Here is a 72,089-nt window from a genome sequence, read left to right on the forward strand (position 1 = left end):
TTTTCTTAGGTTGAAACAGTAGACAATGGTTCTAGCAAGACATTGTCTCCTTCATTGGGTTCTCTCAAGTTTATCTGGAAACTTCGTAAACGAATCCACCTTAGGCAGGAGTGTAACAGCCTCCATCTTGGATAGAAAAAGGGAGTTAAAGATGTCTGTAAGGACTTTCACGGCTAGACTTTAGAAAAGTGCAGTGACTGTTTATAACGAAAACGGCTAATGCCTGATGCATGGTATTACCATACTAGTAAATGTCTTTACCTTTTGTTATAATTGAATATTATCATCTCGTAAATTGTTTTTTAAAGAGCACATCAAGGAGATCTACCTACGATGACACTGCAAGACAAACTCAATTTGTGGGCCAGGTTTAGGACTTAAACAATTCTCTGTTTAGTGATTTTACTTCATGAGATACAGATCAAAAACCCTTTTGTGGTGCCGAAGCCAAAAAGCTTCACAGGCATGAAAAGATACAGCCATTAACCCATTGCAATAGCCCGTGAGCCGATTCACCTTCAATTACCAAGAATCTATCAGGTACATCAGATGAGTGCCAGCAGAATGACAACAAGAACATCAAGAATGTGCCTCCGTAATGTGTTAGACTTGTTATATGGCCTAAGTTTTGACGGTAAAGAGCTTCCAAAATCCCAATTAGTATCAAGTTGGATCGCAGACTGAAAGCTCTTACTCTCTGTATGAAGAGAGTGGGGTGCTTGTCAAATAACCATAGTTAAGAGTCATCAGGCCAATCAGGCAGTTCAGTGATCATGCAAGTCCAAGCAAGGATAAAGATCTTGGACTTGATAGAGATCAAGTCAAATGCATCGCCAAATGCACAAAATGCATTTATATAAATGCATAGCTAAGGGCAAAACATTTCCCATTTCCAACAGTTATGCCTTCCACAATGGCACTGCTATCACACACTTTTTTTAAAAACAAAATGTGCACTAACATACTTCAGCTAGTCCAACTTAAGGGCCTTGTCTAACGAGTGAATTATCTGAGTCTTCAACTCTATACTCACATCTCTGTGATATATTCAAACAAGAATATGGAAAACATTAAAAAGTAAAACTCCGTAGTAGAAATGCATTTCATGTAGTCATAAATTTTGGCATCTACCATGCAGCCATTTTCTGGAGTGCAAACAATCAATACACAGACAATAATTGAGCTCCATATCCTACCTTACACATGCACCCTGGAGAAATTGTTGTGTAACTGTTTATTCCCGTCCTTCATACCATGTAACTCCTAGAGACGTACCATGCTGATGAATTATATCCTCTGTGAAGATAAGAGGGTTTGCGAATTCACATATATTTTTGTTATCCAGATTTGAAAGAAGATTGTGGCTTGCATTGATAACAACATGGAGTCTCAACCACCTTTTCCTGGTTAATGGAAAAGAGAAATTGAATTGAGATACAATCATATCAGTCATTTGGTTACAGATTTTCCCAATGAGCATGCTTGCAATGAGCTACAGCCAACATCTACAATATGAGCATTACAAACAGGCCCAAGGTACCAAGATTAGTTGCCTTTGATCAATCACCATGTGCTAGTTCATGAAAAGAAAAAGAGGTTGATTTGAAATATGATTCTATCAAACACCTGGTTACACTTCAGACTAGATACTCTTGATGTGATGCTCATCTCAGCAACTGAATCTTGATTCCCCAAGGATATGCTTGCAATGGAGTGCAGCCAACATCCATGGCACAGGTATGAAAGACCAGGGCAAGATTGGTTGCTTTTGATGTACAAACAGGTGAGCAAGAAACTCTCCTGACAAACTTATGATACAATACCCAAGGGCATCTGAATCTTTGAATATACTATGTGAGATCAGAAAGCTAAGTATCAAGCGTCATTATACATGCAAAGTTCCAAACTTTGAGACAACTATGAAACATATGTTTCAAAAATAGCTATCTGCACATGCCAACTTACTTCACTCGTAATGTCTGTGGCTCATAAACAACATCTGGGTTCCTGACATGTGACTTTAGTTTCATAGAGTCTTTCCATTTGCTTGACGAATTCTGCAGCCGTGAAGATATGCTCCAGAGTGACCCACTTTGTTTTCCTTTGTCCTTTCCTCCAAGAGAAGATGAGGTGGATTTTGATGTTAGCAATGGATGATTCCTGGAGTTCTTTGACATGCCATTTGCAATAAGCCAACGGGAGCCTGTCTGTAACTGTTTCTGGCTTCCCCAGCCAGCTTTTTTGTCCTCCTGAGAGTCTTTGAGACCAGCCATGTGTACACTGGTGATCTTGAATTGCTGTTCAGGTTGAGAGTCAGCTTCTTCATCCTCACTGTTTCCCTTGATGGAAACTGTCCTTCCCACCTTTGGTTTGGGAGGTTTGACCATGCGTTCAGCCTGGACAAATGCCATCATAGGAGCACCAATGGCCTCATTGTTCCTCAAAGGGTCACGAAGTTGCACCAGCATAGCTATTGTTAGTGTGTTCCCCATGCAACCCCATCCTGTTTTTCCACTGTTTTTTCTTTTCTTCTTATCCTCGTCTGTGACAGGAACAAGCTCTTGATGAGCTGCATGGTGTGCAGCCATTATTGCCATTGTATCCTTCTGTGTTTGTGATTCATCATATAGCCCAGCATCCAGAAGCATCCACTCATCTAAGGTAATTGCCATGTCCATCAACCCATGGCTGCTACCAGAAGTTTCTGCTGGAACTTTGGCTCCTTTCATCAAATGTACTCCAGTTACACCTTTTACTGCCCCCATGCCAGCTTCGGCTGTTGATTCTGATTGAACATCAACTGAGAAGGCATTCAATGCATATGGGGCATCATCCTCAGTCATATCTGATTGAATCTTTAATCCATCAATGGCCAAAGCTTCTATCTGCTGCATTGCCATAGGTGCCAAGTCCTCCAAAGAAAAAAATTCATCTGTGACTGTGTTCAGAGAGCGCCCATGTTTCCCATCAGCTCGGCTAATTTCCCTTTTACTGGCAAATGACCCTTCCAATGAACGCCTGCCATTCCAACCACAAGCAAGAAAAATCTGTTAACTGAAAAGAAAAAAGGAAAATGATACTCATCTGTTTGGGAAGTGAGAGCGCATCCTTTTAAAGCAGTTGGGGATACATTTTGTTGTATGTACTAGCTGCCATATCAACAAGGATTGGGATAAACCTTTTAAACACTTTTTTTGGTACATTTGACTATTGAACATAATGCTAGCTCTTATTTGTGCACCCAAAGTATGCATCAACCTAAAAATGTTCTTCTAGATTGTAATTCTGCATGCATGCATGCCTGCATTGTGTGAGCATGTGTGCATGCGTGCAAGCATACATGCACATATGCATGCATGCAGGTATGGATTGGACTCAAAGGAATCATGCATTCATGGGTGTTCAGTCATTTCAAATTTACAGATACATTCATTGCTCACTGCAGCAATCTTTAAATGATTGCTGCTGTACAGGTGCTTTAGATGTATCTTATATAAATGTCAATTACCACTATTTTTTATTTTTGGAAAAGGCTGTGTTATAAAGTCTTTTCTCATTAGACATTTATAAGATAACGAGCAGTGGTTGAGAGAGAGAGAGAGAGAGAGAGAGAGAGAGAGAGAGAGAGGACATGTGAGTGGTGAACTGCTGCCTGCATGAATTCTTTTGTGCAGACCTGCTGCCTTGTTAAGATTTTAGCCCTCATTAATCCAGATTTTGGCTTCATTTTTGCCTGCTTGATGGGTCTGTTCTGGACTCCAGTTTGACTGACATGAAGCTGAACTGACTGATATGATTTCTTTCAGCTTCACATCCGATCTTGTCCCATTTTTTCCCTTTTGTTCAGTTCTTACCCTCTGTTAGTCCTTGCTCTTATTCAGTTTCTCTTTGTTCTTTTTTCCAGATTTGGGTAAGTTTTTTGTATGCATGCATGCATTTGCATGCTGCCAATCCTCTTTCTCTATGGACTCTGCTGAATGTGTTTAGGCCCCCCTTCAAAGAACGGCAAAAGAGAGAGAGAGTGCTGAGCACCATGGCATCTTTTGTGAGCACCATGGCAGACCCCCCTTCACAGCACTCAGAGAGAGAGACACACACCACGCATTGAGCGCATTTCACTATGCATGAATGAGCTATTGAAATATAGTGTGTTTAATATATTAAAGTAGGTTTGGAGTGTACTCTACATGTGCCACATAGGTTAGGTAATAGGCTAGGTAGATGGCTCAATTATAATGTAGAATAGATGCATATGAAGGCTTCAATTGTACAGCAATCTTCTCCTAAGCTGCAACACATAAACATAGTTGTCAGGTACAAAAAGTATGGTACGGTACGGTACGATAAAATACGGTACTAAATGGTACCTTAAGATTTTATAAGGTATGGTACGAAATTACTACGAAAAAAAATTACTTCATTATTTTGAACTATAGATGATAGAATAGATGTTTAAAGTCTAAATAGCAATGCTATTGGAGTATATAAGATGAATACTTGAGGGTAACACGCCAAAACCTCTATGGCATATGCCGCATGCGCAACATGCGCTATAACTTACAAGTACATACATAGGAGTGGATACATCATACATGAATGATCATATAAATAAGAGGCATATATGCTTGAGAGAGAAAAGATTGAGAGAGAGAGAACGAGAGAGAGAGAGAGAGAGAGAGAGAGAGAGAGAGAGAGAGAGATGAAATTTTTACGAAAAAAAGAGAGAGATGAAATGACATGAGATGCTTTATTAACGTCTACAAGAGACCAAAATGACCTATGAGACCAACAGTTACCAAACAAACCACCAAAGGTTTTGGTAAAAGATTTATGAATTTTGTTATGGTTTTGTTTGGCACTGCTAAGGCTAAAGTAGCTACCGATGGTACATTCACTAATTCGTGTACTCTCAGAAGGTACATTAGGCCAAGCTATCCTTTGGCCTAGTTTTATTAGCAATGTGTACTAATGCTTTGGGTTGGGTGGTGCAAAATGAGCTGTGAACAAAGGTAAAATCGATAGGATTAAGCTACTTGATTCTCAAATGGTGCTGAATTTATTTATTGATAGCACTAACATATTGTGAAAAATGATGAAACATCAATTAGAAACGTTTGGAACTGCTTGAATACCTTATGTATGGCCTTTGGCTCTAGGATAAATCATAACAAAACATATATGAGGAGTCTAATCAAGCTTCCACCCCCTTTCTTGGTTGATCGATCAAGGCTACAAAATCACCACCACCACCAACAACCACCATGCACCAAAAAAAAAAAAAAAAAAAAACCCCCCTTTTTTGTACGAATTCGTACGGTACGGTACGAACCGTATAGTACGAACCAGTTCGTACTACGTACGAGTGCAACTATACACATAAATGATACTCACCTTTCATATGTACAGGAAGTTAACTTTGCTCATCAATGCCATCTAGAGGCTAGGACACAGGAGCAACACATTTGCAGATGCCCAGCATATTATGAGATCTGACAGAGATTTCACCTCTTCCAATATGGCTTGCCACTTTCAGCCCACTCTACTGGATCCTGGAGTTCCCTAGTCAGAGATGTATAGGCCTCTTCTTTTGTGATCTTTGCAGACACGAATGTTGAAACAGTCGACAGCATGATCCATAGAGAGTATTAGTTAGCGAGCTATCGCACACATGACACGTCTTCAGATATCTAGCTACACATGCCTCATCAAACTCTGTAGCTTCAAACTTGGAAGCCCGCTCAAGGGGGTGATACTCTATTGAGCTTTTAGATCCAGTGCAGCAGGCATCCCCATTCACAATGCCTTGACTACAACTAATGCATCATAGTGAGATCTAGGCCATTATTGTTGGGAATAAAGGCCCTCGTGCCTTTAAATGTGCTCGGGTGTGAACACACCCTTAGCACTTGTACTTACACATATATATCTACACACTTGTCATTGTACCTACAAACGTGCACACTCTCTGCTCTGCTCTCTCTCACTCTCTCTGTCTCTCCGCGCCTGACGAACACCTACTGTCTCGATCTTCGTGCCTGACCGTCACTACAAACTGAGGCACATTGCCTTTAGGTGGGAGGTTGTTGGGAATAAAGGCCCTCGTGCCTTTAAATGTGCTTGGGTGTGAACACGCCCTTAGCACTTGTACTTACACATATATATCTATCTAAAAACTTAAAGGTACACACTCGTCATTGTACCTACAAACGTGCACACTCTCTGCTCTGCTCTCTCTCACTCTCTTTGTCTCTCAGCACCTGATGAACACCTACTGTCTCGATCTTCGTGCCTAACCCGTCATTACAATTATTACCTCAACGAGAGACAATATTGGATGATATCCATACTACTTAGATAGTGGGAAGAAATGTTCTAAACGCAAAAAACACAACCAATCGTACAACAAAGCACAGACTCATAAACATAGAACACAATAAGGGTAAGGGTTAGGGTAACTCAAAGACAGTGAACACAATGAATAATGAAGTAAATGAATAACAAATATACAATGCTCATGCAACAAACTCACTATGCAATAAGTACTGAGCATCGAACTCTCGTATCTCTAGAATCAAGGCAAAGATTTGTGAGCTATAGAGTGTGTCATACTCCAAACAGATCCCAAATCGCAACAAAAGCAGCCTTTGTGTGTCGAACACCAACAAACGCAGCTAAGGAAGGCTAGATCTAATGCATACTGCTCCTGAAACCTGCAAAAACGAGATTAAAGGAGAGTGGACTGCATGCCTATTTATAGAAAGTTTGGGACTAATTTTGCATGTAGGACATAGTAACTCTCTAGGATTGCATTTCTTTTTAAAATAAGAAGGTTTCTTCATTAATTCAGACTAATGCATTTTTAGCATAACACCTCCTCTTAAGCCCAAAACTAAGCTATGAAAAATAGGCCCTTGATGTGTATTTTCTTTTACCCCAAGATATCCCATCCCAAAGCAGCCAGGGCATCAAGCAAAGGATGCACGTCAGTTGCCCAGTGACCTACCAAGACTAAAGAGATCTTACCAAGGGAGCCCAAGTCATCACCACAGAGAGGCCATGGCATCAGACCAAGGATGCACGTCGGTTGCCCAAGGCCATACCAAGTCCTGCAAAGGCGGATGGAATCAACAATGGACTTTATGTGTGTGTGTGGTTTTTTTTAAAAGGGCTTTTGGTGTAATTTATTCAAATGATTTAGTATTAAGTGATGGGTTCAAATGAGTTTTCGTCCCGTTGAGTCACTATGCCCCAAAGTACAGGAAAAGATGAATGGATAGCCCCACTACATTCATAATGTTAGGTTAGACTCATGCCTACACTCACAAAGGAGTGTTGGTGATCTTTAGTAGGACACTGGGACACTTTTTACTCTTCGTACGAGAGGTTTTTTTTCCCTAGATTTATTTCTTTTATTTTATGTGCCTGTATTATACAATTTTAGGCATTTCACACTCTTTGGGTGTGAATGCCCTCTTACAACCCTAAGGTTTAAGGGTTGTACTTTTTACTTGCATCTTACATTTCAAATTATTATATTGGGTATCGTGCTCTCACACTCTACACTGTCTACTGTACTCTCAACTGAGCTTCGATCTCTTCCTACTCTCACATTTGGTATTAGAGATGCGCCTCAGGCTCAGTTGACCTCCTTGGCCAGTCCAACTCAATCCACCACCAGCAGCTCCAGTTCGTCCGTCTGCAACAGCAGGTCCATCACCATCCTCGCTGAGTCTGCCACCAGCAACGCCACGACAGCCTCCAACAATCCTCACCCCAAGTAGTGTTTTTGTTGCACCTACCTTCTGCCTGCCACCAACACTACAGGCGCCCGCCCCCTCCGCCAGTTCCCTGCATAGCAACTCAGCTGCACCTGTCTCCAACTACACCACCCTACCTAGCCCCTGGCCTATCCGCCTACTGTGTCACCTATTCCAGTCACTACTAGCTCCCTACGCCCGTGCAGCGCCTTGTCCTGACCAACTACCTGCATCACAACTACCTTCCTCAATCTGCCCGCCTAATCTATCCACAATGCCCGCTTGTTACTAAGCCGCCCGCTCAGTCAATTCTGCCGCCATGACCCGTCAGATACAATTGGAGAGGTTTTTTCTTTTCTAATTAATCAATTTTATTTAAATTTACTTCTCTCCAAGGGGCTTGTTGCCCGAGCAAGCATTCGCAGTTTCAGCACGTGACTAGGATACCAATACTGCACAAATTTTGTGCATTTTGCACTAGACATTTGGGGTTTTGCAGTCAACTCAGTGATTGACACGTACATCTGTGACAATCTGAAATAGACTGATTTCGTGCATTTTGGGACAAGAAATTTTGGGGCTTTTGCATTTTCAGTGATGCTAAACACTTTTTGCACCTTGGACAACATGAATTTAAGACAGTTTTGACAGTGTGTGATTAAATTTGCTAATTACAGCAAAGCACTTGTAATTTCTGAAAAATCTGAGATTTCTAGGTTATTCCAGCTTGAGATATTGCTCTTTTGCTCTCTAGTCAGCAACATTTATCATAGCAAATCAAGGAGGTGATGTAATTACATATGTATCCAAGGAGGATAGGCTCAATGGCAACAACTATTCTCTCTGGTCTTTCATGTTGAAGAATGTGCTGATTGCGAAGAATCTGTGGAATTATGTCGGTGGTGAAGAAGTTAGGCTCGGAGTTGTGGCTCCTACTACTCCTCTAGGAAGACATGGACAACGGGCAACTCAGCCTGTTCAGCCCGCTCCAGCTCAGTCACTTCCCTAGAGATCAGCAGCACAAAAGGCATGGGATACACGAGATGCATAGGCTTTGTCACTGATTGCATTGGTAGTTCAGCGGTCTATCATCCCTCGCATTCGGTCTGCAACTTCTTCACAAGAAGCACGGCTGAACTTAGAGCAGATGTTTGCTGAAAAGAATGAGACACGCATCTCTTTCTTGAAGAAAGAGTTTGAAACAATGAAGATGGATGCAGGTGATTCTATGCAGGATCATCTAAATAAAATTTAGAACTTGCGTGAGCAACTTATGAATGTAGATGAGTATTACTTATATGCACAATTGATATCTACTATCTTGAATTCATTGCCGCCCTCGTACTTGGTCTTTTATACAGCCTTGAACCTCACCGTGAGGATTTCCCCACAAGCACTTACTTTCCTTCAGCTGGTCAGTTTTCTCTTAGAGGAGAAGCAGACAAGAAAGAACAGTGGTGTGGATGTTATAGCCTTTGAGCAGGCTTTTATGGCAAGACAAAAGGGCAAGGGTAACCCAGCAAAGCATGCTCTGCAGAGCTCTGGGACTTCAGGCACTTTACAGGGCAATAAGAAACAAGGGGCACGCAAGCCAAGAAGCGCAAGTGCCACCATTGCAAGAAGCCAAGACACTACATCACTGAATGTAGAAAGCGCATAGCCAAGGACAAGGAGTCAAGAATGTCTGTTTCTGACGCACCTTCTACTACTACTAAGTCCGCATCCTTTGTTGCAAACAGGAACTATTATTTTTACACATGTAGTTATGACTCTTCTTGGGCTGATAGAGCATTTAGCTCTATTGAGAATGCGGGCACATGGTTTTTTGACAGTGATGCTTCCAAACACATCGCATCTCACATAGATTTGTTTGCTTCTATTATTGCATCCCCGATTGGCAAGTCTCTACAATGTGCCAACAATGCATCATACCCTGTTAGAGGTATTGGGGAGATTGTGTCGATAGCCATTGATGGCTCTATTATCTGCTTGCAAGATGCCTTGTTTGTGGCAGGCATAAAGAAGAATTTGTTATCTATTTTTTCTTTGGCAAGGTATGGTTTGCAAGTCACCTTTGATAATGACAAATGCATGGTGAGAGATAAGGAACACATGACTTTGGTTTTGACTAGCACTCTATATCATGGGTTATATGAGCTGGATGTTTTTTTCAATTGATCAATCAGTCCATCTAGCATCAACTCTTACTCTTCCTATGTCACAGGCAGAGTTATGGCATGCTCACATGGGGCATGTAAACTATGGTAGCTTAATGGTTATGCAGCGTATACAGATGCTTGACGGTTTACCTCTCTTGAAAAGACCTCTTAAGCACATACGCAAGGGATGTATTTTGGGAAAAATGCATCATTTTTCATTTCCTTGTGATGTTACTTTTAGAGCAACTGCCAAGTTAAAGATTGTGCACTCATATGTATCTGGTCCTATATGCAGACAAAGTCATTGGGTGGTTGCTACTATTTTGTCACTTTCATTGATGACTTTACTCGTTTCTGCTGGGTCTACTCTTTGGTTAAAAAGTCAAAAGTGTACGATGCATTTTTGGCTTTTGTAGCACTTTTTGAAAATCAATCTGGCTATAGAGTGAAGAGTCTTCGTTTGGACGGAGGAAGGGAATACATGTACCCTATGCTGAATTCTTTTTTGAAGCAGATAGGCATTGTTCATCGGTACACTACTGCTTATACTCTACAGCAGAATGGGTTTGCAGAGAGGAAGAATCGGTCACTCATGGAGATCGCCAGATGTATACTGAAAGCAAAGAGCTTGCCACACAGTTTCTAGATGGAACCAGTTATGTGTGCTTGCTATGACTTGAATAGGTATCCTACCAAGGCATTGAAGAATGTCATGCCTTTTGAGACTTGGAACGGTCGAAAACCTTCTATTGGGCATTTTCGTACCTTTGGGAATCTTGCATATGTACACATTCTCAAGGTGCTCAAGAAGAAATTGGGTAACAAGGCTGTTAAATGCATTTTTGTGGGGTACAACAATGAGAGCAAAGAATATAGGTTATATGATCCTATCTCTAAAAACGTATTTGTCAACAAGGATGTGGTTTTCAATGAAAAATCAGAATTATCTCTTGCTGGTTTTAACACATATCAGGCTGCCAATGATGTATTGAAGGGCTGTTGCCCATTTCTTTCAGTGATATAGCTGGAGCTTTAGCAAATGAACTTAATGTTCAGCCAACTGCTCCATTGGGTAATGCAGAAAATCAGCCCATGGCTGATCCGAATATTCAACAAGGTGCTGAATTTCAGCAAAAGCTTGTACACAGTCAGGAGGCTAGACAAATGCCTAGATGGTATTTGCAAACTATGAAAGATAGTCATTTGGATACTCCTATTTCTGGTCATGCTAGAAGGCAAGCTCGTACGTATGATGGAGCACATACCATGGAGTTTGTTATGGCAACAAATACATTTTATGATGAGGAGCCTGAATGCTTTGAGGATGCACAACATAGTGTGCATTGGATGGCAGCAATGCAACCTGAGTTTGATTCCATCATAAAGAATCAAACATGGGATTTAGTGTCTTTGCATGTTGGGAAGAAAGCCATTGGTACAAAGTGGGTCTATAAGCTAAAAATGAATGCAAATGGATCCATTGACAAATATAAGGCCGGGCTTGTGGCCAAGGGCTACGCACAAAAGAAAGGCATTGACTGTGAGGAGACATTTGCTCCTACCTCCTACATGACTACCATTAGGTTCATGGTTGCTTTGGCTGCCCATTATGGATGGACCGTGCATCAACTTGATATAAAGACTACATTTTTACATGGGGAACTTTGAGAAGAAGTCTATGTACAACAGCCCATTGATTTTGCAGTTGAGGGATCCAAACACTTGGTCTATAAGCTTAATAAGGCTTTATATGGTTTGAAACAAGCTCCTCAAGCTTGGTATGCAAAGATTGATGCTTTTTTACTCAGCCAAGGGGTCTATATGTTGATGATCTTTTGGTTACAGGGGCACATGCTGATCAAATTTCAGCATTCAAACAAAATTTGCAACAAACTTTTGAGATGTCAGATTTGGGGCCTTTGCAATGTTGCATTCAATTCATTCATGATGCTAGAGGCATTGGATTGTCACGATCGAGATACATCGGTAAACTTCTTGAGAGGCTTGGCTTACAAGATTGCAAGCGCTCTCACACTCTACACTGCCTACTGTACTCTCAGCTAAGCTTCAATCTCTTTCTACTCACACATAAAACAAGTAAAACAAGCCCACACTTGACTAGGGTAAGTGTCTAGTCTTGGATTTTGGTTGTGCGCCTCTTTTCTTCGATTGGCACTCGTCATCATAATAGCCAAACTTTTGACAATGTTGATAATACCTATTCTACTTAGGTTATTTTGTAATCCATGTTTAAGAGTAGATTGAGAGTTCCTTAGGATTCACTAGTCTTGTTTCAATTTTTATTTTGATTTGAGTTTTGTTTGCCCTTGCCTTGTTGCCTTCTTTGACAAGATGCAACTAGGGTCGCCTCTATCGAGGACATATTATAAAATTGATCAAACAACCATGCATAACGCAAAAAGCTGACACTCAAACTCATAGAATGTGGGCATCTGAGGCTGTGAAATCACCTATTGCACAAAATGGGAATATTTTCTTGACAGCTTATTAAAAAACAAGGTAACATGATCATCAAAGCACTTAGAAGCCCTAGTGGTTGAAAACTCAGCGAGGAGATGTCCATACTCAGCCAACTTGACTTTCAAGTTATCCTTTTTTGTGATTTAAAAGTTTTTAAGCTCATGATCCAAATTTATGCGACAAATCCCATCCCAAGCCATATGCAGTTAGTCAAGTCTACCCAATGCTCGAATGTTAGATCAAAATACTAAAGCTGAGAGTCAAACTCGGACAATAAGCCCTACATAAGCTCAATAATAGCTGAGGTGTTACAAGCCTTCCGTGAGCAGACAACCTCATATGGAACAAGGGCAAGATCAAGTTGAGGTTCCAACCCTTACACTAAATCCCATAGGTTTTGAGAGTCTAAGATATGCCTCATTAAATTTAACCAAGTGGTGTAGTTTCACCCGTTGAAACGAGTCTTGTCATTAAAAGCATGCTTAGTGAATGAGCAACTAGAACCATGAGGTGTTTGTGAAGATGGATAGATGGGATAAGATGGAGGATAAGGTGGTGGTGGATAAGGAGGGGGTAAAGTTGATAGGTAGAAATAGACTACTAATGTCCAATGAATGCCAAGTGTTGCGGAGGTACCAAAATGGGCATAGGTCCATAAGATAACGTAGGTGTAGGTAAAGGCACTGGGACACGATAGCCCTATTGAAATATCGGCTGGGACACAACATAATGTTTGAATGGTCCACTAAGTAAAGCCATAGAGGCAAACTGCGATACCAAACAATCCACACTAAAGTGTGTCTGGGATGCACTCCCAAAGGGATAACTCCAAAGTGTGTGTGGGAGCTCGAGCCTCCGTCACAGGTACACCACATGGAAACGAGTATGTAGAGGTCCCTAAGGCTATGCATAAACGTGCAGAACCCCCTAATGTAGTGTGTGGTGCACCTAATGAAAGCTGAAAGGAAGGTGCAGTAAAAGATGAGGGAGGGGTAGGTGGGAGCCCGAATGGATTTGTGATGGATGTTACTCTAGGAAATATGGTTGGTCCTTTTTATCCATTAGATAAAGATGCACCTACTCTATATAAACCATAAGAAATAAAATCATTTGAAGGAAAAGGAAGGGGCAGAATACTTACAAATTTTTCTTTTAGCTTCTTACCGAGTTTTGAGTTCATAACAAAATATATGTCTTCCTCATTACTCACAAACCAAAGTTTGTTTTGAAAAGTCCCTTCTTAACGAGCATCCCCCGATCCAACAGAAAATACAAAATCAATTGGCATAGAATCTGAAATAACAGGGCTTTCACCTAGCATTGGAGAAAAGAAATCTCTGGAAGCGATCTGTAATCCGAGCCAGGTTTCACTTGTGGATGGCTAGTCCATAGTGGAGATTCCAAAGATCCTGCAAGATCACTAGTTCTGTGCACCGAATCTAAAGGGAAGAAAACTCAATCTTACCTTCAACCTCTTACTGAGCCCTATGCATAAGAATAAGATCATACTCAGTGGCAGAAATTTGATATGGTCTATAGACTCCATGATAATCCAATGGTTCTGCATCCATGTCAAATCAGACAATAGCAGGCTAAGAGACCTACTTGTGATCGTTTCTGTCTATGTTTAGCTATGAAGACTAGAGCGGTGTTGAGAATATGTTCGAAGTCATCTAACTCTTCAATTGTTCTTACTTCTGCGAATGGGCTTTCTGATCAAAGGCCAAGGTTTCTCATAGAGTACCTAGCTCCAATACCATATGAAAAAATGCTCTAAATGTAGAAAACACAAACCAATCGTATAACAAAGCACAGACTGATAAATACAAAACACGATTAGGGTTAGGATTAGGGTAACTCAGAAATAGTAAACACAATGAATAATGAAATAAATAAATAATAAATATAAAACGCTCATGCAGCAAACACACTATGCAATGAATATTGAACCTTGAATTATTGTATCTCTGGGATCAAGGCAGAGGTTATAAGTTATAGTGTATCGTACTCTAAACAGACCTGGATCGCAACAAAAACAACCTCCGTGTATCGAACACCAGCAAAAACACAACCAAGGAAGGCTGGATCTGATGAAGTCGGCAGTGCAAGAGAGAGAAAGACTTAAAACACAAATACCTGAGGAGAGAGAAAAACTGGTCGATATCTCTTAAGTGCAAACACAACTTGTGGAGGAGAGAGAATATCAAGGCAGCAGTCAAAAACTATAAACGCAACTTGTGGAGAAGAGAGAAGATCAAGGCAACAACACCAAATTGTTAGCAACAGCACCAAATGATGATGTGACATCATCATATTGTAGGCATTAGCTCCAGGTACCACGCGACAGTTGATGTAGACAGGTGGCAAAGGCTGAAATCAAGCACCAAATCATAGCAAATGGATCAAAAAAGCTCTAACTACGATATCCTCCACAAACTGTGGTGTGGGCAGCAGAGATATGGCTCTTGAAGCCTATAAAAACGAGATTAAGAGAGAGTGGTGGACTACATGCCTATTTATAGAAAGATTAGGACACCCAAATTAGGTTTTGTATATGGGACACAGTAACTCTCTAGGATCGCATTTCTTTTTTAAATAACAAGGTTTTTTCATTAATTAAGTGTGTTTTGGGGATGTTTAATTTGGGCTAATGCAGTTTTAGCACAATAGATAGTCATAGCTTTTTTCATCATATCTTTACTACCTAGATAGTCATGGCCATTGCTTTCACTTCCATTATGAAGCACTTAATGAAGATACCATTCATAGATGAAAATGTAAAATATTAGGCGTCATGAGTCAATTTGACCTTCTCTCTCTCCCCTTAAAGATCGATGAATCAAGAAACACAAAAGTGTAGAAAGAGCTTTCTAGTAAATAACTAAGCCAAAGACATAGCTAGGAAATAACTTAAGAAGCCACAAGCATGTTGCCTAGGTAGTTTATTAGAGGAGATATATAACACTATGGGAATGAACCAGGGTTGCTTGTTCTCTCGGACACCTTTTGCCTTGTATGTAACAGAGGGCACTGATTTTATAGGTAGAGGATGTGGTAATGGAACATCACTCTCTTTTGACTATTAGTCGCTTCACTACTTTGTGTTGTTGACATCATCTTGATATCTGACTCATACTTGGGATAGTAGCGCCATATGGATGCATAAAACTATTTTTGCACACATGAGGAAGTCTCAATGACCATTGGAAAAACCAAAATCATGGTGTTTCATGCATCCATGCAGGTTATGAGAGGGACAATGATCACACATATAAATAGTCAAGTGGAGGTGGTAGACTCCTATGTCTACTTGGGCATCACTTCAATGTCGCTAGGAACCATTTTTTGCTGAGGCAAGCATCACGAGACATTGTCACACGAGGGAATGTCGAACTTGCAAAGATAGACTCACAATTGTGAGAGTGCACACTAGAAAGAAAAGCAAATATAGAGAGAAGAACAAGACTGGAATAAACGCAAGTGAGAGAAGAAACAAACTGACTACAATGGCTGAAAAATACAAGGCTGCAACAATTAGCCCAAACATGCAACATTGAGCAAAAGTATGGTCACCAGATAGTAGCAGGGAAATGAGAGAAGAATGAGAAAAGCTGGCTGAATGGATGATCACAATGAATGAATGAGCGATGCAAGCAGGTATTCTTCAAAGGACTTAGCCGTGATATTTCTCTTATATCTTCTATCACTAAAATATGGTGTTCTGCACAGAGACTAATTCCAACAGAGGTAATGCACATAGTTGTGCTTTTGTGTTCATAGCAGCCAGAAATGTCAAAAACGTTTAGAAATAAAACGTCAAAAACATGTTTCATAAGTTTCTTTTAAGAGGAGGTAAAATAAGAAACATTGATTTTTTTATATAGGGATTGTTTATAGCTTTAACTAGGGAAAGAAGTGTTGAGCTAAAATATGCATTACTTGCTGGTTAGCCTCTTAAACAGCCCCAAAACACACTAAAAATGCTCTTTTAGAGTAAAACCCTAAAACGAGGAGCGGTTCCAGAGAGTTTAGTGGAAACCCTAAAACGGGGAGCAATTCGAGAAAGTTTAGTGGAAACCCTAATTTTTGGGGCGTCCTTCCACATCTATAAATAGACAAGCTGCCCCCATTCAGCCATCATCCTTGTTTGCAGGTTACACCAGCCCACACACCCTCTGCTGCTGTTGGCGCCCAGTTTCCAGCCTGCAGCCCGCCTCCATCTGCTGTCCAGCCATCATCAACTACAGCCACATCACCTTCAGCCTGTCCATTGCTGTAGGCGACAGCTCTCAACTGCTGGCAACTGCTCCAGACTATCCCAGACTGTTGTTCAGCCTGCTGTTCATCATCTCCAGGGTCAGCCAGCCTGCGTTTTCAGCATTGCAGGCCCTGACACTCTCAAACACTGTTTCAGCCTGCTGTTTACAGCAAACTGTGCACAGTTTCCAGCCCCCAATCAGTGGTACACTACTGCGTTTACCAGCTTCCAGCCTCCAGACTACTGTGTTTTGGTGACCAGCCTAATGCCATTCACTATTCAGCACTCCTACACTCCGACTAGTGGTCACAGACTTGGGATCCGTCTTCGGTGGACGTCACACTCCGACATTGCTCTGTCCTTGAGCACAATGTACACTCTTACATTCATTTACAGCATTCATTCACTTCAAAGTTGTGTTCTCTCTCTCCCTTCTTCTGTTTGTGTTTGAGTTTTTGTGTTTGAGTTTTGAGTTTTGCGTTTAGGGTTTGAGTTTTGCCCTCTGTGTCTGTGTCTACGTCTTTATGTGTCGTGGTCGTATACTCCGTGTGTCCTCAGTGCAAACCCTAGTACTCTTCTTAACATGGTATCAGAGCCGGTGCTCTTGTAAAGAGTATCCTGCAGATATTGTTGAGAGCTAGTCTTTGTACAAGGCACACAATACAACTCGTAACTGAATCACAATGTCTCAAACACCTTCTTCTCCAGTTCCTATGATGTTTTATTAGGCTTCTCCATCATTGGAGACCCTGAGACGGCATTATGGACTCGGTGAGGAGAACGACACTCCACCTTCGCCAGATTTCACTAACATGATAGAGGAGGACTTAAAGGAGTACTATCGCAACAAGTACGGTGATGTTTACACCCCTCCTACTAGTTTTCCTACCACATTCGGACCGGTTGGTGAGGCTGGCCACCTCTCCGATCATGGAGGACATACGGCATTCGGAATGTCTGGCAATCCATCTTCATCATCTCCGCCAGGTCCAATGTTAGGTTTGTACAATTCTTTTGTGTTGCATGAATCAAAACCCTCACATGTTTCTTCTTTTGAGGTACAGGATCCGGATGGCTTTGCGTATGTGAACTTCAATAGAGGGGGGGGCTCACGAAGCAGATGAAATTCAGGTACATCTACAGCTTCTGTTTCATTTGAGCATATTGCACACACTTCTCACTTCCCTCCCACCCACCCTCTTCTATATCACACCTTGATCATCTCTCATCATCTTTCCAAAATCTTGGATTATACTCCACATCTGCATCACACACCCTAGGGGTTGGATCTACCATCTCCGCTCCTAGCACCTTTTCCTTCTCCACCCCATTCTCTACCTCTTTGCACCATGGTACTTCGTTAGGGGAAATGCCACCCTTTAACACAGTGCCTCTCACCTTTTAGCAAATGAGCACACCCATCACTCCTGGGTCGACTGTGATGGGCATCCCCCTCACTATCCCCAGCTTCACATCTCCCATGATCACTCATACACAGGGGTTTCCATCCTCATCTTACGGTGCGTCTTCACACTCTCCTTGGGTTACACCTATGCAGGGATTCCCATCTTCTGCTCCCCGTGTTCCCATCCCACCTCGTTAGGTTCCTCATGTGGCTACCATGCCTATGCCCAGTCAGCCCATCCCTACCTATGGATCCACCTTGCACACTACCCGCATGCCTGGTGGGCACTCTGGGGCCCATTCCCAAGTGTACTCCACTCCCCCATCCTACCCCCACTACACTTTTTCACACTATCCATCTCCGAGCACTACCACTCCTGTTGCAACAGCCAAGAATCCCTTCACGGATAAGACACATTTTAATGGGTCAAATTTCACTACTTGGTCAAATTTCATGCAACAAGTGCTTGAGTCTTAGGGTCTTTGGGACCTCGTCATTGGTCTAGAGCCTATGCCGGACCCTCGACTAGCTCACCCTGACTACATCCGTCAATGGAGAGTCTGCAATGCTATAAACCAATGTTGAGCTAATGCAGGATTGCTTCCTGAGTTTCACTCTCAGTTCCAGCACTTCCCACTCGCTTCAGAGCGTTGGAGTCGCCTTCTCGACCGCTATGCGGCTCGTGATCGTACTCGGCACATCAATCTCGACTTTGAGCTTCAAGAGTTCTCTCTTAAGGAAGGGGATGATCTGAAAGTCAAGCTGGCTAACTATAGGCGATTACTTGCCGAGTTCGCCACTACTAGCTTTCCAAAGTCAGATGATGATCAGGATACATTCTTCTTGAATAAGTTGCCCGCAAAATACTTCAATTTCATTGAACACATCATCTCCCAACCTCGATTGCCAACCTTCTACGAGTTTGAGTGCCAGTTCTTGCATTACGCAAGGCTGCATGATCAAGTTGACAAGAAATCCGCATCACAGCCTTATTCAAAGCAGAGGGGGTTGGTTGCTTCTTCTTCGAGAGGGAAAACCACCAGTGGCAAGAACTCGCTAGATGTGAAGGCAAGCCAATCAAAGGGTGACTCCTCTTCCTCCGATGGAACCAAAGAATCAAGACTTATCTGGCAGCAACTCCCTAAGAAAAACCAGTTTTGCACACACTGCCAAAAAGTAAACCATGTGGACGAGGAGTGTCGCTCCAAGGCCCAAGGTCTTTCACCTAAAAAGCCTCAGCAGACTGTTGCAACTTCACAGTCCAGTGGGGCTACGCCTTCCGCTGCTGTCCCATCTGCTCCTCGAGCCCCCACAGCGACTGCTGGACATGTGGCACCCGGACAGCCTCAGCGGCTATCCTTCTCTACTCCTGAAGGATTGGTTGATTCGTCTGCAAGTTCCGATCCCGTTGCACTTCATGCATCTATCTCACCTTTCTCTCCACCTCGTAAGGCATTCCCTTGGCAGAGCCCTACTACTGGACGTACATGATGGTGGCCACCTTCTTAGACTAGCATGTCTCTAGGTCCTTTTGGATACCCTAGGTTAGTCTAGCATTCATTTTTTGCACTCTTAGAGTCGGCCCATAGAATTTTTGTCTCTACATTTTAAGTCTTCCATTGCATTTACTCACACACACATACACATTTGCATCTTTGCACTTGTTCCTTCAGATAGTTTTTCTTCTTTTTTTTCTTTTTTTTTTTTGGAGCATCTCACTACTGACCTCTGTGATTGCAGACTTTGATCTCCTTTGCGGGTTTGTTTTCAGTGTAGGGCTAACATGCAGGTTTGCCCAATCCTACCTGGACTGGAGACTTGGGATGTGCGCCATTCCTTCATGGTTTCATCATCCTTGGAGTTTTGCTCTTCTACCACCATGGAGGCTTCCCCTCCTGAGGCGGATCGTGCAGCATCTCTCTTGATGCTATCATGGCAGTGACTTCTACCTAGCTCTTCCAACTGGGATGCTTTCTCCTCTTCTTCATTCCTTATGGTTCTCGGCACCACACGAAGACCGACATCAGGCTCCTCTTCCTTCTTCGGCATCTACATCCAAGTTGAGAGGGGGTTCCTACCCTTCTTGGTATTCTACAGGCTTCAGCACTTTGTCTTCGACATCAGTTTCTCCCCCCTGTTGTACCTTACCCTTTGCATTGTATGATTTCATCATCTTTGTACTAGGGCCCTTGGGCAAGTAAACAATTTCCCCATTAGGGACACTGTCCAAGTGGCACCTGCTGCATGAGCATTCTTCAGCATGTAGCATACTTTGCATCTCATTGTGCAGAGTACCACTTGAGCGGATCCTAAGCTGTTTCCATCGGCGGCTGTTGTTACCACACCACCATCCTTCTTCATCACATGGATACCTCATTACCTACTTTTCCTCGTCATCGACACCCCGAGTAACTGGGTTAGCTTGTATTGTTTTGTGATGTGTTGGGTATACCCTCCCTACTTCCGTCTTTTGGGTCACTATTCCTCAATCGGCCGCATCCCATAAAATTTACCACACTTATTCAAAAAAAAAAAACAACACACAAAAGTTCCATGTAGTTTCATCCACCTTTATAGGGCTTGATAGGCCACTGGGCAGCCGACATGCACCCTTTGTCCAATGCCCTGTCCTCTCTGGGGTGACTACTTGGATTCCCTTGGTAAGATAACCATCGCCTCTATAGTCTTGGTAGGCCATTGGGCAACCGACGTGCACCCTTTGTCCGATGCCTTGGCTGCTTTGGGGTGGGACGCCTTGGGGTACATCAACATCACAATGGCTGGCCTAACCTTTCGGCTCAGTTATGGGCCTAAGAGGGGGTGTTGAGCTAAAATATGCATTACTTGCTGATTAGTCTCTTAAACAGCCCCAAAACACTCTAAAAATGCTCTTTTAGAGTAAAACCCTAAAACGAGGAGCGGTTCGAGAGAGTTCAGTGGAAACCCTAAAACGGGGAGCGGTTCAAGAAAGTTTAGAGGAAACCCTAATTTTTGGGGCGCCCTTCCACATCTATAAATAGACAGGCTGCCCCCATTCAGCCATCATCCTTGTTTGCAGGTTACACCAGCCCACACACCCTCTGCTACTATTGGCGCCCAGTTTCCGCACCTCCATCTACTGTCCACCCATCATCAACTGCAACCACATCATCTTCAACCTATCCATTGCTGTAGGCAACAACTCTTAGCTGCTGGCGACTGCTCCAGACTGTCCCAGACTGCTGTTCAGCCTGCTGTCCATCATCTCCAAGGTGAGCCAGCCTGCGTTTTCACCATTGCAGACCCTGACACTCTCAGACACTATTTCAGCCTGCTGTTTACAACAGACTGTGCACAATTTCCAGCCCCTGATTGGTAGTACATTGCTGCGTTTACCAGTTTCCAGACTCCAGACTGCTGCGTTTTAGTGACCAGCCTGCTGCCATTCACTATTCAGCACTCCTACACTCCGACTAGTGGTCACAGACTTGGGATCCGTCTTCAGTGGACGTCACACTCCGACATTGCTCTGTCCTTGAGCACACTATACACTCTTACATTCATTTACAGCATTCATTCACTTCAGAGTTGTGTTCTCTCTCTCCCTTCTTCTGTTTGTCTTTGAGTTTTTGTGTTTGAGTTTTGAGTTTTGCGTTTAGGGTTTGAGTTTTGAGTTTTGCGTTTAGGGTTTGAGTTTTGCCCTCTGTGTCTGTATCTTTGTGTTTCTATCGTGGTCGTACACTCTGTGTGTCCTCAGTGCAAACCCTAGCACTCTTCTTAACAAGAGGTTCTAAACCTCCATGAAACTCTCTTTTAAACAAAGAAAGGCCAATTGAGCTTGAGTAATAATATATGAGAGTCATTAAGAATAATATATTACATATCCATGATCCATTATTCACTTGTCAGTTATGTCAAAGTTAGTCTTTGGACAAGCTATACTATGGTTTAGAACTCAAACATTATGCTTCATATATATCACACAAAGAAAATTGAAATAAACATCTAAATAGCCTATATGCAATATGGACCGAGTCAAGTTGCAATATCATGATTCTCATTCCAAAATAAACTGTCAAAATGTCAAAATTTAAAATGAATTATAATATATCATACAATAATCAACTATCAAGATAAGAATAGATGCTAGATTGACAGAGTTCAATAACTGAACAAAATTTCAAAAAAGTCAATCTCTCATCCAAAATCTTGAGCCTCACAAGTCATTACTCATCACCATCATCATGTTTAACATTGCCCAACAATTTTTGTCAAAAAAACCATGTTTTTAGTTCCTACTCCAAAAAAAAAAAACACATGTTTTTACTGTCAAAAATGTTTCTTACTTCAAGAAACATTTCACAAGTTTCAAACTCAAAGAAACGTGTTTCTTTGTTGCTATGTTTGCGTTATCATCTTCAAGTAAAAAAAGTAAAATAGAAGAAAGAAAAGAATAAGTCCAAGGGATCAAAGTAATCTTCCAACTTTGATATAGATTCCGGGGAAAGTATAGTGGATATCCCACGAGTCCTCATTGTGGGTAGACCTTGCAGCCGAGGAGAAGTGCTAGAAGAAATACCCTCACCTTCGCCTAGGAACAAAGGATGGAGCTAGTACATTGGAGCCTTCCTCTACTTCTCAATCTACACCAACTATTACATGCAAGTCAATGTTCCTTCACATCCATGAGATGGAGGTTCTTTCTTCGGCTGTCTCATCTTCTCATAGACCTGGCTCATTGACAATAGTGCTTCGAGTCATATGACTCCTCCAAGGGATTGGCTCCAAGATTTTCATTCATCAAAGGATACAATCACTATTGGTGATATTCTTTAATACCTATTTGTAGTGTTGGCACCTTGCCTTTGTTGCTTGACCGTCATGGAGCTCTATTTCAGCAGCCCTACATTTTTAGGACTTGGGCTTTCATCTCCTCTTAGTTCATGGCCTAACTAGACTCAGTTCTTGGGTTGTCTTCACCAAGCTCACAATTTTAATTAAGGATTCATCTACAACAATTGTCCTTGTGATAGGTTGGTAGAGGAGAGAGGGCTATACATGCTCCATTCCCCTTGGGAATTCAATCATCTTCGGGCCTTTCTTTCATACAATAGTCTCTTTCCTTCGTCATCAAGCCACCATCTCCTACCACTTGCATAATACCCTTTTCATGGCCCTTGGTCCTTGTTGCTGTAAGTTTCTTGGTAGGTTGTGGCACCTTGGATAGCTCCTCAATATTGTCTCTCAATTGGGTCTGAGGTTTAGCCCACACATCCCTAATTGAAGTTTCTTTCGAAGTGAATTGTGATCTGTTCAAGGCTTTCCTATTTCATTGGCCTATGGTGGCCTCACGTGTTGAGGATGCACTTGAGTTTGCACGACCATAGAGAGTAGTTTGACCCATCCAACTTCTCAAATGTGGCAAGAGAGGGTAGGATAGGGACCTGCACAAGGGGTGCCAGAATTGCCAAGTGGGGACTATAAGATTGAGAAGGGAAAGAATGATAAGATGGTGGTCAGGTAAAGACCCAAAAATGGTCATCCTTCGATCATCATAGTCACAGCTTTGTGAATACCACTCTTCACAGTATCAGTCATTCCATGCAGTCCTAATTCAGTCATAGCATAGTAACATGGAACAGGGGACGGGAATGGGGACAAGGACAAGGTCGGGTACATGGGACAATTAAAAGCAGGGAATGGGGACAAGGACAAGGTTGGGTACATGGGACAATTAAAAGCAGGGAATGGGGACGAGGGGTGGGACGGGGGAGGGGATGGCATACATAAATAGCATTTGAAAATGTATGCATGTGATGTGGTGGGTGGATGTGTGGGCATAGTAGCAAGGGATGCCCATTTTGTAGCTTCATGTCCCATCCCCATACTGTCCTATTCCCATCCCAATCTTAGAGCCCTCTCTCATGGTAATAGGGGGGGATGGCAATTTATTATTCTTGTCCCCGTCCCCATTCCCATCCCTGTCCCCAAAATCGGTCCCATGTTATTATGTACTACCAAAGAACATGTGTATGTGCATGCATGCATACACGTATTTTCCATTGTAGAGAAATTGCATGTGTGATATGGGCTTGATTTGATTTGACTTCATACAAAATATGTTGATTTTATATGTGTATGTGTTACAAAAGGGGAAGTCCTTGGAAGAAGTCCCACAAAAAAAACCCACCAAAAAACCACCCCCCGAAAGACACCCACTTCCACCAAAAAAAAAGCGTCCCCCAATAGGGGATGGCCGCGACAGGGGGGGACGATTGTTGAGAACAGGACAAAGGACATCCCCCTTTCGGTATCCCATTTCAGCACATCCATTCGGGATAGCATTCCCACGTTCCATGGCCTTGGGACGGCCATTCCCTGTTACTATGGGCCATAGATGCCCTTTACGAAAACCTGCAAAAAAACACAAGAAGAGCATGCTACTCTTGCTGTTGTCTGCTTGTTCGGGGACTATCAAAGTGCCGGTCAACAAAAGATGATGTACAGCAGAGTACATAGGGAGTATCCAAGGCACAGAAGGTGTTACAATGGTGGGCAGATGTGTGCTGAGCAGAAACTAGACAGCCTGGTGTGGGCTAGCTGGAAATGCAACTTGCAGAGGGCTGTAAGCAGCGAGAAGAGCCTGGGAAAGTACGACCCAGCAGTGTGAGCAGAGATCAGGGTCTGAAATAAAGATGCCAGCACCTTAAACAGGTTGACCAGCAGGTCTGAGATGACGCTTGGCTGTAACAACAGTTCCCAGCCCAGAAAACACAGAAAAATAGAGTCTCCTGCCCATCAAAGAAGTTGCGCAGCCTGAGGAAACAGCCGCCTAGGAACAAAATGCAAATAGGCAGAAGCAGGTCTGCACAAAACACAGTAGCTGTCCAGTATCAACGCAGTGGTAGGGGCAGAATTCAGGCCACCCTGCACAGGAAGGGCTGAATCGTAGGGTCACAAGTGAAAGAAGGAATAAACTGACTGCAACGGTTAGCCCCAACATGTAGCACTGCACTCAGTGTGGGTGCTCAACACTAGTAGCAGGGGGATGACTCGTGAGAGAAGAATGAGAAAGGCTGGCTGAATGAATAATTACAATGGATGAATGAGGGGGGCAGGCTGCCTATAAATAGGCAAACTGGGGCCACAGCTGGTATACAAGTGGCTAGGCCCAAAATGTGGGCACCCAAGACAGCCTACAGTGCCCGTGCCCAAGACAAATGTAAACTGAAATACTAATGCCTACATTAACTCAACATTGATTGTGGCATTGCAAGACCTCCGTTAACAAACATGATTAGGGTGGGCAAGTAAAGGGTCATAACCTCTCCACAAACAGCTAGCTCCCAAAGACCCTAGGACTCCAAAACTTGTTGCATAAGGGCTAACCAAGTCATGAAATTTGACCCACTAAAATAATTCTCGTCACTAAAGGCATTATTGGTAATGGCAACATGTATGTGAGGTCTTTTTGTGGACTTGGTCATGCATTTGAGTATAATGCAGCAGTTGGCAGTTGAACTCATAGAAGGTCAGCAATCAAGTCACTAAAATAACTTGTTGCGAGTATACTTGGATATTTGACCCACAGTGCTTGCAATGCATTAGTGAGATATACATAGTGGATCCATCCAACTGCGGTAATGGGCTGACTAGGCATATGCATATGCATATGCATGCTTCTGTTGAGAAACCCTTCACCCGCAGTTTGCATTTTTGTGTTTTGCGTTTAGGGTTTGCAGCCCCAAAAAGGGCCGCCATCCTAGACTGACTGCACCTATTTATAGGCCACTCTTTCATTCATTCCTCACGACTGATTCATTCAGTCCGTCACCCCTTCTCTCCAACCTCTCCACTACCCTCACACCCCTTCAGGAGGACATTACGGTTGTAGTTCGTGGTTGTCTTCATCATCTTCCTTGTGCTACAGCACCCTTGTTCCCTTGTATCATATTCACTCCATGATTCAGAACTTCATCATTCCATTCATCAGAGTTTCTTCTCTCTTCTCTTCTCTTCTCCATGTTTGCCGAGTTCACTCCTTGTTCCTCCCCGCAAACCCTACTGTCTCGTTGGTACGTCATCTTTTGACATGGTATCAGAGCTAGATTTGCTCAAACAGCTGCAAAGACCCTCCACTCTAGTGAAGGCAAAGACGAGTGGCGGGTTCGGCATCCACTTCTCTTCTTCCACTACATCAAAATCTCGTTTTTGCAGATTTCAAGAGTTTCAGCTTGTTGCCCACACCCCGTTTGCGGAGGACATCTCAGCCGCAGTTGTCCATTGATGTCTCCATCGGTTGGCACCTGATTTCCAACCCTCTTCACGCAGTTTGGAGCTGATTCCAGCCAAGCGACTGCTGCTCCTGTGCAGACTTGCTGCCGTACAGCCAGCCACATCATCATAGTCCTACTACCTGCGTTTTTAGTCTTTCTCTCTCCTACAGACTGTCCTGCCTACGTTTTTAGTCTTTCTCACCTACTGCCTGCGTTTTTAGTCTTTCTCTCTCTTGCAGGCCTGTCCTACCTAGGTTTTGAGTCTTTCTCTCTCCTCACCTGCGTTTTTCTACAGGTTGCAACCTCTTACTGCTGGTCACATCCTCCTTCCACTAGCAGCTCATTTCCAGCCCTTCCACTACCCTCCCACCCCTTGAGGCGGACATTGCAGTTCGTGCTTCACACTGCCCTCACACCCCTTGAGGCAGACATTGCAGTTCGTGGTTCAATGGTGGCTGACCTCTTCCTTCTTCAGCAAGGCACACTAGTATCCATGGCTTCTTTACTAATAGATGACCAGACTATTGGGTGCTCCTACTGTGGCATCACCGGACACACCACCAATACTTGCCGACTTCGACCCTTGCTCCCCACCCCCCGAGTATATGCGTCTTCCATGAGGCACTCCTTGTGCCACCTCTCCTTTCTGGGCCACAGGGATCGTTCTGTATCGGCTATCAGAGTACTATGCTCAAGACAATAAGACGCATCCAGTGCGCACTAAGTTCTTTCGAGCACAAGAAGGATCGATTGGCGCTACGACCTCCTGAAGATCTCGTCACAATGCCAGCGACAGTCTTCTCCCATTTATCTTCAGGTATAGTGGCTTCCACGACCTGCAGATCTGCAGTCCGCTCTATAGAGAGACGGTGATTGTTTGATACCATCTCCTCATCAATCTACTCCTTCGAGAGACAGTGGTTGCTCGACTCCTTCCTCTTCTTTGGCTACCCAGTCTGCTTCACTAAGAGACAGCGATTGTTGCCCACCTCTTGCTCATTCTAAGCCCCACTCTCAACTACTCGAGTACGAGAGGCTACCTCTGTGAGCTCTTCGGCACCCCAAATACCTTCTTCAGCACAACCGACGGCACTTTCTTCGTCATCAAGCATTTCGGTGTCTGTGATCCATAAGTTTTTGAATTCCCTATCTACTTCAGAGGGGGATTCCGAGGGGGATGTTATTTCTTTTCCCTCCGAGAGGGCAACTACTTCTTCGACTTCAACGGAGGCCCCTCCACCTCCCCCCTCAGAGGGGGAACCTACTCCAAATGAAGTTCTTCACCCATCCTCTACTTTCTTGGGGTGACTATCTTCGACCAGTCATCTCTTCTACTGATACCAAGGATCTTCAGGTACCACCTAGATCGGGACCTCGGAGGTTCAGCCGCGACTTGGTGACGAGGCCTTCGTATTCCTTCTAGCATGGATGCATGGAGCTAGTGGCTTCTCTCCCGCGGTTGTGTTTCGGATTCTCCAATTCACTCTGTCTACTGTTCTTTACTGCAGGTTCCCTTTCTGGTGGAAATCTTGGATCTTCGGGATCCTCTGCATCTTCTTCCTCCCCATCTTCTTACCTTGGTCACTTGGTCAGCATGATCCACCTCCCGAGATTGAGTACGGGCATATCCTTATGGTTCTCGGCACCACACAAAGTCCAACATTCCTCCTATGCGTTGCATGTTTTCATCATCTTTGTACTAGGGCACTTGGGCAAGTGAACAATTTTCCCACGAGGGACACTGTCCAAGTGGCACCTGCTGCATAAGCATTGCATCTCCACCTCACTCTTCTCTTGTTCTCCTTTTTGGGCCTGAGAGGGGGTGTTGAGAAACCCTTCACCCGCAGTTTACGTTTTTGCGTTTCTGTGTTTTGCATTTAGGGTTTGCAGCCCCAAAAAAGGGCACCATCCTAGACTGACTGTGCCTATTTATAGGCTACTCTTTCACTCATTCCTCACGGCTGATTCATTTAGTCCGTCACCTCTTCTCTCCAGCCTCTCCACTACCCTCACACCCCTTCAGGAGGACATTGCGGTTCGTAGTTTGTGGTTGTCTTCATCATCTTCCTTGTGCTACGGCACCCTTGTTCCGTTGTATCACATTCACTCCATGATTTGGAACTTCATCATTCCATTCATCAGAGTTTCTTCTCTCTTCTCTTCTCTTCTCCATGTTTGCCGAGTTCACTCCGTGTTCCTCCCCGCAAACCCTACTGTCTCGCTGGTACGTCATCTTTTGACAGCTTCTACTTCTAGATCCTCCTCTGTTAGCATTATATACTGATATTGGTCCAAGTCTCGAGTATCTTACCAGAAATTCCTGCACAACAAGAGTAACACGCAAGGGTTTCAACTCATACAAATCAAATGGATTATACAAACCTAACAGCAGGCTTGGCTAAGATGAAGATGATGGAACTTATCTCATGAGTGTTATGTCCTCCACAAGCTGAGAGATGGCCAGCCTCACCAACTAAATGTACTAACTAATATGAAACTCCTATCAAGGAGTGTAGAGGGAAGATTAAAGGGTATAATCAAGCCATCTTCTACGCATGTATTCCATGAATTCCAGATCTATCATCCACTCAACATCTAGTAGACTTGAAGAAGAGGAGTAAGATGATCCATTGTCGTCCTCATTGACAGAATGATGCCACCTCAAGGCCTCCAATGAAGGAGAGTCCTAGGTAGACACTATAGGCTCCCAAGAAAGAGGGGTCTGAGACTCCATGAGTTAGTTGCAGGTCGCTCGTATAGACCAAGCTTTTCACCAGTCATGCAAGTTGCCCTTAAGAAGAGCATTGGCTTTGATAGCATGTCAAAATGCACTAGGGTTTGTCAGAAACACTGGAAGTGTAGGAACACAACTAACACATAGTGAAATTCCAACAAAAATGCAAAAGAAGGAGAAGTTTCTGATAAATGAATGCTGAAATGAAATGAATAAAGAAGGTACGAATGTGTGGCCGCTCAAGGAGCAAAGCTATCCAACAACCACAAACTCTCATAGGAGCGGGCTGACGGAGAGTGCCAGAGAGTGTCATCCTCCGTATACAGATCCTGAGTGCAACAAAACCACCAATGAAGATGTCAAGGCACAAGACTGGAGCTGAGGGCAATGAAACACAGCAACTGAGGGCCACCCAATGCAAAAGATGATGAGGATGATGACAAAGAGCGGCTGGCAATCAAAATGCAGCTACTTGGAGAGTGTTTGACTGTAGGCGTGACTGTAGGCAACTCCTGCATATGCCGATGGAGATGTTGGACAGCAGCCTGAAACCAAAAACATAAACTCCGAAAGTTTTTAATTACTGGTGACAACAGCAGAAGGTGATGGAGAAGGCTGTAAACAGAAATGCAGCAGGTCAGGGCAGCAGCAGCACTAGTGGCAGAAGGTTGGGCTGGGTGGCAGCATCCCCCAAAGGGGAGGAGGGCAGCAACAATGGTGGCAACAAGTTGGCTGACTTGGTGGTAACACCTACTGATGGAGGAGTGTGATGAGAAGGAAGTGATGATAATGGAGAGCTGGCGCAGATTCTGGGAACGAGGGATGAGATTGATGAGCACACTGAGTCCATATTTATAGATCATACTAGAGCCAAAAACTGTGTCACATCTCATAAAAAAAGCAAAAAAAGCCTTTTGGGGGGCTGTTTAATTAGCCAGACCAATGCTAGAAAATTGTGATAACTTGGGGGACAATTTTAGGTGGCTCAACATATCATAGAGTGTACTGTGCTGCCTCATTCTAAATGCATTAAATCCAATGGGTGAGTCAGACAAAGATTCCTGGTTCGCATCTCAACTAGGCTGTGCACTATCTGAATGCTTGATAAAGAAGTCATAAAATCAAAGCTAATACAAGCTGATCAATTCCTGGGTACTCCACTTTCACCTAATTAAATAGTCTAATACAGGGTTTTCGTAGCTTTTGAAGTTGTAGATGCTGGCAGTCTTTCAACTTTGTTTCAATTCCTTTTTGGTCTCATACACCTTATTGATCAGGGCAGATTAATGGTCTTCCTTTCTGATTTACCTCTTCTGATTCTTCTATTTCCTTCTCTCACATTCTTTAATACTCTAATATTACTCAATTGCAGCAACTAGTCCTGGAAATACCCCTCCTTCATACTTTCTATTCTGCCATTGTTTTTCATACATTTTGCAATAGGAAGAAATGCTACCGATAACTAAAGCCTATACCCAGTTGCTTATGTCTTGGTTTTTTGTTTTTCACATACAAAGAAAGGATGAGTTGATCTATGTTCTTTGTCCTCAACATGCAGGCATTGTAACTTTCAAGCTCAAATCACAACAGAGAGCTGTATAGTCTTCTACACCCTTGAAGCTGCCACTGTCAAACATGAAAACTGGTGCAAAGTTATGGTCAGCTAAAATTCATTGCTGTATACTCAAAATCCAAACTATGGATTCAATCTCATACAGAGGCATGATAAAACATTTTATAACTTCTGCTATTAAATTATGACCAAATGGAAATGAGATCAAAACAAAATACCAGGCATGAAAGAGAAAGCAGGGTCAAATTTGGACTACTGACAAGCTTGGTTACTTCCACTTTGTTGGTCTTATCTTTTTTCAACATATTAAAAAAAGTGTAGTCTAAAGGATGTTAACACATAGCATATTCTGAGAATTAATTCCTACCCGTTCCTGATGTCCTTAGTTGTCTTTCCTTCCATGGCAACCTGTTCTATGGATTGACCACTGATGTCTTCCAATGGCATTGCTGTCATAACTTGAAGAGCCATGTTCTCTACCCCCATAGAAGCCATATTACGTAAAATATCAACAGTTTCAGAACCCATTTCCGCAGGCACCACAAGTGCCTTGGACACTTGCATGATCAGCTTCCCACTGCTTTTATTAGGTTGAAAGTGTGAGGGATTCATAGACCTTAATGATCCTCCATCCTTTAATGGGACACTAGTACCCAAGCCCCTTCCAAGCGGTGGGGGTTCCTGCATCTTAAATGCAGGCTTTGGAGGTGAAGTAGCAAAAGCCTTCTCGTTTAAGCCCCATTCTTGCATCAAAGCCTCTGTTTCTGCATCTTCTAGCATCTTTGCACGGGTCTTGCTTCGCAAGCTCTGTGTAGCCCTTTGTAGTTCCACTTCTGCTGCCTCCTTGAAAAAGTCGTGTTCTCTACTGTCCTCTCTATCAAACCAATCTTGAGAATTGTTATTGTCCAGGTTAGAGAACCCTGAATTCCCAAGATCAGGCTCAGAAACATAATTGTGAGCAATTTTGACATCTACAGTATCATCTGGAAGAAACTGTGGGTCTTCTAAATCCAATCCAAACCCCCCATCCAAAAGCGCTTCTTGCTCAAACTGCTTCAGCAATCGAGCCCGTGGAGAATCTGGCTCGCTATCAGACTGCTTTCCTGAGAGCTTGTCGTCAAATTCCAGCAAATTAAGAAACTCTCCAGCCACGAGGTCAGCTTCACTCTCAGCATCGCCATCTTCCGTCTGCTGTTCAAGGAATGTGTTAGCAGAATCCAATTCTGCATTCTCCTCTGGCTCTGGCTCTGTGGAAAGCTGGTCAGCAGCATTTTCACCCACGTCAAGATTCAACTCTGGACTTTCTGGAATCAACTCATCATTGCTGATAGCTCTTACTTGATTGTGATCCACGTACTCCTCAATCTGAACAATGTCACCTACTGCAGACTTTGTGAGTGCATCTTCATGCAGAATAGCCTCTTGAGGTTCTTCCTTGGCACTGGTTCCTTCTAAGAGAGAGTCCAGTGTCTGCAAAACCATTTGGTAAGTTACTGTCTCTGTTTTACCTCCTACATGCACCTCTTTCTTCTCTCCTTCATCCACATTCACAATTTTTTCAGTCTCCTCTTCAATCTTCACAGTCTCAGAAATATTTCTACTGGGAACATCCAGTGCATTTGTCACGTCAAGTCTGTCTATGTCTACCTTTTTCTCTTTCTCTGACTCATTGTGTGGAAGCTCCTCAACCTGAAAATCTTCCTTTCCTTCAAGCTCCTTCTCCTCCAAGTCGTGGTCTACATCAATTTTAGGATCATTCAAACCATCTCTCTCAACAGTGTCTATTTGCTTCTCGATAACATCATCATCATTTATAGAGTTCTCCACTGAATTATCCACCTCCACACCCTGATCAACGACCACAAAATCTGCATCCTCCTCCAGTGGACCATCTTCCTCTCGATTTTCAGTATAAATCTGCCTAGTATTGCTATCACTTCCTACTTGCTCAACAGAGTCTATTGGGATTGAAGGGGCCAGACCTTGTTCTGACTGATTGAAATCTTTCCGCTCAGGTTCAGCTTTAGTAAAGGTGTTGAAGACATGTTGTTGAGCAAACGACCCCTCAAAATGCGCCCGAATGGCTGGGAAACCCTGCAAGTCAGGTGTTTGCCCACCACCTCTTGCCTGTGAAACCCCAGCTGATGGAGCGGGCTCATCTAAATTAAGGTGTTCCATTGCCATGAGATCTTCATAATCATTTCCAGGCTCAGAAACAGTAGGAGAATGGCTCAAGTGTGCTCTAGCAGGCATGGTTCGAGGTGTTCCATGTGCCGAATTTGGAAGGCTGTATGACGTGTGAAATGATGATCTGTGGGGAGGTGAATCACGAAACCTTGTGCTGGAATTTCCAAAGTTGGGAGTGTCCTTGTCAAAAATCTCATAGTTGAAAGTGACAACAAGCTTTCCTCCCTTGGCTTTCCCATATAGATCCAATGAGGTGTCCCAGCTACTTCCTTTCTCCAGCTGTCCTCTTCTATCATCCACGAAGTCGGTAAGCAACCGGCTGAGATCCAATTGATGCTTCCCAAAGTCTAATTCATCAATGTCAGGGGCAATAACAGACACAATAAACGCCTTGGCCATAAATTTCATACCATTAGAAGGACCCTTGCTGCCATAAAGTGTGCACTTCATAAACAGTGTCTCCTGAAACTCTGCAATTCCTTGAAAAACTCGACTGGGCATAGTTTGTACCGCACCTTCTTTTGTTTCTTCTTTTCGCATATGCACACATAAGCGAAGCCCATTCATAGCTGGGGGTAAACCTTCAATAGCATGGACATAAGCAGAAAAAACACAATGATAGCGTTGGCGACCAATATGGGATAAAGCACGAAATGGCTTCCAGCTCCACATACTTTTCTTTTTCTCTGCAGAGGAGTCAACTTTACGGCTGATCTCTGCAGACTCTTCATGCCACTCAGGCTCTTCAGGGGTGAGTCTTTCCATGCTTCTGGCTTGCAGTGGTTGCAAAGAGAGGCGGCGATCCGTGCGAGCCCGGATGTCAGACTTCTCTTCACCCCATGTTGGGATGGCCTGAGAAGGGATGGTGGATGAGGAGAACCGGGGGCGGGAATTCGCAGAGGTACTCTTCAACTCTGGAGGTGCAGGCACTTGTGGAGACATGGAATGGCGAGATAAAAGGTTGGTGAAAGATGGAGGTGGATCGTGGGAAGCCAAGCCAGGTAGGGGTATAGGATCACTGCGGTAAGAAGCATCCTTGTTGGGGTCATAAGAGGAAAACCGCCTGCCAGGAAGCGACTCTCGTCGGGACAAGAAAGAGTGTTTCTTAGGGGACGCTGCTGGTTGACCCTGGGCCTGATAAGTCTGCAGAGGGGTGCCCTTCCGTTGAGCCTGATAGAGAGCCTGGCTCAATGCCTCCAATTCTTGTAGCAGCTGACCTCCTCCGTGAGCTGCATCTCTTTGCTGGCTATTCCATCTTGATGGAGGAGAGCTGGATGGGGATCTGACCATTGCTATTCTGTTGCTGGAAGGGTCTTATACTCAGCCTTGCACCTAAATTTAATTTTACACTGACTTCAGAAAGACTACCTCTCTGTGCTATTGATCACTGATCATGTAAGCAACTAATCTTGACCCTATTTAATAAATTCACCTAACAATCGGAATTCTTCTTTGTCAACCTGCACTATTGCTCTCATCTAGGTTGATGCAATAGTGAGGTCCAGGGATAGTTGAGCACCATTAAGTCTGAATGCATAAATTCAATGCAGAACAGAGTGTGCAAATAATAAAATTTGCTGCCTTGGCTGCTTCAAGACAGCAGGAACATCCACTGCGTCTAAATTTCACACTGCAGAAGCTAGAGTTCTTTCTTTCTGTGCAGGTGAGTTTCTCGGGTTCCACTCTGTTTGTCGAACTTATTCCTTCTCGCAGCAGCTTATCAAGAATGTTTGTCCAGGTGAGTCTTTCTTCTGCCTCTGTTCATAAGACTCTCTCTTTATGCTCGCTCGTCTGTAGAACTTTGCAACATCAAGAATGTTGTTTGTGCAAGTAAGCCTTTCTACAAGCTCACTGTATGGCACTTCCTCTTTCTTTCGAGCTGCCTCTGTTGCCAGAAGCTTCTCATTCATACGAGCTATGGCGAGAAGCAAACAACTGCTTCTTCGAGTTTGTGGAATCCCTTCCCACCGGCACACAGACACCCGGTCCAGGGCTGACTTGCCGGCTATCAGTTTTCATCGTCAGCTGCAAGCCTGCAAGCAGACTCTGCTTTTCCTGCTGCAGCCTGTAGCCATGAATGCGAAACACGTCCCCGGAGACCAGCACGAGACAGAAACTGCGAAAAAGTAAATAAATAATAATAAATTTTGAAATAATCATAAATAATGAAATGATGAAAATAACAGAATAACAGAATTATAATCAAGATTTACGTGGCAAAAATATGTGGGCCTGAACATATCTGACAGCCAAATGTGGAGACAGTTGCAGAAAAGAGGCCAAAATAAATAAATAATAAAGATAAAGAGAGAGAATAGGGAATGTCACGGTATTTAGCAGCCTGCTAAATTTAGAGGTCTTTGCGACCGTCAAAAAGCTGCATGCTTACGTGGCGCTTGCCCGGCCTCTCCCCGAGTGGGCCCCGCCGGGATGCTTGCGTGGCATCGTAGCGTTCATGTGCACTCTGCCGGGAGTGACGTGGCACCGTCACCTTATCTTTTCTTATCCCGTGCTCCCGAGTCCTCCTCGGTCGTGATCTCTCGCCACCAATCATCCAAAAATGCTTTATTCAAATTCCCAACTAGCTTTCATTTTTGTGGCCACCATGCTTCGAAGTTTGCAGTGCCATTTTCTTGGCTTGCATGGGCACACTAAGAGTGCAGCCACGCATAGACCTGTTAGAGTTTTCGATGTCAAATAGGTCACTTTTGTACCATGTGACATGCTCTTTTTCTCTCCTACTTACTAAAATTATAATGACAAATGCAAATAGTGGCTAAGCACTTGGCACGAGTCTACACGGAACCTTCGAACTTTGGACGACCATAATTTTTTTTCATGGGGTCTCCGCACTCCACAGCCCAATGTGTCCCAAGTTCCCTGTTGGCAAATCTTTTTGGCATGTGGGCTGATGGATCCATAAACCACCCCAACTCACTAAACTCAGTAATCCACATATGTAAAACTCTTTGACAATGGTGCCTGAACATGAGGCCGTGTGCACATGTCAAGACTGCCCTTTACCATTTTTCAAAAGCTCAACATCATTGCCAATGGGGTTGTAGCTCAGGTGGTTTGATTGTGTGGATGTGTACATGTGTATGTGAGTTCAAATATTGGATTCACCCTTGAGGCATCTTTCAAATTTCAAGCCTCAATAATCCACATATGTAGAATTCTCTAACAATGGTGACTTGACATGAGGCCACGTGCACATGTTAAGACTATCCTAACAAAAACTCATCATAGTTGTTAATGGGGTTGTAGCTCAAGTGGTTTGATTGTGTGGGCATGTACATGGGTGTGTGAGTTCAAACCTTGGATTCACCCATGAGGCATCTTTCAAATTTCAAGCCTCCCAAACAAAAAACCAATATAAAAGAGCAATAGCCATTATTATATTTGTGGAAGCATTAACACTTTAGTGAGGCCTAAATTTGGTGAGATACACAATACTTCATACAACAAGTAAAGTTTTTGAATTACCTTTTATTTATCTAGATTAAGCCTCGATCTATCGAAAAATCCAAATATGTTACATCCAATATTAGTGAGAAATAATAGATAGCATATTTAATCAGCCATGTCATTTGACCAATGCAATTTTTTTTAATGAGCAAAGTAGCCAAAAACAAGCATGACAACCGTCGATTTCAAGCTCATGGTAAGAGCATTCATAAGCTCATGGTAAGTGTGCTAGCTTTCTCGATCAAGATTGATTATGCCAAGGATTTTGCATACCTATGTATCCATTCACATTAAGAAAATGCGCACAATACAATTCTCAAATTGTTGATGGGATAGATCATGCCATGGTATTGGGTGGTGGCTTTTGTCCCGTAAGTATGGAACTTGACAAAGTGTATGATTGTGTGAGCTAGCAATTTATCATGAAAGTTCTTGAATGGTGTGGATTTGGCTCAATGTTTTGCTAGATGCAAGTGCTCTTGTCTCTGGTCTATAGTGTTATGGCCAACATGGTTGTCAATGAATGTGAAGGAGTATCCCTCCTATGACTACAAATATGCTTGGCCTCAAGTCATCCAACCCAAAGGTGAGGAAAGGAAAGATGTTTTGCTAGATGCAAGTGCTCTTGTCTCTCATTTGTAGCACTATGGCCAACATGGTTGTCAGTGAATGGGAAGAAGTATCCCTCCTATGTCTTTGAGGCAAATATGCTTGATCTCAAGTCATCCAACCCAAAGGTGAGGAAAGGGAAGATGTATGGGGTGTGTGTGTGTGTGTGTGTGTGTGTGTGTGTGTGTGTGTGTGTGTGTGTGTGTGTGTGTGTGCGCCCAAACTCTTCACATCCTCTCAATTATCTCTTCCTCTTCTTCTTCTTCTCCATCCCCACAATTTATAAAAGTGGAGAATTATTTATGACCATATGTATGTATGTATGTATGTATGTATGTATGTATAGAGAGAGAGAGAATTCATCATATGTGCATCCTAGCTCTCTTGCGGCCATGAGATAGAATCTCCCCCAATGCAATCGAGTCCATCCATCGCGGATTGATCAATACATGTATCCTAGTTGAGGCTACAAAATCTCCATTTGGCTAGTTGTCATGGAGGCCACAAAAAACATTTGTTGCAGCAGATGCCACATGCATTTGTAAGTGCTCAAAGAGCTAGCCCCTTAGATGCACACACCACTTCTTATCCACAAATTGTCACCTCTATTGTTCTCTATCCTCTCATGCAAAGTTGCTATCTAAACTACACAATGTGTGTGTTTGTGTAGAGAGAGAAAGAGAGACAGATAGAACTATTTATAGTATAGACTTCACCCATTCAAATTTTATTTCTAAATTTTCAATTTTATTTTTAAAATTTTACTTATCTACATTCACTATAATATGGCCTCTTAAAATATATATCGTTTCTACACTCGCATCGCTAGGTCCAAAGAGAAAATGAGTCACTCACTTAAATAAGCACGTGGATTTTCTCCTTTTTAATATACTAGTATAAGTAGGGCTTGAGCTAGAATACTAACTTTGAGGCCCTAATACCTAGGGCAAAAGACAATCATGTTTGATCTAAACTTGGATGCATATTATGGAACTATAGAACCAAATGCAGGCAGTGTGTCTACCTTAGGTTTATCTTGAAGGGCAAAAAATCATTCTAATCTAGCAAAGGAGACAATGCACATTGTCAAAGCTAAATTAGTCTAGCAAGGGCGCTAGGACACAATAGGTCAATGCCTACTCTTACATTGTAATACATTTTTTCTATGAATTGATTATGACACATTGCACATGGTTTTGTAAGTCTTTTTGTATTAGCTACATAGATCCACATTAGTTGATCAATGAAGTAGCAATGATGAACTAAATTTTAAATAAAATAAACTTCAAACATTTACACACTGATATCAAAGCATGCACACTCTCAAATCACCATTAAAACTCTCAAACATATTTGAAACTCTCCAAAAGCAATAATCAATTACTTAAGTTAAAGGAAACAATGTATGGCAATAAGTTGGCAAAGATTATGATTGATAATTTAAGGAGCATATGACTATCTTTTTATAATGTTGTGTAATCCATTGTTATGTTAAGGTAATATTTACAACATTGCTATAAGGAGGAAGTCAACTTCAAAATCATCTTCCTTACTATTATAAATGAGCAAGACTTCTTTCTCAAAACACCTTAGTGTTGCTAGACTTTCATCTAAAACATGACCAAAGACATTGTTTATCGTCTATTAGACTATAGGTGCTTCTATCGTGACAAAAAACATTAGTGTTCTTGGCTAATCAAATAGACATGTGCATAGCACCTCTTAAAGCCTAGACCTTCCAAGATTCCTCATTCATGTCCACTCTATCCCCAAGAAATGCTTGCTTCCAGTTGATTTTGTGATGAAACCCAATCTTTTTCATGCATTTTTGTACTTTATTCCAACTCCATTGTAGCCCCAAAATAGGTGTTGAGTCTCTTCTTATCTTTTATAGAATAGACATGAAGGGAAACTCCATTCTTCTTAATCTTGTCCTTAATAGGCAACTTCTTTGCTACAATTCTCCACAACATTAGATTAATGATGGGATTGGTCACCAAATGTTATTTCGCCTTCTCTTCCATGTGTGTGGTACTAGTCTAGGCTCTTCCCTCTTCTAGTTCAATGTCATATTCACAATCCATGACCCATCATACTAATCAAACATCTCGTTGACTTTCCTCATGAGGTCATCCACCACTTCAAAAGGGTCTCTAGGTCAATCATTATTGTTGTAGGCCATCACTCCTTAAGCTTGGAAAACTGCAACAACTAGCCTACTCCTTCAACATTCAACCTAAATCTCTCCTTTCACACCTCAATTTGATAGAGTACTAGCTTTCGTGGGTTGCAAATGTCCCTCCACCTAATCACCCCTTTCACATTGACTACCTTGGATAGACCCAAATTGAAGCAAAAGGCCTAGTCAATTCCTTCTCTTTGCCACCATATATATTGATTTAACAATCCATCCCTCCTTCCCAAATTGTCATCTTACCATTGCAACTGAGATGCAACTTCCTTCCAAACCTTGAAAATTTTTAATGCAACATCAAACTGCTTCAATCTAATCTCGATATCCTTGCAAAGCACAACATCCCAATCATTCCGATTTTCTTTAACCACCTTCACCTCATCTATCCATTCCTAAATATTATAGCCCATGATTGGTCAAAATGAAGCCTCTTTGAGCAACTCAAATATCAAAATTCTCCTTAAGGGATTCTAGTCCTACTCTTGCCTTTTCTCTAGGCTTTGTCAATTGACCTTGGGAAATAGTTGCCCATCCTCTTGTCCCTTTAAGGGACCAACAATACCTACATAAAGCACTCTCCATTTTATCCCATGATAATTTGGAGAAGAGAATAACAATAACATTAAATGCAATTACCAATGTAAATGTGGTCTTCAAAACTATTAGTTTTCTAGTGAGACCAAGCATCCCTTTAATTCTTTTAGCAATAGTATCCTCCATGTGTTGTAGGAGCCAATCAAACATTTGAGCAATTGTGATGTCTAAGCCAATAGGTCCACCCAAATGTCTCCAAACCTCTTCCTTTACTATAATTTTGAATCCACACTATGACATTAGTGCCATATCATCATTCGAATCCAAAGTTAGAGCTTCTATTTTCTCCTTGCTAATGATAAGCCAAATAAAATAGCAAATTCTTCATGCACCTTCATCAAATCTATTATGGAGTCATTGACTATGTTAGAGTTGTCATATGCAAACATTTGACTTGTAAAGATGCTTCTATTAGGAAGTGGCAACCCTTTGATTACTCCAGCTTATGCTTTGTAATCTATGTGATCCAATAAGGATTGGGTGACCAAGGTAAAGAGGAGTGGAGATGTTATAACTGCCATTCATGTTCTATTCAAGTCTAAAGCCTCAAAAAGCCCCAATGATGAAAAAAGTGAAAGAAAATATAAGTGTGGAAATAATTTTCAATGGAACTTGTAATTTTTAACAATTAAATTGATGCAGTTACAAGAGTTAGGCTCACTCTTATGCAATTTGTAAAAGTATTTTTGAGTTGGAACAATGACTCACAACAGTTGGAAGGTTATAGAAATGACACCTCCATTCATCCAAAATTGAAAGACAAAGTCTTTGACAAATTGAGTGATGTGGGTCCTCCATCCATCTTATCTATAACAAACAAATGCATGGAACAAACCATCAACTTCACTTGCTATAGCTAAGTGATGTTGGATTGCATATAGGTTCCTTTTGTGGATTCCCATAAGCTTGATAGCTTGCAATATGCCGATGTTCCCAGTGCTTTGCCCCCTAGATTCTCATTCATCAACATCACTAGTGTTGATTTCTTCACAAAAAACTCATTTGAAGATATTGGGATCTTCACATCATTCGAAGTGTTGCTGATGTTTCTCAACACAAATGCTTCCATCTCTTTTAACTAACTCAGATATGGAACCAAGGATGTTCAAAAACTTAATCGAAGATTTCCTTCCTAGCATATGTATCCATTCAAGCGGTTAATTTCTTGAAGTGCTCTACCATAGATTGACTTATCTTGTGTTTCTTTCATTCATTTAGCATCCCACTATTGCATTCCATTCCAAAGTTGAATGTTGTTACTTGTTGCTTTTGCTTTTAAGAAGCCTAATATTCCCTCTCTATTTTTCTGCATTGAAGTTTAGCCTTTCTATTTATTAGTGATGGAAAATCATGGAGGATTCCATTATTGCAAGGGATTTTCAACAAGACCAGCAGTAGACACTCCCTTTTCATTGAACATGAAACTTCTTGAAATGATTTGCAACAATACTAGCTATTCATATAGGAGGCAGTTATACCCCAAGGAGGATATAGAGGAGTAGCCAAGAGCGTGCATCTAAGTCCACATTAGAGAGAAAGAATGTGTGTGTGTGTGTGTGTGTGTGTGTGTGTGTGTGTGTGTGTGTGTGTGTGCATGAGACTTGTGGTGCTTCCATAGGTTTCTCACATGTCAAGCTTCCACGAGAGAGAGAGAGAGAGAGAGAGAGAGAGAGAGAGAGAGAGAGAGAGAGAGAGAGAGAGAGAGAGAGATCCTAGATAGAATGCTTTCATAGATAGAGGACAAGAGCACTTCAAAATCTATAAAAGCTTGTGAACACACACATACGCACAGAGTATAGGATAACTCTTAGAGAGAGCCTATGACATAGAGAGAGAGAGAGAGAGAGAGAGAGAGAGAGAGAGAGAGAGAGAGAGAGAGAGAGAATGTTGTACCTCTTTGTGTGTGGTTTCAAGCCATCAAACTACAAGGTTGTGAGATTGCAATTGCAAACTCTTTTTCCATCTCATTAGATGGATTAGGCCTAGATTTTTTTTAAATTGGATTTAATGAGATTCTCTTTGAGATCATAAGTACTTTCAAACACCTATTTTTTAGTGCCAAAACCAATGTCCCAAACATTACTTTCTAGGCCACCTATACATGCTTTCACCTAAGACTCCTCTCCTCTTTAGAGGAGGCACCTCAAAAGCCCCCAAATTTAGATAAATTCAAGCCCAATGAATGATATTTGCTTACATGTTGAATGTCATCTACATGTGGATATTCAAAGGCCTAGCATGGAAGATTGAGCTCTTATCAGAATTATTCAAAGTTGCCACCTGTATGGTATTATTCATGATAATAGATGCAATGATGAACCTAGCTCTTATAATGGATTACACTTTAGTTCACAAACAAGGATGTATCCTAATCAACATCCATATCTAGATAAGACATATGATTGTGTTAGTTGATCCTTTATTTGAAGGTGTTGGATTCCCTTAGTTTTGCTTCTTTTTTTTTTCCTTTGTAACTTAAAGTGCATGCACATTCATTAATGCCTTGACGAGCATCTCTCAATGACTACTATTTATGTGAGTTTCACTACAAGGATACAAGAGTATAGCGGTGGCCATTTACGACACAAATTACCGGCATCGCTAAATAGCGACGGTACTCAGGTGAAAAAAAGGGCGCCGAAACCTGAGCGCGGCATTTTGCATGAACAAACGAAAGAGAGGTAACTTGAGGAAATGAAATAATAAAGGAACTCACTCAGATAAAAGAGCGTGAAGGAACCCACCAATAAGAGATGATCCCAAGACATAGACGAGCAACTGGAGCCCAGCATAGGACTATGTGAATAGCAACCGAGACGTGGATCTACTCGACCTCCTTAACCTTATCGGCAGCTTGGTGGAGCAAGAGAACACATTCATGTCAGAAGAAAGCTCAAACCGCAGGGAGAATGAGAAATTTGACTTATGAGTTTTCCCCAAAGCGATCCAGTATTTGTGAGTAGCTACGATTCTCACGCTCAATGTGAGCACCGCAGTAGAGTGATGGAACCTAAAACGGACCGGCATTGGCTCATGCACTAGCCGGACCTCTATCATGCGCTCAACAACCCCATGGCCTCGCGGCTAGGAGCGTGGATGACACATACATCAACTTCCTAAACATCTTGCATTTGTATCACGTCTCATAGTCCAACTCTAACCCAATTAACACTCCTCACAGGGAGTCCCAGCACATTGCCAAATAGCACGAAGTACAAACATAGGAGGTCCTCCCACGGCTGACTGCCGCTACCTCACTGCGACTCTCCTACACCTTGGGGATTGGCCCCTCGATGCGTCGCTAAACATATACAACACATACGAACACAAACTTCTCTCTTTTATGATTCGCGTATTTCGAGGAGATATACCATGCTTCCTCACTTTACTTTCCCCCTTAGACCCAACGCCTAGCCTACAGCTTGGGCAACCTTACTCACTCAACGCTGGTCATGTTCCTCTAGAAAGCAATTGCCATGCATCCAGGAGGTATTGTCTGATACCTTTTATCATTTCTTTATGATTTATGCAAATTGTGAATGTCTATTGCTCAAACAATTAAGAAAATCAGCATTGGTGCACATGTGGAAAACATTTCTTTCAATGATTTCGACTATCGCTCGTATGCGGCGTTGCATGAACCTAGCACCGAGAAACCCTCGTGCTACTAGGTTCTTAATTTTTAATTATCGACCAACCTAAATGGTATGTATAAAAACCAGCAAGCTTTTCATCATTTCATTCAGTATTTAAACACCTTTTATACACTCTACCCCCTCACCCGTTTAGGTTGTGCATGGGGTGCATAGGTTTAGGGTTCATTTTCCACATTTTTATTGTATGAAAAGCAATAAAAACTCACCAAAACATAAAGGTAGGGCTGAACTGAGGCTAAACCTCATACTTCAGACCCCCTATACATCCACAAACATGGTTCTTATTTTTCCTTAATTTTCGACACTCAAAATCCATTTTTTCCTTTTTTTTTTCTATTTTCCATATTTTTCTTGTATTTTTTGCAATATTAAATAACTAAAAATTCAAAATGAGTTGTGGGCTATGGCCCTTAGGTTCATTTGCAGCAAAAACACAAATTTAGTTGGTGTGTCTTATTGTATTTTCTATTTATATATCCAAAACACCCAATTTTCCCATATTTCGCGTGTTTTACGGGTTTTACACCATTAATTTCAGTCACAACACTTATGATTTTCTAGTTTTCTGAGCATAAACTGATCAAACTCATAGCAAGCAACATCATAATGCATAATCATCCCATGGGAACAAATACTCATGAAGAAAATTGTATAAAACATCAATTTTCTTTGTAAAAATGAGATTACCATTCTTTGCGGGTTGCGGGTTTTTATTTGTCATATCTCGGGACTGATTTCCAGCCACCATTAATGCTCATGACAGTCCACAATCAGCAATCTTCCTTCCTCTTGAACCACGGGGCAATCCGGTCTTCATTGGACAAGCATCCGCCATCCATTCTTCTTCTTCTTCTTCTTCTTCACCACATGAATCTGCTCTTAGAAGAGAGAGAGGGAGGAGAGAGAAAGACTGAAATCAGAGATCTTCATAGAGACCACCATTGGAGGAGCGAAGGATGGCGATATAGTCAGCAGACAGAGGGGATTCACTGCCCAAGATTCATTGGGTGGGTTGCATTCAACCCCATGATCATGATGAGAGAGGAGGAGGCGCATTTTTCGGCGCATGTAGGCGCCTTCTCTCTCCACGTTTTTTTTCCTCTCTTGCATGAAAAATTTCATGCTACACTAAAAGTTGCATGTCCCCCCCCCCTCCCCCAAAGGTCATGCCCACTTGGCCTCCCAAGTGTCCACCTCTTCAAATCTTGCCCATTTCTTGGCTCCTTCCCCGTCCAGACTCCGAATTGAACTCTGAAAAATCTTGGGCATTCGGCTTGACATCCCACATTGGCCGGTAACTCTTGTCAACCCGCATGACAGTCTGAAAATTTATGAAAAATCAACAAGTGTCACTCGGGTGCCTTTAAAGCACTTTGACGCTTAAAATCGTCCTAGGTTGAGCCGCCGCCTTCGACGTTGAATATTTTTCCCTTGATATTCGTAATTTTTAGCTATTTTTAAGCAGTTCTTGGCACCAAAATTCCGCTCTCATTGGCGACCACGGGATAGGGCGACTCAGCCCGTCGAATCCCACACCAGATCTGCACAAAACAACCAAAGGAAGCATCAAGCTGATACAAAATAGATACATACTAAACACAGCACAACACTCTCCCTACCCCCTGACAAAACCAAGGGATGACGTCCACAAGGAGTAGGCCTAGCATAATCTGATATTGATCTTCTAGTATCAACACCTCTCTTATAAGACATTTAGTTTGTCTACCAAAAAGACAATGCTCTCACAAAAACCAAGATAATTTTTTTAAAACATGGAAGATAATCTAGATTATACAAATATTTTATTCTAGTAAACATATGCCCCACACAACAATGCCATAAAGAAACTCATTTGGCTATTCATAATGATAGCTATAACATGGTCTTTAATCATAAAGACATGCAGAGGGTATGAAGTACCAAATTTATGTCCTTTGGCAATAACAAGATTTTACACATGATCTCTAGAGACCACCCTTCTATAATCAAATCATCAAGTTATCCTACTAATTAGACCCTTGGTTAGGTTTGGAATATTCCATATATTTAGCAAGGCAAAATAAGATCTATTAGATTGTAGTGACAAATGTGTACATCCCTATACTAGTAGGAATGCCACATGCATAGTTGTTAAGGTAGGAATGACAGATGCATAGTTATTACCAAGGTTGATGTCATAAGAATTGAGCCACTCTCTATGATGAGTTACATGGAATGATGCTCTTAAGTCCAATATCTAATTCTATGACATGGAATGCCATCTATTGCAACCAAGAATGCATCACCAAAAGATAAAATGTATAAGACTTCTCCATCATCATTGTTACATGCAAGAGCTTCTTCTATCTTTTGCCTTCGATTTCTATTCCTTTTTTCCATCATTTTCACTATTCAATGTTTACTTTTGCTTATTATTTCACTTGTAGCAATCCTTCTTTATGTGTCCCTTTTTATTAAAAAAGAAGCATTCCACATCCTTCATGCTATGAGACTTACTTCTTAACTTACTTCTCTCATGAGAGTTTCTTGTGGCATTTGATCTTCTTCTCATAGTGAGTGCAATAGAGTTCTTTGAAAATAAATTGTACTTTCTATTTACCTCATCATTGAGCAAACTACTCTTAACATTAGTACTTTGTGGACCAACATATTACATATTTTATCTTTCTAATCAAGCTTTTCAATATTAAACAATGCATTTTCTAAAGCGAAAGAAGAAGCCATACTCAGTGCATTGTGAGCTATAAAACAAGAAACCAAGATATTGTCAACTGCATAAGACCAAGAAGTCCAACAAACTGCAAAACCAAGTGGTTGGCATAGTGGGCTGAGTAATAGCAAAAGCAATACCAAAAATAGCTTGAGCACTTCTCACTACATAAAACTTTTTAAACAAAAGTTTCTTGAATTTTTTGATTGTTTATCTCAAGAAAAATAATATGAAATACATGTGTCTTCTCTTTGCATTATGATTCTAGCTTGTTTAATCTTAATTTAAAGGTTACTAGAGAAGGTTCTTTTTGATAAAATTAATGTCATATCGCTTCTAGAACATGAAAAAATGTGGGAAAATGGCATGAGTACCCTGAATCACCAAAATGTATTCAAATAGGTTATTTGCATCAATAATAGCCTCCCTTGGAGTAGTTTAGTGCAATATACATCCCATAGACATTATGATCATTTCTCTTTCTTGTCCTCTAATAGCAAACACAAGTAGACCCCTTGGTTCAAAATGATAAGTGTGCCTCCTACTTAAGGAGCCCTTGTGCTTGCATACATCAAATACATAAAAAAAGACCTCTTCTTGAGCATTCCAAAATAATTTTTTTTTGACTTGAAATCCAACAATGAAATCTAGCCATGAATGGCTATCTAAATGCATCCAAATCAGGTTAATAGTGTTTTAGATAAAGTAGAAAAAATCTCATTTCCAAGATAACCAATTTTTCTATAGCTAGGACATTCTTGGTAAGAATACTCTAATAGTTTATTTGTATTTTAGCCTTTGCAACCCATTTTTGTGTTGGTCACATTTTTGCTGCACTATGGAAACCTTTTATCATTTGTCATTCTAAATACGTGACGTAAGCTTGGCCATGGGTTATTGGGTGAGGTTGAAGAATTCAAAAATTTTAGGATTATTGATTGAATTTTAGCAAACTTTAGTTTAGATTTTTTTCTCCAAACTCTAGTCAAGGTAAGGTATTGAGAGTTTTATGGTTAATTAGTAGTTGATGACCCCTTTAAATAGCCAAAACTTTGTAAAACTTTAGCTTGGCCGTGTTCTCAAGCACCTTGTCTTTTTAGGTTTAAGAATCTTTGAGAATTTTAAGATCATGCATTGAATTTTAGTAAGATATATTTTAAATTTTATTTTTCCATTCTCATCAAATATTGATAGTTTTATGGTTAAGGAGTGAGCTTATGGAACCCAAACCTTTTTTTTTCAAAAAACATGGGATAAAACAGTTAAACCTCTTCATATAAGCATTTGCACATAAAAGAAAAATGTCAACTGCCACATTTAAAAACATGTGGCAATACAAAGTCATTTATAGCTTACCTATCTTTTGTCAAGATTGCTATAAGATGCACCTCAATATTGGCCATGTGCTCAAGCACCTTGACAATGTGTCTTTAGGTTTAAGATTCTTTGAGATCCTTAAGATCATACATTGAAATTTTGTAAGCTATAGTTTAAATTTTGTTCTTCCAACCTTGTCATTGATCGTTTTATGGTTAAGTAGTGAGCTTATGAGACACAAACCTTTTTTTTCCCAAAAAATAATAGTAAAAAAAGCTGAACATATTCATATAATAATTTATACATAAAATGCACGCATTAAATTCCATGTTAAAATAAACATGAGGTAATAAAAAACAATTTATAACTTAAGTATCTTTCCTCAAGATTTCTATAAGATGCACCTCAATGTTGTCTCTTCTCAACACTATAGGATGCATATGCTCAATGTTGTCTCAACACTATAGGATGCACCTCAATGTTGTCTCTTCTCAACACTATAGGATGCATATGCTCAATGTTGATATAGGATGCATCTCAATGTTGTCTTTCCTCAATACTATAGGATGCACTTTAAGATCAAGAATGTATTAAATACGTTGACATCTAAAAATGGAGAATGTGCTTTTGGCTCATGATACTAATAAAGAGTTAAGGACCATTAATCTATCAACAACTTTAATGCAAGGACTCAATTCAAGTCATGAACTAAAGTGTATTATGACTATCACTTTGATGTTAAAGTAGTTGGATGCTACAACTTAGTTCAAATTAACCTATTTAAAATCTTTTAGGATTCACTTCAATATCATTTTGTTATCATATTTCACTTCGACATTGTCATAAAAGTTATTCAAACCTTGTACGTAGATTTCTATCAAATCACATTCTTAGAAATTGGTGTACTTTGACCTAATTCATGTCAAGTCCCCTTAGAATAGGATACACTTTGAAACTTTGATATCATTTTGTAATCATTTTTCACTTTAACATTGAGATGAAAATTACTTTAACATTGTACTTAGATTTCTGTCAACTTAGAATAGGGTACTTTGACCTACTTCATGAAATTGATGTACTTTGACCTACTTCATGTCTAGTCCCCTTAGAATAAGGTACATGAAGATTACTTTAACATTGTTCATACTTAGAAATCGGTGTACTTTGTCCTAATTCATGTCAAATCCCCTTAGAATAGGGTACATTTTGACATCTTTATAATTGAAGTGAATATACAATATGGATAAAAAATAAAATTTAAAATGCTTCCACAATGAAAACTTGCCAAGTCCCCTTAGAATAGAGTACACTTTGACATCTTGATTCACATTCAAGTTTCATTACGGATAATCAAATCTTATTAATGATTTAAAATTGATAAAGTATTTTTTGTAATATGATATATTTATTAATCATAAGAGATCCATAGGGATCTAGGTGTTTAATCATGATCATATAATGTTTAATTATATACTTTTTTGTGCCTTGTTAAGTAATTTAAGATTGAAGACTTGTCTTTTGTAAGACTTCTACACATGGTCTTCATTATGCTAGCTTAGAGGAGTATTTTGATGACTTCCTACTCATGCTAGACTACCTTGTGCCTTGTTGTCAATTATTTCGTGATTAAAGACTCTTTCATGATTCCTACTCGAACTAATATCTTTATAATCGTACTCTTCTTACAGTCCCTTAAAAAGTAATCTATATATGTTATCTAAATTGAGACAACACAGTGCATACTATTATTGTGTCAAGGAAAATCAATAGAATATATATGTTACTCATGTGGTTGGAGAGCACTATGCAATGCAAAACTAATGTTCACTTCTAGTCAACACCTAAAAGAGTTGCATGCAAGGACTTCTTGAGACATTTCTTCCAAGTCCTTAAAGCGGCATGCAAGTCTTATTATGTCTTCAACAACCATCTCACATTGGGTTCCCTAAAATCTTGCCTTTTCTTCAATGCTGATAGGGGATTTCCCTTCTCATTAACCCATAATTTTTATTTAGGAGTTCAATCCAGGGAGATGTAGGCCATTATTCCTTGTGTCTAGAGCACACCAACTATAGCCACTCAAATTCTCCATTGGAAGACTAAACTATTGAGAAATCTATTCTTCTTGATAGAAATCACCCTTAGCAGTATCCCACATATCAGCCCAACACTTTATGCCTTTGGAGCTAATGTTGTGACTTAATGTAATGTTCTCCTCAACTAGCATAAAGTCTTCTTGTGGTAAGCATATTTAGGAAGCAAAATACTAAAATATAGTGAGCAATCTGGTTTGCCTCTAGTTGCACATTTCCACAATGACTTAGGGCAATCTTTTAGCACCAGTTGACAAGGTGTTGTGCAACTTTAGAGTCTTTGTTTTTTATCTAATCTTGCTCGCCAAATATGATGTCCTCCCATTTGTAGTTATGCAACACTCTTCCAAACACCTTGGTAGTAGCAATCCAATGCGAGAGCATCACCATCCATGGCTATCCTTCATCAATTCTTTTCAGCATAGTGATGGATAGTCTAACTACTTTCTCCCTTAATGGTTCCAATCCGAGTCCCCCTTTTGAAATTGGGGAAGACACCTGCTCAAGGACATAGCATGCTAACCTTTAGCTTCACCATAGCTCTACAAACAATGCTTAAAGAGGCTTTCTACCCTTCTCCATTGATGGGAAGGGAAGGGGAAAACCATTGTAGTAAAAACAATGATAGCATTCAAAAATGTCTTGATCAAAATTATTCTACGAGGCAGCCCCAAGTGTAGACCCATCTTGCGTTTGATCTTGCTGCTCATTTTTTCATAGAACCACTCAAAACATTGTTTGAGTGAGATGTCAACCCTAGTAGGTACTCCAAGGTACCATATGATATTCCCTTTGGGGATTACCTTGAAACCCAACTTGGCAATCCAACCTTCATTCTCATTATAGGAGAGAGGTAGTAGATCTAACTTTTCTTTGCCAATTCTTGAATGAGATAAGAAGGAAAATTCATCATATATCTTGCGTAAAGTGCTAGTTGATTCTTGATCAGATAAGATGACATTAGAGTTGTTGTCCGTGAACATTTGGGCACATGTACTGGCCATCGGGAAAAGGCAAGGGTTTGATGCTCCCACAACTAACATCATGATCAATACTACAAAGTAATGGGTGTGTGACAAGAGCAAAAAACAATGACAAGAGAGGATAGCCATGCCTTATACTTCTCCCGAGATTGAACTTCCTACAATTGTAATGATTGATGCATATTGTGCCTAAATCATTTGCGAACAATGCATGAACCATCTTGCAAAACATCAAGCCTAATGGGTCTACAACTAGTAGACTCTTTTGTTGGTCCTCTATTTTTAATACATCAAAATCTATAAGTTTGATTCATACAACAAGCACATGAGATTAAGGAAGTACAATATTTATATTATTACCTCAAAGATGCAAAGATTATAGGGTTTGAGGAATATGTGTTCCTAGATTGTAATATACACACATCAACCTCTTGCATTCACATACCTTACATATATCTCTATTCTTATGGCACCAGAAAAGTTGATCTAGATCCCCTTAATATTATTTAATAGTACCATGAAGAACCATACTTCTTTTTAGTAGCTGAATCATAAATGCAGACTTTGGGTCTCTAGAAAACAAATGTATCAAATTTAATGTTGTGTTATATGAATTTAAAATACTTGAGCATGATATATAATTTGTTTTTCCTCCCAAGGGATCAATCTTGTATAAATACCATAAATAATTTACATGGATTTTGCATAAATGCTATATATTTAATGCCTTAGTATCAAAGCAAAGATGCATCAACATAAAGGAAGGAATTCAAGCTCATATCAACCCTTTCTCTTTGAGATCTCTTTGGAGCTTGGCCACGCTCTCAATCTTACATCAACCCTCTCCTTCAGATATCTTTGAGGTAGATCTTGTCCATGTGCTCGAGCTTATATCAGCCCTCTCTCTCCAAGATTTCTTCGAGGTAAAGCTTGAACTTGTGGTGGGGAGGAGAGTTTTGACTCATTCTTTGATGAGGTAGAACTTGAGCATGTATGCCAACCCTCTCTCCTTGAGATCTCTTTGAGACAGAGCTTGACCATGTGCTCAAGCTTATAGCAACCCTCTCTTCAGGTTCTACTTGAGGTAGAGCTTTGCAATCTCCTCACACTTGTATTAATTATGTCCTTGAGATCTCTTTGAGGCAAAGCTTAGTCATATACTCAAGCTTATATTAACCCTCTGTCTTTGAGATCTCTTTGAAATAGAGCTTGAACCTATGGGCTAGATAGTTTCAACTCTCTATTTGAAATCTCTAAAAGTTAAGCTCTATCAAACTCTCACTTAGGCTTCAAGGTGATGTGTTCTAAGTTTAGATTGGGGAAGCTTATATCAACCCTCTCTCTTTGAGATCTCTTGTAGATAGAGCTTGGCCCTATAAGCAAGATAGTTTTAGCTTTCTCTTTGAGATCTATTTGAGGTGGAGCTAAGCCATGTGCTCAAGCTTATATCATCCTTCTCTTTGATATCTCATTGAGGGATAGCTTGCCCATGTGCTCCAGCTTATAGAAGTTCTCTCTTTGGATCTCTTTTTGGAAGTACAACTTAGCTATATACTCAAGCTTATATCAACTATCTCCCTAAGATCTCCTTCAGGTAGAGCCTAGCCATTCACTCAAGCTTATATCAACCCTCTCTCTTTAAGACGTCCTCAAGCTAGAGCTTGGCCCTCTACTAAAGCTTATAATAACTCTATTTTCAAAATCTCTTTAAGGAATAGCTTGGCCATGTAAGCATAACCTGAAATAGATTTAATATATTGTTCCTATTTTAAACAAAATTTTTAGGTTATATATGTAAGATTAGTAACATAAAGCATGATACAACATGATAAGAAAATCTATAATTTGTTCAAATAGTCTCTCTTTGAGCTTGGCCAAGTTGTTAAGCTCAATCTAACTCTCTTTAAGCTTGACCTATTCCTCCTCTTTGTAAGATTAACCTTTGGCTTCATTGCCAAGCTCGATCAAGCTGCTCTATTTGAGATGAGTTTAGCTGACTCTTTGTGGGCTTCAAAGTATTTGTGAGCTTGAGTTGATCTTGTAGCCTAGCCAATTCAAAGTCTCTTATAATTGAGCTTGTTGAGCTTAAATATATGGACAAGCTCAATTAAACTCTCAAGGAAGCTACTACATGTATATCCTCTACATCACGTGTGTTCAAGGCCTATTTATAAATATCCTTATCTGTGAATTTTTCTTGAATAAAACATAACCATTTTTTATTCAATTTGTAAATAAACCCTTTATATTATTATACCCTTTTGTATGTAAAAAATGTATAAAAATAGTGTTTCAAAAATACCTTATTTTGAACCCACGTGATGCACACATACATTCATGAGTAACTTACCCAAGATTAAACTCCTCACTTAGCTTTCAAGGAGCTCTCTTCCAAGAAAAATTGAAAATTGGCCATGTGCTCAAGCTTACATCAACCCTCTCTCTTTGAGATATCTTTGAGGCAAATATATAATTTCAACTATCTCTTTGAGATCTATTTGAGGTGGAGTTTGGCCATATCCTCAACCTTATATCATCTCTCTCTTTGAGATCTTGTTAAAACATAGCTTTCCCGTGTGCTCAAGATTATAGTAAATCTCTCTTTGAGATCTCTTTTAAGAGGCAGAGCTTGGCCATGTGCTCAAGCTTATATAAACACTCTCCTTTAGGCAAAGCTTGGTGGTCACGTGCTCAAGATTTATATCAACCCTCTCTCTTTGAGATCTCCTTAATCTCCAGAGCTTGGCTTTGCACTAAAGCCGATATCAACCCTCTTTTCAAGGCATCTTTGAGGTAGAGCTTGACCATATAAGCATATTCCAAAAATAATTTAATATCTCTCTATTTTAAAATAAAAATTTCAAGTTGTATATGTAATTTTAGTCACATAAAGTGTGATACATCATGACAAGAAAATCTATAATTTGTTCAAATAGTCTCTTTTCCAACTTGGCAATGTTACCAAACACAATCAAACTCTTATTGAGATTGATCTCTTCATATTCTTTGTGAGATTAAGCTTTGGTGCTATTGGCAACCTCAATCAAGCCCTATTTGAGATGACTTTGGCCTACTCTTGTGGGTTTCAAAGTCTCTATGAGATTGAGCTTGATCTTGTAGCCAAACTCATTCAAAGTCTCCTATAATTGAGCTTTAGTTTAAATTGAGCCAAGGTATATGGAAAATCTCAATCAAAATCTCTCTTAGGTTTAAAGGAGATCTCTTCCAAGTTATGTTTGATTGTGTGGCTGCTCTTAATCAAACTCTCGAACACAAAATGAAGTGTAGATCTTGCTCTCTTTTGAGAGAAAAACTAAGCTTATATAAATACTTTCAATATAATAATATGCATATAGACTCTATTGATAGTTAAACTAGATTTTTATTTATATTCATTTTAGGCACATCACAATTTTCAAACTTGAAAGACTGCTAAATGACTTACTGGTTTAATAAATGATGATTTCTAAAGCACAAGAACGGTGAACATGGTTTTTAATAAGAACATGAGCCATTTTATTGAGAGTGAAAATGGAAAATGCATAAAAAGGAAGAAGGAAACCACTTTTTTAGTTTGGATATTATATATCCATACTTTTGTATAGTCATAACAAAAATATAGATTTACTCTACATCCATATTATCTTCCTTGGTTACAAGGTCTACTATACCTTTTGGATCATCTTTAAGTTTTGGTTCTTGAATTTGTTTGCCCTTCTCACTTGTATCTGCTTTACTACTTGTAGTGCTCTATTGTTTGAACCTCCTTTGGTAGGCTCACTGAATCTTTGATATTCAATTAAGATTTTTCCCACATCATTAATGTCCTGTATGTAGCTTCTCATGGAGTTTCAACATTTCAACCAAACATATCACACATCTATGAGTTTCTCAAACTATTTTTGCAATATATCCATCAAAGAAAGCATCCATGATGTAGTCCCCAATCCTATAAAATTGATTAATACATGTATGAATCAATTATGGCTTCTTCTATTGTAGGCTTCCTTCCATAATATTACAAATGTTAAGATCTAGCTTGCCTTCACTAGGAACACTCAAACATTCATCAAAGCCCTCACAATCATGTTCCTTTTCAACTGACATAATCCCACAATCATCCTAAGAACATGCTTGAAGGGTGCATCATCTCTTTTTCTTGCCATTTGAAAGAAGATCTAATGCTTCCAAGTTCCCCATTTCAAGGATTATTGCATTATAACAAAGTTTTTCATTTTCATAAATCCAAAAATAAGAGTTTTCTCTATAACATGCACAAGTTCCTTAAAGAACCTGAAATACAACTAGAAATCCTATGACATCTTTAATGCACACCCCTCACTTTGGTCAATTATAAACATACTGAATGGTAGACTCTATTTTGAAGCATCTATCCAAGTACCTACCATGTATACTCACCATTTGAGATCTTGTTCTAGCTTCTTGATTGCCTCCACTTGACCTACTAACCACTTCACATATACTTTTGCGTTAAAAGGAAACTTGACATGTGTTCTTCCAACTTGAATCTTTGATTTAAACAACTCAATGCTCATTTCTTGCAATTGATTATATAGAATTTCTTTAATAATGAATTATCTACATAACTTTTCCCAACTATTGTAGTTTTTGTTAGCAAACATATAGAATATTTGGAGTAGTTCTACATGTAGAACCTGATCCTGGTTAATTCTTTTCATCCTATCTGCTATATCAATCTTATTTTAACCTTTGGTGCCCTTTGTAAGAAATATTTATTTTTGTAGAATCTTAATTTTTAGTATTCTTACATTCTTATTTGCTAACCCAACCAAACAAGAAAAAGTACTAACATTGGGTTCTTCCCATACAATCCATCACATTATCCAAAATGTTGAGCTATGTATTATAAATGCCTTCTTTAATGATGACCATATGGGAAAGCTTTTGTTGAAAGCTTGGTCCAATGCTCATTTTAACAATCCTAATTCTTTTTTGTAGAAGTAAAAATGTATGCAAATAAAAAACCTTAAGTCTAATGTAATAATTGAGAGAACAATTGATTAGGAGTACTTATATATACTTATACATCATTATTAGCAAATTTCAATGGAATTGGTCACACTAGGTACATGTTTTGAATGCCATCCAAAGGTTATCCATTAGGATCTCAAGTTCTCTATAAGATTGTTTCTTTAAGTGCTCTCACATTTCTTCATAGGATAAAATGGATATAGCAACTTGACATCTTTGGAGGGGCATCCACTACAATATGTGAAATTTGCCTAATGAAGTGTTGTTCAATACTCTTATTCTCACACAAATTCATTTTAATTAGTATTCTTGTCCCATAAATAGACCATTAGCCTCCCAAGATGTAATAATTCCTCATCTTTCACAAACTCTCTTGGCCTTGTAATATAATTCTCATGAGAATTCTTATATATTGGCATAAGATATGTGAAGGAAGTTGGAGTGGGTTTTTATTAAAACTTGATCAATAGATAATTTACATATAATTGCTCCTTTGGCCTACAATGTATTGGGATGAAGCTTCTCTACATTTTATGATTTGAATAAAGTATTAGTTGTTAATGCCAAATGGAAAGTACTTCACATAGGCATTAAGTCTCGAGGCCCCTATTCCTTTTCCAGCTTTGCAACTTATTGCTCATCAACTTCTAGTAGTAACAAAGACTCTTAGTTGAATCTAGTACATGGGTTGGGGTATATGGTACAAGGGCTAGCTATCTTGACTTTCAATGATTTTCCTTTTGGTGGTGATATCTTGGTCTTTTGGGAGGTTGTTGTTTTTATACCTTCAAATGCTAAGAGTGTATGTAATGTGTCGCCCGTTTTCTTGGCACGGTATGTTCTTAGTAGCCCATTAAGAGATATCCTAGGAAGCACCATTTGGGATTTTGATAAAACCCTTGGAGTTTTCTAGCTAGGCTTGCTTGAGGCTACCCTGTAGTGGAAGTTCTGGCCACTCCCATGAGGATCGACTTGAGTTTTTCTGGTTAAATCTATTACTAGCAACTAATTAGTATTAGCAGATTCTAAAGTGATGTGAATCAAGCTTTCTGGTTTCTAATGGTCCATCAAGTGCGATTTTTATTCCTTCTTAGGAAAGCTCTCAGCTTATCGATATCACCCAGCCATAGATCCACTTCTCTCTCTCTTGAGTAGTTTTAGTTACCTAATTACCTACCACTTTAGGTTCAACATATAAAAACAACTTCTTTGAATTATCTTCTGATACAAATTTGTTCCATGCCCTTAATTCACGACACAAAAACAAAGTAAAGCAATTCCTTCTTAATAGTTCCTTTCAGAAAAATGACATTTTACAAATATTTTCTTGTTCGAAGGTATTATTCTCTCCAAGTTCCATTCTCTAACTAGCATTGAAACTTCTAGACACAGTTTGGAAATCAAACTAGGGTAGTTGGCAGTTCGTAAGAGTTGAAGGAGTTTATGACCAGAGCCCCCTGGTATCCTCACCTTCTTTTGTAGACTAGAGCTCCCTACGATAAGACCTTTCGCGTCATGATTGGTCTAAACTCACTAATGCAAAACAAAAAAACAAAAACCCCTTGAAGTAGATTTTATTCACATTGGCCTTGGGGAGGTCTAGTGCCATTAAGAACATTGCCTTAGTTGGCATTCTGTGTTCATCGAAATAGTGCCCCAGTCAATGATCGGTACTTAGTCATCCATCTTTTAGTGCCCTAGTCAATGATCGATACTTAGTATCCATCTTTTAGCCTTATGTGTTCATCGAAATAGTGCCCCAGTCAATGATCGGTACTTAGTCATCCATCATTTAGCCTTATGATTTTAGGAAAGATCAGTATCTAGCTTACAATCATAAACATCTTATTTCGAATGCATTATACATAAACTTTTTAACAAGTTTATTTCCAAGATAAATATTTTCTTTCCAAAAATAATAACATCGAGGCAAATTAGTATAAGTGGCAAGATAACTTCGAGATAATTCAGCATAAGTGGCAAAATAACTTTGAGACAAATCAACGTAAGTGGCAATACCTTCCAGTAGTCTTCATGGACTTCCCCTTCCTTGGGGATTAGTTTGGATTGAATTTAAGCAATAATTTCATACTCGAGGATAACTCCCTTGGAGTTCTGTGGGTATTTGCCTACAATAAAAGAAAATCTTGGTCAGTTTAATTACAAACAGTATCATTTGGCAATTGCATCTCAAGGTCTCTTATATATTGAGGATTAGCGTCTGTTATTACCCATCAAAGATTTTGTTTAATCAACAAAAAAATAAAAAATATTAAATCTTTTAGGGACATAGTGCATTCCTTGTACTTGCTTAGGTTCATCTTATATAGACCCAACTTAGCCCTTGGAATTTACGATTGAGAATTCCTCAAAGAAATTATATGTAGGAATTAAAAAAAACTTATTTTATGCATGCAGCTTCTGTTGCCTATTCATGGAATAAAGACCTGCTAGTTGTTTTTATTTAAGAAAAATAGTACCTAAGGATTCATGACGAGTGCTTGGTTGATGATGTTTGTGGCTTTGTTTGTAATTCTCGTACTTGCCATTCTATTTGTAGTAATTGTGTCTATAGCATTATTGATAGCTCTTGCTTGCATGACCTTCATAGCTTCCTTCTTCGGAGCCATGGTCTTTAACTGCGAGATCACAAAAAAGGGGAATTTGGCAAAGGATCTTGGGGTAATTAGATTGACAAAATTCTTGATTGATGGGGAGGGGGGGAAGGGGGAGAAAGCAATCACCAAGAACTTTGAGAAATCAAGAAGAGTCTTGATTCCACAAGGGAATAGAATAGAAGGGACATAGGAATTGAATTTGAGAGCTCGTGAAGTATCCTCCTTGTCTTCTTGAAGAGAAATTCCCATGCTCACGCTTCTCTTGCCCCACTCCCTCATGCTCTATACTTTTGAGAAGGGCCTCTCCTCTCTTGCTCCGACTATCCTCAACAGCTCCCTGTGCCTCGTATTTATAGCTAAATTGGAGAAGAAGGATTGTGGCTAAGAAGAAGAGCTCTTTATGGAAGGGATCCTGGAAAAATCAACAATTTGGAGCTTCCAAGATGCAATCTGATGGTTTTGTTGGCTCCGAAAGGGGGGTAAAATGCCAGGACACCTGATCAGAATTCTTCTAGATCAAAGGGGGGTAAAATGCCAGGACACCTGATCAGAATTCTTCTAGATCACTCCTTCTTCTTCTCCCTGTTCAAAATGCTGTTTGCTGCTTGTAAACTGTGATCGCGATGTGCACGATTTCACCAATCCTTCTTTTTGCATGAAATCTCAAAAACTGGTTGAAAAAGCCACTTGTTTTTTTACATGACACCCTATTCTAGAAGTTTCCATAGCTTTTTGGGATATTTACAATAAATAATATCCAAAATATCAAAAACATGCTAGTTTTGTCCAAAATCTAGTATTTTTGGACCATTCATACTATAGACACTGCCACTAATGACTAATATGGCTCATAACTCTCGTTCATGTGGTAACTTCTCTGATGGATGGCTACAGTCCTTATTAATCTAGGAAAATATTAGGTTACGATCCTTGGGTCTTTTTGCTCGAGATTTTTTCTATTTGATGATTTTAGAGTTCTTCAAGTCCATTCTGCGAGAAGTCAGGAAGATTTTAAATCAAAGTTGGGATATCACATCCTCTTCCCCTTAGAGGAATCGAGATGCCCTCATCTTGAATGAAATTGGGGATATTGGTTACATAGTGATTCATGGTCAATCCAAGTGGCATCCTCTTCAAGGTAGTCTTTCCACTAGACAAGATATTCTCTAAGGGTTTTACTTCTTAAAGTCTTCTCCTGCATATCAAGTATCTTTTTTGGTTGAAGTTCAAGGACTCCCTGACTTGGCATTACAATTCATTGGTCGTTAAGTACATGGTCTAGGTAAGGGACATATGCTTTCAATATATTGACATGAAATACATTATGTACTTTCAAGTTATTAGGGAGTTATAGCTTGTAGGCATTTGGTCCTAGACACTTTAGCATCTTATATGGCCCACAATACCTAGGACTTAGCTTCTTGAATTTCCCCAAAGATAAGAAACTTTTTTTTTGACGAACTCGTAGGAAAACCATGCCACCTTCTTTGAAAATGCATTCTTTCCTTTGCTGATTGGCATATGCCTTCTGTCAATCCTTGGTATTTTGAATATCTTACCTTATAGCTTTCACTTGCTAATCCATTTCTTCTAGCATTTGCCTAGAGGTTTCTACCCGTAGGGTAGGATTGGAAAAATTTAATGGTATAAGATAATCTTGCCCGTATAGTGCTTGAAAAGGAGTCATCTGAATACTTTGATGGTATGGTGCATTGTAGGCAAAATCAACTAAGGGTAGGTATTGGATCCACTGTTTGGGTTCCCTCTTACAAGTATGTTCTCAAAAACTTGGTTGACCCTCTCTGTTTGACCATCGGTTTGGGGATGGTAAGAAATATTGAAGTAGAGCTGGGTTCCTAGAGCTTCAAAAAAACTCTTCCAAAAGTTTGAGGTGAAGAGAGAATCACGATCGTGCTAATGATTCTTTGGGATAATCCATGTAACGTAAAAATTTCCTTAATGAAAAGCCTAATGATATCGGAAACCTTGTAATTGGTTTTTGCAGGAATAAGGTATGTAACTTTTGTTAGGATATCAATGACTACCATTATGGAGTTATATCCTCCTTGTACTGGGGGGTAGTCCAACCATGAAGTCCATGCTGATATACTCCCATTTCATTTTAGGGATGTCAAGTGCTTGGAGCTTTCCTGGCAACTTGACATGCTCGGCCTTAATTTGTTGACAGTTTAGGCATTCAATGACATACTGGAGTACATCACACTTGAGTCTTTCCCATTAGAAGCTTCATCTAACTGTATTAAGAGTCTTAGCATAACCAAGATGACTAAAAAATGGGGAATTGTGAGCTTTGCAAAGTATTTTTCTTTTGAGTTCTTGACTTATAGGAATACATAGTTTTGTCCTATAATAGGCAAGCTCCTCATTTATGGAAAAATCTTGATACTTAGTCTTGAGTTTTAGATTTGAATCCTTGATGTAAATTTCTCTTGTTCTGATAGCTTGGATCCTTGCTGCCTCTTTTCTAGCCATTTGTATGAGAGGGTTACTGGGCATTGAAATCATTGTGGCAAGAGTTCCTTCCAATAGAAACACCTTGGAGTCTCATTGCTCCTTCCTGTGGGTATAAAGCTTCCCATGGCATTTGATTTGGCCTTCTTTGTTTTGTTTGGTTGGTACTGTCCTTGGGCTCTTTTTGCATAGCCTTGGAAGTTGCCCCTATTTTGACTATTCATATTCCAAATTTTTACATTTCTTGGCCTTTGTTCAATCTCTTGAACTATTGGAGTTGCTCGAATCAATGCATCTTGTAAATCTGATGATCTCATTGATTCAAGACGCATATTTAGGGGTGGATTTGGACCATTTGCAAAACTTGGATACTTACTGTGAAACATCCATCGTAGGTGCATATTTTAGAAGTGTTACGAATTTGGAGTAGTAGGCTTCTAGGCTTAGGCTTAACTGCTTTATATTGAAGAACTCATTCATCTTCTGGGCTTGATATGTGGGCGGAAGATATCTCCTACGTATCACATCCTTAATTTTGTCCCAAGTGATAGCGCCTTCGAGTGTTCTTTGGTCCTTACACCATTGTTTCCATCAAATATGGGCATCTCATGTGAGTTTTAGCTTGGCAATCGTGGCTTGATTTAACGGTGTGGTCCCTTAGCAGTGAAATAGTCCTCCAAAGGTTCTATCCATGTTTCTGCTTTAGTTGGAATGTCCGTTCCTTTACCATCAAACTCCGATGGCTTGTACTACTTGAGAAGAAATTTCTTCTCTTGGGCTTTTGTAGTATTGAGATTCCGGGTGATGTCCTGAGAATTATGCAATTTTATAATCAATTTTCTTTCCAACCATGTTAAAAAAAAGAGATGTTCACTTGCTTACTCTACCTCATTAATTAGGGAGGGAAATTATGTACTGCTTGTCCTTCTGACAATGATCAGGGTTATACTTCAAAAGAGAGTTTTAATTTTTAATCATGGAAAAAGTCTATCTACTATTTTTGATTTATCAAGGAGACAAACGGATGGACAAGGATAATTATTTACATCAATAGGAAGAGAATACATTATTTGAGTAGTTTAGGAGCTTATATTATTCTTGGAAAAGATTTTCCTACCACAATCTACGTATGGCATTGCGATACATCCATCACATAGTAATTAGAATTCCAAGAATAAATATCCAAAAATTTGTATTTTAGAGGAAGATAAGATATTTCGTCCTTCTTGTAGTTGTGGCAATTGGAGCGTCCTACAACCATGACTTGATCAGTTGGTATAACCCTTCTAACCTCCTCATAGATGTACAGGTTTAATTTGACCTGTCGCCCTCTAGTGAACATGTTTAAGTTTACTCTGGCCTCAGAGAAGAGATAAATCTTGGCAACCTTAAGGGCTTCCATCCACCTTAATCTCTTTAAATTATTTTGGAGGTAATCAAGATGGTTTGTGTTAATGTAACAATACTCTTTACTTAACATCCATTGCCTTTCGTAATATAGGGGTGAAGGATTGTATATTTGATCTAATATCTGCATCATCTGGTTTCTCCAGCTAAAGCTAGAGGAGTGCATTGATGACATAAACATAACTTGGAAAATCAAGAATCGTTCCCAAGGTTTGTCTTTCTGCCAGAAATCAAGAACATATATCAAGAAGAGAAGTCTTTACTAGTTAAGGGAAAAGATATTTCATGCTGTAAATATAACAAGTTTTATTTACTTGTATCATATCCTACATCAATGTGCACTCTGATATCAACTATAACATGCCGCTCCAAGCTTTTCTTGGCAGCACATTCTTAGTAGCCCATCAAGAGATGTCCTAGGAAGTGCCATCCGGGATTTTGATAAAACCCTCAGAGTTTGCTAACTAGGCTCGCTTAAGTCTACCTCGTAGTGGAAGTTTTGGTTGCTCCGATGAGGATCAACCCGAGTTTTTCTAGTTAAATCTATTGCTAGCGGCGGCTAATTAGTATTAGCGAATTCTAAAGTCATGCGAATTAGGCTTTCTAGTTTCTAGTGGTCCATCAAGTGAGATTTTTATTTCTTCTTAGGAAAGCTCCCGACTTATCGATACCATCCAGCCATAGGTTTGGATCCCATCCTCCCACTTCCCTCAAGAGAGTAGTTTTAGTTACCTAATTACCTACCATTTCAGATTCAACATATAAAAATAGCTTCTTTGAATGATCTCTTGATATAAATTTATTCCACGTCCTTAATTCATGACAAAAAAATAGAGTAAAGCAATTTCTTCTTAATAGTTTCTTTTAGAAAAATGACATTTTATAAATATTTCCTTGTTTGAAGGTATTATTCTCTCCCAATTCTGTTTCCCAACTAGCATTGGAACTTCCAAACACAGTTTGGAAATCAAAGGGTAGTTGGTAGTTCATAGTAAGAGCCTAAGGAGTTTATGACCAAAGCCCCCAGTATCCTTACCTCTTGCCGACTAGAGCTCCTTGTGATAATACCTTTCGTGTCATGATTTGTCTAAAAAACTAACACGAAAAAAAAAAAACGAAAAACCCCTTGAAGTAGGTTTTATTCATGTTGGGCTAATGATTTTAGGAAAGATTAGTACCTAGCTTACAATCACAAACATCTTATTTTGAATGCATTAAACATAAACTTTTCAACAAGTTTATTTCCAAAAAAAAAAATATTTCCAAAAATAATAACATCGAGAAAAATTAGCATAAGTGGCAAAATAACTTCGAGACAAATCAGCACAAGTGGCAAGATAACTTCGAGACAATTCAATATAAGTGGCAAAATAACTTCGAGACAAATTGACATAAATGGGGAGATAACTTTGAGACAATTCAACATAAGTGGCAAAATAACTTCGAGACAAATAAACATAAGTGGCAATACCTTTCAATAGTCTTCTTGGACTTCCTCTTCCTTGGGGATTAGTTTGGACTGAATTTAAGTAAGAATTTCATACTCAAGGATAACTCCCTTGGAGTTCCGTGGGTCTTTGCTTACAACAAAAGATAATCCTGGTCAGTTTAATTACAAACAATATCATTTGGCAATTGCATCTCAAGGTCTCTTATATATAGAGGATTAGCATCCGTTATTACCCATTAGAGATTTCGTTTGATTAACACAAAAATCAGAAATATTAAATCTTTTAGGGACATAGTGCCTTCCTTGTACTCGCTTAGGTCCAAACCCAAGTTACCCCTTGGAATTCACTGTTAAGAATTTCTCAAACAAATTATATGTAGGAATTTAAAAAAAACTTATTTTATGCATGTAGATTTTGTTGCTATTCATGGGATAAAAGCATGCTAGCTATTTTTATTTAAGAAAAATAGTACCTGAGGATCCATGGACAGATGCTTGGTTGATGGTATTTGTGGCTTTGTTTGTATTCCCCATACTCACCATTCCGTTTGTAGTAATTATGTCCGCAGTGTTATTGGTAGCTCCTGCCTTCGTGACCTTCGTAGCTTTCTTCTTCGGGGGCCATGGTCTTTAATCACGAGATCCAAGAGAGGGGAATTTGGCAAAGGATCTTGGGGGTAATTAGATTAATGGAATTTTTGATTAACAAGAGTAGGGGGAAAGCAATCACCAAGAACTCTGATAAATCAAGAAGAGTCTTGATTCCATAGGGGAATAGGATAGAAGGGACATAGAAATTGAATTTGAGAGCTCATGGAGTATCCTCCTTGTCTTCTTGATGAGAAATTCCTGTGCTCACGCTTCTCTTGCCCCACTCCCTCTTGCTCTATACTTCTCAGAAGGGCCTCTCCTCTCTTCATTTGATTGCCGTCAATGGCTCCCCATGCCTTGTATTTATAGCTAAATTGGAGAAGAAGGGTTGTGGCTAAAAAGAAGAGCTCTTTATGGAATTGATCTTGGCAAAATCAGCAATCTGAAGCTTCCAAGATGCAATTTGATGGTTTTTTTGGCTCTGAAAGGGGGGTAAAATGCTAGGACACCTGATCAAAATTCTTCTAGATCATTTCTTCTTCTTCTCCCCGTTCGGAGTGCTGTTTGTTGCTTGTAAACTACGATTACAACACACATGATTTTGCTAATCCTTCTTTTTGTATGAAATCTCCAAAACTGGCTAACAAAGACACTTGTTTTTTTTACATGACACACTATTCTAGAAGTTTCCATAGATTTTTAGCATATTTACAATAAATAATATCCAAAATATGTTAGTTTTGTCCAAAAATCTAGTATTTTTGGACCATCCATACTATAGACACTGACATTAATGACTAATATGGCTCATAACTCTTGTTTACGTGGTAACTTCCATGATGATGTCATGCCACTACATGGACACGGTGCGAAAGACTCTGGAGTGCATCATCATCCACCTTTCTTATTGATCAAGAGAGTCAATGACATCTGAGTCATTAGTGCTAGTGTGAGTGGCATGGATGGTCCAAAAATACTAGATTTTTGGACAATTTTAGCCTATAGATATGTTGGATATTATTTATTGTAAATATCCGAAAAAGCTAGGAAAACTTCTAGATTAGGATTCCATGAAAAAAGCAAGTTACTTTTTCAGCCAGTTTTGGGGATTTTTCATGAAAAAGAAAGATGGGCAAAGGCACGCGCCTCGTGATCGCATTTGACAGGCTAAAAACTACACTTTGAACTAGAAGAAGAAGAATAAGCGATCTGGGAGATCCCTGATTAGGTGCCTTGGGGTTTTACTCCCCTTTCGGAGCCAACCAATTCGGGACTCCATTTAGCAGCTTCGCGAATAATTTCATGAAGCCATCAGATTTGGATTTTAAGCAGCAGAGAGAAGATTGTTATTTTGATTCACGTTTTTGGTCTACGAGGGAGCTCAAGGAGATCTAATGCTTGGAGAGTGCTTCTGAGTAGTGCCAGACAAGGGATTCCAGGTTCTATCAATACATATTGATTCGATTCATAGTGCTTTGTCTTTGTCGTGTTTACCTCTTGTCTATTCTTTTTCTTCTCTTCTATCTCCTATCTCTACTTTCTTCTCTCATCCTCGGTGGATATGACCTTTCGACAAAAATCCCTCCAACATTGGTGAACTTGACGTGAAAGGTCGTCAGAAGGAAAGACATGATGGGAGAACCTTTGAGCACAATTTCCAGTGATGTTTTGCAACAACTAGTGCAAAATATGAACATGTTTATGCATGTACAACAACAACAATAGGTGATGCAGGCTTCTGCTCAAACAGAAAGTGTTGTGATGTGTTGAGAAATCAAATGATGTATGCCTAGAAGAGGCTTTGTATAAGAGAGAGGACAAAAGTTGTATGCTCCAAAATGCTCTAGGAAGAGATGTCCAAAATCCCATAAGCATAGAGAGGAAAAGTGGTAATATCCAAAAGCTATATAAGCATGTACTTGACACTCGTTTCAATGGAATGGAACTATCAATTTGAATTATTGTCAGTGTCATTGTCCATCTTATACAAGAATGTGTTTATGAGTCCAAGCTTCCATCTTGGAACCTAATTCACTTGTGAAACAGTTAGTCTATCTAAGTCCATGTCATTATGAGTAATGTCTTCATTTTTCATCCACCATAGCTAAACCTTGCTCTAGATCCACGTTTCTCAACATGGTATCAGAGCCATGGATAAGCTAGGTAGCTAGTGGTATGATTTCTTCTTCTTTGCAAGCTCTACAATATGTCCCTTTTTCATTCTTCTCCTTGTATAAGTCTACTTCCATCCAACATCAAGTGTGTGATAGGAGAATCTCAAGGAAAGAGGTACTGTTGGAAGAGCTCAAGGGAGAGGGTGCTACTCAAGGCAATCAAGAAGCTTGGTTTGGTCTTCACCTTGAAGTTACTCATACCTCAACCAAGGGAGCTGCCTATCCTGCAAAAAAAGGCTCTATTCTTCTCATAAGCAGAGGGGGCTATTTTTTTTTTGGTCTTTGTTAAGTGATAGAGAAATCAAGTCAAAAGAAGAAGATAAAGATTGAATCTCTATGACTGTGGAGTTAATGTCCAAGAGTAGTTTTGTTTAGTCTAATGTATGCTGGTCTGAATGGACTTGAAAGCCTTCAAGACAGAGTAAGAAGTCCAGAGAAAAGGGTAAGTTGCTATCGTGGAGTTCCATAATTGCTGGATTCTGCAGCCCCTGTTGTCTTGCACGACCTCAAACAACCTGCATAGTTGGTTGTTTACCGCAGCACAGAGGAACAGAAAATGGAGCAGAAGTGCAGGAAAAATGGAAGAAGGAGATAACCAAAAAGGCACAGGACAAAGGAAGGAAAAGGCACCATGGATGGAGGTTAGACCCTAAAAATTTGAATGACGGTGTCGCCTCGAGAAAAGAAAAGAGTAAAAGTGTGCCATTAAATATGAAGGCGCTCCCGAATCCTTGTGCGTCGGGCTCACTCTTGTGCAAATTGTATGCATTAATGGAAACGTGATAAGTTAGAACGGTGAGAAATAGGAAAAGAGGGCCTAGGCTAGTGGCCGGCCATGTAAAAAGTGGGATGACCGCCCAAAAAGTAGGGCATGTATATAAAGCTCAAAAGTGAATGAGAAGTTCATTCTTGTGTGTGGCTAAAAGTGGCTCTCCTCTTCTTCTTCTTCTTCTTGTTCTTGCTTGCTTGAGCTTGTGCTTGAGAGAGGGAGTGTGAGAGGTTGAGGGAGTGAGTGTGTGAGGGTGAGGGACCGGGGAGGAGAAGCTCTCCATTTTCTCATCTCTTCTTCTCTTCTCTTCTCTTGTCTTGTCTTGCTCACGGCTATGGAGCTTGGAGCATGGAGCTTGAGGATGGAGGTTGCTTGAAGCTTGCACTTGGATCGTGGAGCTACCGGCAGAGTGTGTGGGAGAGGAGGTAACTCGATTGGCATGGAGGTAAGCTCACTAAACTCGTAAGGTAGGCATTGCGCATCGGCTATGTGAGAGGTAGCCATGGCCACTCGACTTGAAACACTTGACCAATAAGCGGTTCGTAGGTCTCGGGGTAGAGCTCTGTAGCTCCCCTCCATTTTGGTTCCGTTGCCAGGACCGACGGAATCGAGTCTTGAGCACCACGCACATTGAATCGAGCATAGAAGTAGGGTTTACAGCCTGAACCGGTGCTCGAGATAGTTAGGAGATTTAGGAGGTTTTAATCCCTAGAGCAAGTAAGTATTTTGATTTGTTGTTGAATATTAGAGTAGGACCATCCATCTCTATCTCTGTTTTTGATTTCTGTTGCATTAGGTTAATATTAGGATAGAAAAAGAAGGAAAATAGAAGGGTTTTACTGCTATTGGAGACAGGGAAATAGTGGCATAGATTCAAACTTCTAGCTGGAAGAGTGTGTGGGATTAATTCCTGAGTTTACAACAGCGTGGGATGGGGTAATAAGGGGCCCAGGGAGAGAGGGAACACCACATTTGACATTCTGCCTTATGAGAAGAGAGTGAGCTTGAGAGCCATGGAGAGAGCAAGAGAGAGAGAGTTGCAGGGAGATCGCGAAGTGTTGGTCGATTCGAGCGCCACATCGCTTCTAGGTATGGCAGGCGGTTCCCTCTATTGCTTTGCATCCATTTGGAAGGCACGGCATGATATTCGGTGGAGTAGATGTTGACCTTGAGGCATCGTGTGTGACCCGCGGGCCGTTATCCATGCCGTCAGACCAGTGCGCCCGAGTCCTAGAATAGGACTGCCCAATTTCTGGAGTTGGACCGTTTGACTCTGAAAATCGGACCACTTTTCTGATCCGATCTCCAGAATCGGACCAACTCAAAAATCGGACCACTTTTCCGATTCGATTCCCAGAATCGGACCAGCTCATCCGATTCCTAGAATCGGACCCTGTGTCAAAGTCGGACCACGTGTCCTACTCCCGGACCACTCGATCCATTGTAGTAGTCGGACCTCCCCCGTCCGACTAGGGAAGTCGGACCTAAGTAAAATTTGACCATCCTGTCCAAGTCCCAGGATCGGACCAGCCCGTCTGATTGCTATAATCGGACCAGCCCGTCCGAGTCCGATTCTGGGAATCGGACCAGACCCATCTGATTCCCAGAATCGGACCAGTTCACCAAAATTTTAATAGAAGCTTTTTAAACCTGTCCCACAGTCCTAGCCACCTTGGTCGCATCTCTGATCCCCTAGGGAACCCAGTTTAACCTTAGAAGCTAGAGGCTAGACAGGATAATCGAAGATTCACCCCGAATAATTAGACACTGAGCAGACCAAATTTGGAATTTGACATGACGTTCGGCGACCAGCCAACCAACCAACCCTGAAGCAGAATAGACAATGCAGCAGGGTCTTTCAGTAAAACTTTAGATTAGCCAGAACCTATGCTTAGAGCCACATCAGGCTACGAATGTGAGGGGTAGAGTGGAGTCTGCATTGAGCATTTCGTGCATCCTCACCTCACTTTTTGATTTCATCACCTAAGGTGCACTACAAGGAAAGGAAAAGCCTGTTTTCGCACTGAGCACTAGAAAGCACGAAGCACAAGTTGTGGATAAGTTTGACGACTGAATCGATTAACAAGCTTGAATTATACTTTACCCTTTATCCTCAAAGTGATGAAGCCAATATTTATTTTGTTGCTCTTCATCTTGAATGTTACGCCCATACTTGGTGGCGATACATGCACAAGATTAGGCAAGACTTTCTCACTTAGGAGAAGTTCAAGCAAGCCATTATTGATATTTTTGTTTCTCCTTTGGAAAAATAAAAGCTTCAAAGAAAATGATATGCATGTGCTCAAAGAGGAATGTCCATTAGAGACTACTCAAACACCTACTTGAATATTTCTATGTATGTTGAAGGCATTTCATATTTTTCTAAGTTGAATAAATATATTTTTGGTCTTGACCCTGCCTCATCATCAGAGGTAGGAGCTCAACAACCAAAAACCTTGCGTACAATAAGACCATACAATTGGCCAAAAGATATCCTTTGAAGTACAAGAGAGATACATGGAATTTCCAGTGAAGGAGTTTGGGCAATAACTTTTACAATCATTCTACAAAATATGGGCAAGTTCTCAGTTAATCAAGATATATTTTCAAACAAGAAAATAGGGATTATAATAGTCATAATAGTTATAAAAACATAATGCCAACTTTCCCTACTATTTATACCTCAAAATAGTGTGGGAATTATGCACAGAAGGGGCACATAAGCATGGGAAGTTTTTCAGAAATGTGACTGAGACAAAAGGAAAAATTTCAAGGACTGAAAGTGCTTCTAAACTATCCCAAAAAATTTCTAACAACAACTTCATTCCTCATGATAAGGTTAGGAAAATGTGTGCCAAAGGATTATGTTTCAAATGTGGAAAGAAGTGGTCCCAAGACCATAAGCTGAAGTGCAAAGCCAAAAGTTCTAAAATCAATATGGTAATCATTGAAGATGTGGAAGTTGAACAAGAACAAGAACAAGAACAAGATGATGTGGAAGTTGAAGAAGAACAAGAACAAGAGGGTAATTTACTATACGTTGATGCTTATCCAATGGTGGAAGAAATTCATGAAGAAGAGGATGCCACTCATGAAGGATTCTATGATTCTATGGATGGATTTCCATTCAATCTGGGTGGCACCAATGAATGATTCTTATTCTTCATAATGTGCTATTTCACATGATGTATGGACTGGATGCAAAGAGGAAAGTACACTTACACTCAAAGGTATCATTAATGGCAAGGTTGCATATATTCTAGTAGATATGGGCAACACTCATAGCTTCATCAACACCAAATCTTTTGAGTGGATTGAAATTGCTACCCATTGACATGGAATTATCCTTGCAGTACAAGTTGCCAATGATGTATATGAGTCTAGTAAAGAAGTGTGTCCATGTACTCCAATTTAACTATAGCCCTCTTGCACAATACAAGTGGATTTGATCACTTTGGATATGGGGCTTATTGACATTTTTATCTATTGTAATTGGTTGAAAACCCTTGGAAAATTTACTTTGGATTTGGAACAAATGCAAATGGAATTTAATTGGCAAGGTAGAACATTGAATTGAAAGGCATAGACCACAAACATATAGAGCTCATCTCCATGAAGAAATTATGAAAGGAAATCAATGCAAAGTCATGCATCTTCACTATTTTTCTTTCAAAAGTAGATGAAGAGTAGCCACCAAATTAGCTATCTTCTTCTCCAAAGAAAAGATATCCAAGATTTGAAGAGCTACTAGAGGAATACAAGGATTTTTTAAAGCCATTATCATCCTTTCCTACAAACTAAGAGGTTGACCATCCTATTGATTTTTTTCCCAACCCAAATCCCATCAAACAAACCTCCCTATCCACGTTTGAGAGGGAAGAGGTAGAGTGACAAGTCAAAGAGTTACTACAAATGGGCTTAATTCAACCAAGTCAATCACCATTTGCCTCTCCTGTGCTCTTAGTCAAGAAGAAGGATGGATCATTTCACATGTGTATTGATGGAACCCTAGGAGGAACACCAAGAAAATGGAGAATCTACTATAAGAAAATCTATCTCGCATCATCAATAAGTATGCTTTACATATTTTATGTGACCACAATGAGAAAAACAACACCAATCGTCTCAAATCCTCACGCAACTTCATATAACAATTCTCCCACAGATTTATCGCAACAAAACTTCAACACATCCTTCATATTATTCATCAAAAGAACAAGAGAACACAAATAATTGCTCCACTTTGAATGAAAATCATCACATAGTATTCATCTTTACTAGTTTCATAGTCTTCATAGTCTCTCTCACAATCTCTTACTCATATGTACATTGTTTTTTCATCAAAATTGTCTATCTCTCTCATACATGCTCTCTCTCAATAGTACATTGGAATAATCAAGAATAATCATCCATAACCCCTCTTTGGTCATGGATACCCCTCCCAAGAGATATGTCTACTATGAAAGGTCACTAGAGCCAGTATAGTGTCCTTTCGTAGCGCTCAATAGTGTCATTGTCACTTCAGACTTTACTTGAGTCTTCAACAGCTACTTATTTTACTTCTTTGAGCTATTTTTAATTTATATTCATCTCTTTCCAAGGTTAGAAAACTTCTCCAAGCTACAAATTCATCCAACATAACACTTACAGAGGCATACAAAACTGAAACAAAACAGAAATAGAGGCTCTACAGACAGTCAACAGAGGCTCTACAATACCCTACAGAAGGTCATCATAGAAAGCACTTAGCTCAACTAAAACATTCAAAACCATCAAGAATCATTCCATAAGCTTCCAAACATTCTCAAACTCCATCAATCATTATTCCATCCTCTCATACAGAAGTAAAATAGAGCAAAACGGAAGCTCAACAAAACCAATCAGAACATCATATCTCCATTGAAAAATATCATGAGCTTCTCAAATCCATCCAACCTTATCCAAAACTCTCTCAAACACTTCCAAACCAACTAATCATCATACAAAATCAATCATTCAGTCCACAAAAATAATAAAAATTAGCCATAATATCAAGTCATTTCAACCCTCAACATATCCCCACACTTAATCAGGGAGCATCCTCACGACCTTGAAAAAAGAGAATAGAAGTTCGACATATCTTAGCTTGATCTTCCACAACATCTTCAAGAAACACCATCCAA

The 72,089-nt window shown here is 40.2% G+C and overlaps 1 protein-coding gene across 1 annotated transcript; it reads right to left on the reverse strand.

Moving 5' to 3' along the window:
• Nucleotides 1-1,581: 1,581 nt before the first annotated feature.
• LOC148017442 (protein PLASTID MOVEMENT IMPAIRED 1-RELATED 1-like) lies at nucleotides 1,582-34,912 on the reverse strand. Its single transcript, XM_087662884.1, has 2 exons — nucleotides 30,990-34,912; nucleotides 1,582-3,018 (listed from the first exon to the last, which is right to left on the reverse strand). The coding sequence occupies exons 1-2, from the start codon at nucleotides 34,097-34,099 to the stop codon at nucleotides 1,962-1,964; spliced, it is 4,167 nt and encodes a 1,388-aa protein (XP_087519010.1). The 5' UTR covers nucleotides 34,100-34,912; the 3' UTR covers nucleotides 1,582-1,961.
• Between the last annotated feature and the right edge of the window lie 37,177 nt (nucleotides 34,913-72,089).

The sequence above is a fragment of the Lygodium microphyllum genome, chromosome 22, assembly GCF_053477565.2.
Source record: "Lygodium microphyllum isolate KBCC chromosome 22, Lygodium_microphyllum_v1.1.10, whole genome shotgun sequence".
Classification (NCBI taxonomy): domain Eukaryota; kingdom Viridiplantae; phylum Streptophyta; class Polypodiopsida; order Schizaeales; family Lygodiaceae; genus Lygodium; species Lygodium microphyllum.

Coding starts and splice junctions, on each gene's coding strand:
- LOC148017442 (XM_087662884.1), bottom strand. CDS start 34,099: ATGGTCAGATCCCCATCCAGCTCTCCTCCATCAAGATGGAATAGCCAG. Junction 3,019..30,989: donor ACTAAGGACATCAGGAACGG/GTAGGAATTAAT, acceptor TTGGAATGGCAG/GCGTTCATTGGAAGGGTCAT.